Below are 71,465 nucleotides of genomic sequence, written 5' to 3'. Positions count from 1 at the left end.
CCATGTATGAACTCTGACACGTGTCAGCAAATTTTCATGAGTTTTTGAGCTTAAGTGCCCCAAAAGCCCCTGAAACCTTGAATAATAATAAAAATTATAATTCTTAGAACAACAATAGTGCCTCAGCACATTAGCTTGGGACTAATTGCATCTGATTCCACATCCAGTGAATGCTGAATTTGAAATGCTTCCATCAGGAAGGCGGTACAGGGCTCCAAAATGTTTTAAAAAGTTTTATAAGAATTATTTTGTACCTATGGCCATTAGACTGCTCAGTGGAGGAGTGTAATGATTGTTTGTTCCATTTTTATTTGGTTATGCAATTGTGATCATTTGAATGAGATTTTATGCATTTAGATTTATTACTTTTAATTTGGTCTTGTGTGTGATTATTGTGTGTTTTTGTATTGTGGTGAGAAGCCAAAGGAAAATGTCCACGTCAGTGGACAATAAAGTATTAACAATATTTATCATCAAAATTACAAAGAAAAACTAAGTTCAGATGTTTTCCTTAAATTCACTGCCAAGTCTCTCAATACAACATAAGGGTAAAAATGCAAGATTCTACAGATTCATGAACTGAATTATCTAATTAAGCAGTCAAGTCAGTTTTATTTTTCACCTTACATACTTGTTTCAAAGCAGATTTACAGAAAATAGTGTCTTAATACCCATAGTGAGGCAAGCCAGAGATGAATGTGGCAAGAAAAAAACTCCCTGAGATGTTTAAATATGATGAGGAAGAAACGTTGGGAGCACCCAAGACTGAGCAGAAGGTTTGATCTTGGAGCAGTAAAGTCAGTAGACACTGTAACAGACAGATCGGACCTGTGTCCGAGAGCTGAGACTTACCCAGGATGTGCTTGCAGACAGCAAAGGGGGATTTTGACTTCCTGAAGGAGAGGAATATGTGCTCTGCATGCTGTCTCTGTTCTGTGCTGACCATGGATGGCGGAGCCTGAAAACACAAGCATAAGAGAGGTTAAACGTTTGTGTGCTTGAATGCGTTATTTTGGTCAATATCAAATGCCATATGTACACAAAGACAAAATAAACAAACCAAACAGAGAAACATTATACCATGCAGGCCAGGCAACAAGCCCTCAACAAAACAACACATTTTTAACATATCCCTGCTAAAACGGAACAATAGCTTCCAGCTAGGCTTGTCGCGAATATTAAATAAACCTTTCATCACGGTTATTTAATCATTAAATTCATGATTAAACAAACATCTAATTTTACTGTCCAAATAAGGGAATTTTAAGCAAATGTCACGAATGGCGCACTGTGTCTTATTTAATTGAACTACGACAGTCTCGCACCACAGACCGCACTCAGTGCAGCTTTTGAACATTAAACTCTTACCAGCAATGTCTTAAAATTTGTTTGTTGAGGAAAATAAATAAAAGAATGTCACATCCAACTGCAAACCAGACCCATGATTAGTTATTACCAATCATCAATGCTCTTTGCCAAGGTCAAGAATTATCCATGCTCTTTGACTAGGTCAAGAATTTCAAGGATGTGCTCAAACAGGAGAAATATCACTAGGGCTGCCTCCAACTAAAGATTTTCCTAGTCGACTAGTAGGAGTTAATTTAAAACATTAGTCATCTTGTCGCATCAGAAAATGGTTTGAGTTCCAGGGCTGTAAAAGAATGTTATAAGTAACATTGCTAACACTGTTCTACATTACAGAGAAATACTAAACCATAATAATGAGCCTTTAAAATATATATTTTACAAGCGCACACATGAAGCGAGCCACAGCGACAAAGCGGTAATGATTCAGAATGCGTCAGAAAAACCAGAAAGGAGACTGTCTGAACATTTTGTTAATTTATAGAGAGAAATGCACATTAGGGTTGTGCCAACAGAGGATGATCTCGGGGATCGACGATGGTCAGAGTGATCACCAATAGCTGATGCCTTTGACCATGTCAAGACGATATTTGGCTCGTTTTCATATGTATTAAATTATTATTATTAGGCTATTATCAAATTAATATTACAAATAATTTGCCCGTTGACACACAGACACACGCTTGAAGAAACACTTTATTATATTATTAAGAACAGATGACCGAAAAGCCGTCTATGCGCATATATATTTGTACGGAGGCGTGCAGTCTCGTGGAACATGTGCATCTAAAAGGTTCACACTCTTTCTTTGTTTCAGTCTTCTGAATTTTTTTATGCAAGAACAGTATCGTCTATGAGTGCTGCAAATGACCTCAGACATCTCAGCTCAGGAGGTGCTTTGAGTTCAGTTCACTTTATTTCCACAGAGCAGTTCATTGTGACCATCTCTGCAGCCTATAGACTACATCTGTGATTAAAACATAAAATAATACAAAAACATGCTCACCTTGAACTATGATTTATATTTCAGTGATTATTATCATCATTATAATTATTATTTGTACATTTATAATTGTTTTTATATCTTCATTTGTGCAAGTAATTTTCCACCATGATGTTAAGATGGATTCTTGCCTGACAGTAAAAGGAAAGGTTGTTACTTGTATATATATATTATTGTTTTGATCATTATTTTAATTACTTTACAATTTGAATTTAGAAAATGTATTTGATTTAAGTTTTTCGTTTTTTAAATAAATAAATTTAATTTTCAATGCAAAATCACAAACGCAAGAATATTCAACGATCCCTCAGCTCAGGGGTTGCCAATGTAATTGGATATTGCAATATATATATATATATATATATATATATATATATATATATATATATATATATATATATATTTGATGTACCTTACTCTGCAATTCATTCACCCACCGCTTATGTACAGTTGTGCTCCCTAGCAGAAATTGTGAAATTTTGGCATTGATTTTGAAAATATGACTGATCATGCAAAAAAACTGTTTTAAGGATAGTGATCATATCAAGCCATTTATTATCACATAGTTGTTTGGCTCCTTTTTAAATCAAAATGATAACAGAAATCACCCAAATGGCCCTGATCAAAAGTTTACAAACCCTTAAATGTTTGGCCTTGTTACAGACACACAAGGTGACACACACAGGTTTAAATGGCAATTAAAGGTTAATTTCCCACACCTGAGGCTTTTTAAATTGCAATTAGTGTCTGTGTATAAATCGTCAATGAGTTTGTTAGCTCTCACGTGGATGCACTGAGCAGGCTAGATACTGAGCCATGGGGAGCCGAAAAGAACTGTCAAAAGACCTGCGTAACAAGGTAATGGAACTTTATAAAGATGGAAAAGGATACAAAAAGATATCCAAAGCCTTTAAAATGCCAGTCAGTACTGTTCAATCGCTTAAGAAGTGGAAAATTCGGGGATCTCTTGATACCAAGCCAAGGTCAGGTAGACCAAGAAAGATTTCAGCCACAACTGCCAGAAGAACTGTTTGGGATACAAAGAAAAACCCACAGGTATCCTCAGGAGAAATACAGGCTGCTCTGGAAAAAGACAGTGTGGTTGTTTCAAGGAGCACAATACGACGATACTTGAACAAAAATGAGCTGCATTGACGAGTTGCCAGAAAAAAGACTTTACTGTGCCAATGCCACAAATGACAACACCATGACACGCCTCACAGCTTCTGGCACACTCTAATTTGGAGTGATAAGACCAAAATAGAGCTTTATGGTCACAACCATAAGCGCCATGTTTGGAGAGGGGTCAACAAGGCCTATAGTGAAAAGAATACCATCCCCACTGTGAAGCATGGTGGTGGCTCACTGATGTTTTGGGGGTGTGTGAGCTCTAAAGGCACGGGGAATCTTGTGAAAATTGATGGCAAGATGAATGCAGCATGTTATCAGAAAATACTGACAGACAATTTGCATTCTTCTGCACGAAAGCTGCACATGGGACGCTCTTGGACTTTCCAGCACGACAATGACCCTAAGCACAAGGCCAAGCTGACCCTCCAGTGGTTACAGCAGAAAAAGGTGAAGGTTCTGGAGTGGCCATCACAGTCTCCTGACATTTATATCATCGAGCCACTCTGGGGAGATCTCAAATGTGCGGTTCATGCAAGACGACCAAAGACTTTGCATGACCTAGAGGCATTTTGCCAAGACGAATGGGCAGCTATACCACCTGCAAGAATTTGGGGCCTCATAGACAACTATTACAAAAGACTGCACACTGTCATTGATGCTAAAGGGGGCAATACACAGTATTAAGAACTAAGGGTATGAAAACTTTTGAACAGGGGTCATTTCATTTTTTTCTTTGTTGCCATGTTTTAAGATTGTGCCATGCTGTTATAACCTACAGCTGAATATGAATCCCATAAGAAATAAAAGAAATGTGTTTTCTTCAAAAATGGTGCATATATTACCAATTCTCCAAGGGTATGCAAAATTTTGAGCACAACTGTATCTAGCCTATAGACAGAGATGTGATGCCATGTACAGTATTCAATGATATGCTTAGAATATGAAAACATGAGGCAGTGAAAATGCATGTTAGATCCAGTGTACACAAGACGTCTCTCTCCGTCAGAAGATATCCAAATATCAGAGTTCTGTCTGATATCCAAAACCAGTCAAAATCAACAGCTTATTATGATAACTTACTCTCCTACCAGCCCAAGAGTCAGCAGGGGGAATACAGAAGAAGGCAGGAGACGAAGTGATGGTAAAAATGAGCAGAGTTTATTGAATAATCTTGAGAGTTCAGTCTATAGGCATACGTGCGAGTACTTCAAAACAACGCGCGAGACATTCAAAACTACAATGGCGGACTACAGGACTGTGTTTGTGCTGCTCAAGATTTTGAGTTTGACACTTCTCCAGCTAAGTAATTGTAGTAATAAAGCAACCTCATTGTCCGTCCAGACAAAATTGCTCAAAACTTTCACCATCTTCTTTGTTTGTATTCACCGCTATGTGAAAGAATGCTCATGTGCGCAGGCGCGTAGTGTTTCTTTACAAAGTGATATCGCAATTACTGTCCTTGCATGCATAATACAGCGTTTTTAGTCCTTTTTGCGGATCCATGTGGACGGGGATCGTTTTGACAACGTTGTCGTCTTTATGCGAAACTTTTCAAAAACGCAAAGGAAAAACGTTTCCGTTTTTAGCACATCGTTGTCGTGTAAACATACCCTGAGTATCTGGACAAACTGACAACTAGAATGCCAAGGATCTGCAAAGCTGTCATTGCTGCATGTGGAGGATTTTTTTTTAATGAGAACTCTTTGTAGTAGTTTAAGACGTTTTGAACATTTTTTTCAAATTTTAATAGTAATTTTTCACGTTATTAATGTCCTGACTATACAATGTGATCAGCTGAATGCCACTTTGGTGAATAAAAGTACCAATTTCTTTCCATAAGAGCAAAATCTGTACATTATTCCAAACTTTTGGCCACCAGTGTGTGTATGAGTGTATGTATGTATGTATATATATATATATATATATATATATATATATATATATATATATATATATATAGCTGTTTTTTAATTTAGTCTTAGTCCTGTGTCAAATGTCCTTTTTAGTTTTTATCATATTTAGTCAACCTTATCCTATTTATTTTTCTTTTGACAAAGTCTGGGCATTTTAATGTAGTTTTAGTCAATGAAAACTGTTGACATTTTAGACAAATATTAGAAACATTTAGTCATATTGACATTTTAGTCACCTAACACTGTAAGCATTTGTCAATTTAGTCTATCCAAAACCAATATATATATATATATATATATATATATATATATATATATATATATATATATATATATATATCACACACACACACAGGTGCATCTCAATAAATTAGAATATCGTGGAAAAGTTCATTTATTTCAGTAATTCAACTCAAATTGTGAAACTTGTGTATTAAATAAATTCAATGCACACAGACTGAAGTAGTTTAAGTCTTTGGTTCTTTTAATTGTGATGATTTTGGCTCACATTTAACAAAAACCCACCAATTCACTATCTCAAAAAATTAGAATATGGTGACATGCCAATCAGCTAATCAACTCAAAACACCTGCAAAGATTTCCTGAGCCTTCAAAATGGTCTCTCAGTTTGGTTCACTAGGCTACACAATCATGGGGAAGACTGCTGATCTGACAGTTGTCCAGAAGACAATCATTGACACCCTTCACAAGGAGGGTAAGCCACAAACATTCATTGCCAAAGAAGCTGGCTGTTCACAGAGTGCTGTATCCAGATAATAATTATAATTTTTAAAAATCCCAGATAATAATTTTCTTTATTTATCACACATTATACATTTGCACATATACAGTGAAATTCTTCTTTTTCACATATCCCAGCTAGGCTGGGGTCAGAGTGCAGGGTCAGCCATGATACAGCGCCCCTGGAGCAGATAGGGTCAAGGGCCTTGCTCAAGGGCCCAACAGTGGCATCTTGGCAGTGCTGGGGCTTGAACCCCTGACCTTCTGATCAGTAACCCAGAGCCTTAACCGCTGAGCTACCACTGCCCCAAGCATGTTAACAGAAAGTTGAGTGGAAGGAAAAAGTGTGGAAGAAAAAGATGCACAACCAACCGAGAGAACCACAGCCTTATGATTGTCAAGCAAAATCGATTCAAGAATTTGGGTGAACTTCACAAGGAATGGACTGAGGCTGGGGTCAAGGCATCAAGAGTCACCACACACAGACGTGTCAAGGAATTTGGCTACAGTTGTCGTATTCCTCTTGTTAAGCCACTCCTGAACCACAGACAACGTCAGAGGCGTCTTACCTGGGCTAAGGAGAAGAAGAACTGGACTGTTGCCCAGTGGTCCAAAGTCCTCTTTTCAGATGAGAGCAAGTTTTGTATTTCATTTGGAAACCAAGGTCCTAGAGTCTGGAGGAAGGGTGGAGAAGCTCATAGCCCAAGCTGCTTGAAGTCCAGTGTTAAGTTTCCACAGTCTGTGATGATTTGGGGTGCAATGTCATCTGCTGGTGTTGGTCCATTGTGTTTTTTGAAAACCAAAGTCACTGCACCCGTTTACCAAGAAATTTTGGAGCACTTCATGCTTCCTTCTGCTGACCAGCTTTTTAAAGATGCTGATTTCATTTTCCAGCAGGATTTGTCACCTGCCCACACTGCCAAAAGCACCAAAAGTTGGTTAAATGACCATGGTGTTGGTGTGCTTGACTGGCCAGCAAACTCACCAGACCTGAACCCCATAGAGAATCTATGGGGTATTGTCAAGAGGAAAATGAGAAACAAGAGACCAAAAAATGCAGATGAGCTGAAGGCCACTGTCAAAGAAACCTGGGCTTCCATACCACCTCAGCAGTGCCACAAACTGATCACCTCCATGCCACGCCGAATTGAGGCAGTAATTAAAGCAAAAGGAGCCCCTACCAAGTATTGAGTACATATACAGTAAATGAACATACTTTCCAGAAGGCCAACAATTCACTAAAAATGTTTTTTTTATTGGTCTTATGATGTATTCTAATTTTTTGAGATAGTGAATTGGTGGGTTTTTGTTAAATGTGAGTCAAAATCATCACAATTAAAAGAACCAAAGACTTAAACTACTTCAGTCTGTGTGCATTGAATTTATTTAATACACGAGTTTCACAATTTGAGTTGAATTACTGGAATAAATGAACTTTTCCACGACATTCTAATTTATTGAGATGCACCTGTATAATATATATATATATATATATATATATATATATATATATATATATATATATATGTGTGTGTGTGTGTGTGTGTGTGTGTGTGTGTGTGTGTGTGTGTGTGTGTGTATATATATATATATATATATATATATATATATATATATATATATATATATTACACACACACACACACACATTTTATTGTTGTTGTCATTTGTGTTATTTTTCACGTAAGATTGATCTTATCATGATGATCTCATCAATGATGCAACATGCGAGCTGCAGACAGCGGGGGTGAGAGACGAGCGTCTCCATGTTAGAGTGCGCATCAGCCAGCGGAACTTTAAATCTCTCCCGGTCTCGACTCCCGCTCAGATTGGGTCACTTCCGCGACTGGTTGAGGGGCTCTGACCGCACAGAGAATGACAGTTTTGGAGTTTGTGCTTATTTACATGTCACGCTCCTGTATTATATGAACTTCCATTAAGGATGAAATAAAGATATCGCCAAGCTGTGATCTGTGTTTCTATCAGACACTCGAGCTGCAGCGCTCCTCTCGTCTCACGTGTCATCGTTATAGTTTTATATGTTATCTCATGACTATTCGACAACAAATTTTTTTTTTTATTACTGCCGAGATTTGCAGTTACAAATAACAATCCACCGAGTGCAACGCTTGTTAGTGTTTTCCATGAAGACACCCGCCAGAGTTTTGTAGACTGCCGGAGGTGGCACAAAATTTGACGGAGGCAGCCGCCTAGTAATTCTCTATGGAGGAAAAACCCTGGATTTGTTCCCCCATCCCTTCTACACTAACTAGCAACCTTTTTGGATTAGTCTGCATAAGTATGACTGCAGTGGCATTAGAGAGTGTGACTGATGAACAAAGCTCCACAACAACAAAAAAATATCTGATCTCCACTGTAACAGTCTGACCTTTCAGCTAGCTGGAAAAAACACATGACAAAACCAACAGCCTTCTGACTTCATAAGAAATCATCTACTCAGTCCAGCTGTGAACTTGTCACGCTTCAGACTAGCTGAATGTAGGGCTGCTTGATTATGGCAAAAATTATACCAATTCCAGTCATTGCATTTATAAAATATAATATTTAAAAGTCTGGTTTTCCACCGTTGAAAGTGTCCCCTGAACTTGAATAGCAGAATACGGTGTAACACCGCTGCCGCTGTTTATCTCTTGACTCAGCAGGTGTAAATGCTTCTTGTTTTACAACCTGCCTCTAATTTACTGGCAGTATTAAAATAGTCAGCATTTGACTGATACTAAACAGTACTGATGTTTATTTGGCTATTTATTTTATTTTTATTGATTCTTTATTTAAATGGTCAGCATTTAACTGACACTAAACAGTACTGAAGTTTTTTTTAGATATTTATTGTATTTTTTATTTATTCTTTATTTTAATGGTCAGCATTTGACTGATACTAAACAGTACTGATGTTTATTTAGCTATTTATTTTATTTTTATTTATTCTTTATTTTCTCAGCATTCATTTCTAGAATTTGTTGACAATGTATAATAATAATGTCAAATGTTCTTTGATAAAACTATTTAAGAAAGCAGCCTTCTGAGTACCTTTGCACAGTCATATCAGTGCAAAATCAGTGAAAAATCCACATAGAAAAGGTCTGTTTTCATTCCAGCTAAAAAATTAACTATATCGACCACCATATCGGTAATCAGTGAATTTTCCCCCTCTAAAATTGGTAGCGGTCTAAAAAAATCCCATATCGGTCAGGCTCTAGTACTAAAGTTACCCAATCAAGAGCAGTGTGTTTTCTCATTTTCTTGTTATGGTTGTTTGATTATTATAATACACACTAGACAACAGCAGGTCTATTAGCTTACATTTATACTGACAAGCCCGACATTTTAATACAAATCTGCTTTTTTCTCTGCTGTTTATGTTCACTTTAGACATCAATCTCTGTTTACATGAATACCTCACCAAGACAGGAATTTTGAAATGTATCGGACCGTTCAGGCGTGCATTAGCGTGAGCATTTTCGGAACATGTGCATGTTCAGCACACACACATACGCCGCCTGTCAATCAAACAGGGCGCAGCTGTTACTAGATCACTAGCGAATTATAAATTTACATGCTCTGGATTATTTTCAACACCAGAGTAAGAATATGAACTTTCTAATAAGTGACACAGACCTAGGCTATCACAAATATAGATTTAATCAGTCTGCTTGTCCAGTCAGGCAAGTAAAATTATCTTTCACTTGCCCCTTCAAAAATCCACTTGTCCCGGACAAGAGTTAACGTTGAACTCTGATTAAACATTGTATTCAACATTCTGATTAAAAAAAATGTCTTCTGCAGTATAGCTCCTAAAGTAAATGTATGTTGTTTTAAAGGAGTTTTAGATATTATTTTGGAAAACAAGCAAATCAAAAATGTATTTTGTTCCAGTGTATTATGGGCTAAGAATAAATTCTCTCACATTTATGTTCACTTCAATCCATCTTTAACTCACAAAAAACAAACTTTCTCTTTTTACGAGAGCTGCGCATCGCCGAATTTCTTAAAAATAAGATACATACAGTGAACGTGACACATAAATTATGATTCACTATGTCACGAGCCATCACGTTATAATCTAGCTGCAGCAAACGTGTGCAAGTGACGAGCATCCCCGCACCAGAGTGTGCATCAGCCGAAAGAAGATTAAATCTCTTCCCTGGTCACTTCACGCAACTCACAGACGCTAAACGTACAGAGAAATGCCAGATTCTGAGTTTATTTTCATAACCCGCTTCCTTATTATTTGAACTTTAATAAAGGATGCTTTAAAGATATAATGCGAGTGTTTCATTGCGAAATGAAATGCAGCACAATAATCATTTTATCTCGATTATCTTGTTTTCATAATCGTTGGAAGCAAAAATCGTAACTGAAAATAAAATTCAATAAATCACCCAGCCCTAGCTGAATGTAGAGAAAAAAAATAATAATAAAATAAATAAATAAATAAATAAATAATAATAATAATTTGCTTTTAGAAGATTTAAACTATAAATAATTACTTTATATTGGGCTACTGATAGGTCTGCAACTACATGTACTGACATATGTAATATAATACCTAAGGCCTATATGGCAATGGCACTTTTTAAGATGGAATCCAATGGTAGAAAAAAAAAGCGTTTTTAGCAGACCTATGTTGATTGATGTTAGGAAACAAATAAGATATCATAAAAAACTCTACAACACAATAGGTTGAGTTAGAAACAGACCCTGCAGGCTAAAAGACTACAGTAACTGCGTTTACATGGACACTTTTTTTATTTATTTTTTTATCGGTATTAAATCTATCCGATCAATGATTCCGAATGTACTGTTTACATGAACGCTAAATAAAGTGATCGGGTTGATGTGCACCTTTATGTCAAAAGCATCAAATCTGAATTGATCTTGTGACATGCTTACACTGCACGATTATACAGCATTTCCTCGCCGTTTGAAGGGGCGCCATTTAACAATGCGTGAATGAATCCGTAATGACCATGGACATTCGCCATTACATAGCCGTTAAATCAAGGTGAAACTGGAGCGCTTTGAGTCTACTATTAAAGTTTGTTTGATAAGTTTATACCTCAATTATATTTTCACGGGAGTTTGGAGTGAGCCTCTGTAAACGGCGAGCACATCAGAGCGCTTGAGACGCGGTTCATCTTCACACGTTCTCAAGAAAGCTGAAGGGGCGGTCACGCTAGACTTTGTGCATGTGAGATTATTTCGGACAACAAAACGAATGCGGATACAATGTCACACGAAGTCTTCTGGTTTTGATAAACAATACTTCACAAATAAATGTAAAAAAAAATTTTTTAAAAACGTTCAAATATACAGTCTACTTACTATCCAGCAACAATAAAAAACATCTAGCTTTAAAATATAATAGGTCAGTAGTGTGTGACTTTTCAACCTTGTATTGGTCACATGTCTTCAGCATTCCCTCATCATCATGACACCATTACTGCGTCAGTTATGTACATGCGTACAAAGTCCCAGTTTCAGAAAGCAATCTGATCAAGCGTTTACATGAAAAATATTTTCTTCTCGAAGGGATTATAAAAGATTTACACCACCCCTTACAATACGAATAAAGTTTATATCAGATTTGGCCAATTAATTCCAACTGACGTGGTTACATAAGACTTCTTTATTCAGACTGTTCTACCAGTCTGATCACAAACCGATTACTAGGGTCCATGTAAATGCAGCTCTAGTGTTTCAAAACTGCCAACAACCTATAGCAAGTCGGCCTGTAAAAATCATGGAATACAGAGGGAATTTATTCTTACCAGTAGACACTGATCCAAACAAAATGCCTTAACATTAGAGCACTCAATTATTTTTCTTTGAATGAAGAGGTAACTAACAAACTGAATAAAGCATTACAGTTGTGCTCAAAAGTTTGCATACCCTTGGAGAATTGGTAATATATGTACCATTTTTAAAGAAAACATGAGTGAGCAGGCAAAACACATTTCTTTTATTTCTTATGGGATTCATATTCAACTGCAGGTTATAACAGAATGGCACAATCATAAAACAAAACATGGCAACAAAGAAAACAATTAAATGACCCCTGTTCAAAAGTCTGCATACCCTTAGTTCTTAATACCGTGTATTGCCCCCTTTAGCATCAATGACAGTGTGCAGTCTTTTGTAATAGTTGTCTATGAGGCCCCAAATTCTTGCAGGTGGTACAGCTGCCCATTCGTCTTGGCAAAATGCCTCCAGGTCATGCAAAGTCTTTGGTTGTCTTGCATGAACCGCACGTTTGAGATCTCCCCAGAGTGGCTCGATGATATTAAGGTCAGGAGACTGTGATGGCCACTCCAGAACCTTCACCTTTTTCTGCTGTAACCACTGGAGGGTCAACTTGGCCTTGTGCTTAGGGTCATTGTCGTGCTGGAAAGTCCAAGAGCATCCCATGTGCAGCTTTCGTGCAGAAGAATGCAAATTGTCTGTCAGTATTTTCTGATAACATGCTGCATTCATCTTGCCATCAATTTTCACAAGATTCCCCGTGCCTTTAGAGCTCACACACCCCCAAAACATCAGTGAGCCACCACCATGCTTCACAGTGGGGATGGTATTCTTTTCACTATAGGCCTTGTTGACACCTCTCCAAACATGGCGCTTATGGTTGTGACCATAAAGCTCTATTTTGGTCTCGTCACTCCAAATTACTGTGTGCCAGAAGCTGTGAAGCATGTCAAGGTGTTGTCTGGCATATTGTAACCAGACTTTTTTGTGGCATTGGGGCAGTAAAGGCTTCTTTCTGGCAACTCCACCATGCAGCTCATTTTTGTTCAAGTATCGTCGTATTGTGCTCCTTGAAACAACCACACCGTCTTTTTCCAGAGCAGCCTGTATTTCTCCTGAGGTTACCTGTGGGTTTTTCTTTGTATCCCGAACAATTCTTCTGGCAGTTGTGGCTGAAATCTTTCTTGGTCTACCTGACCTTGGCTTGGTATCAAGAGATCCCCGAATTTTCCACTTCTTAAGTGATTGAACAGCACTGACTGGCATTTTCAAGGCTTTGGATATCTTTTTATATCCTTTTCCATCTTTATGAAGTTCCATTACCTTGTTACGCAGGTCTTTTGACAGTTCTTTTCTGCTCCCCATGGCTCAGTATGTAGCCTGCTCAGTGCATCCACGTGAGAGCTAACAAACACATTGACTATTTATACACAGACACTAATTGCAATTTAAAAAGCCACAGGTGTGGGAAATTAACCTTTAATTGCCATTTAAACCTGTGTGCGTCATCTTGTGTGTCTGTAACAAGGCCAAACATTCAAGGGTATGTAAACTTTTGATCAGGGCCTTTTGGGTGATTTCTGTTATAAGTATGATTTAAAAAGGAGCCAAACAACTATGTGATGATAAATGGCTTCATGTGATCACTATCCTTAAATAAAATAAAAAAACGTTTTTTTGCATGATCAGTCATATTTTCAAAATCAATACCAAAATTTCACAATTTCTGCCAGGGTATGCAAACTTTTGAGCACAACTGAACATTAATTTCAGAGAACTCTTTTACTTCAGTGGTAACACTTTACAATAAGGTTCCATTTGTTAACAACATTAGTTAACATTAACTAACAATGAACAATACTTTTTCAGCATTTATTAATCAGGGTTTATGTTAAATTCAACAATTTTTTTTAATCATAAGTTGCATTTGTTAACATTAGTTAATGCACCATGAACTAACATGAACTAACAAGGAACAAATGTATTTGTATTAACTAACATTAAAGCTGGACTGTGGAAGATTTTTTGGTTTAAAAAAAAAAAAAATGGCATTATTGATTGAGTACATAAAAAAAAAAAAACAATGTCCTTACCTTACCTGATTTCACTACGGTAAGCCTACAAAAATTATTTATATTTTGAGCTGTCGAGTTGGATTTGGCATGAAATTGCATGCTTATTTCATTCATCCTTACATCATGTCCATAAAAACAGAAAAGTACCACCGACTGTCACATGTTCCGGCTGGAGAGACTACGCTATTCAGGACAGCATTGCTGCAGTCTGGATGGATGTTTATTTGTTAACTGTTTGGCAAGTTCTTTACTTGCTATAATGCTTGTATATTTTGTCTGGTAGGGTTGTTGAAGCTGTAGGGCTTTACTGGTTGTTTAGATCAGTGTTACTATCAGAAATAATTGGTAATTATTTCTGTAGTTATTAATCAATATTTAAATTAATTAATTGGATCTAACTCATTAAAACCTCATATGGGACTCCAGTAAATGTAGTGTGCTACGTTTAGGAGCAAGTTTGGTTATTAGCAATAATTAATAATTATCAAAGATAATTATTAATTACAAAAATCAATAGAACATTGATGAGAATCAATGTTAGCTTTTTTAATCCTTTAAAATCAACACTTATCAAAGATAATCGTTAATTGTTAACATCGATGAAACATTAATTACAATTAACACTAGCTTATTGATCATTCAAATTCAATCAAAGATAATTATCAATTATCAAAAATCAATAGAATATTAATAAGGATTAACATTGACGGGGCACCACCCTGAAATCAGGGACTAATAACCGAATATTAAAACAGTCTCAATATTAGATTGTTTTCTTAGGAAAATCGACATCCGACGAATATCGATTTTCGAATAAAAAACAATGAATGAAGGTTTGAATCCGAGCACTGACATCCCGTCAGCACGACACAGGCGTATGCAAAACAAACCAAAACACTTCTCTTTGTAATATAAACAAAGTTTATTTATGCAGTAATATCAATTAATAATTAATACAATGCAGTCAATAAACTTCCGACTTACAACTACAAACTAAACAGTGATATGATTAGATATGGAAATAAAAATAATCCTATAACACATAAGGTGTGTGTGTGTGTGTCAGTGTGGTTAGTGAGGGAGAGAGAGAGAGAGAGAGAGAGATGATTAAGTGACAGCCCGAAAGCTGATTTCGCGATAGCTGGAGAGAAAACAGCTGTGTTCATCACTCAGAGACGCGGTTTTACGAGCGGGGCTCGTAAAAGTCCCTTGTTATTTGACTCTTTAATGGATGAACTCAGTTGCTGTCTCACCTGCGATGGCGAAAATGCACAACAGTCCAATTTGGTTGGACCACAATACAGCAAAACAAATTAGTGATAATTAATACCCTGAGTATTAATAATGAGCGGACATGGCGGTCCGTAAACTGTACAAGCAAAAAACCTTGAAACACAAGAATAACACACTATAATATTCTATCTCTGCCCAGACGTAACCTCTTACTTGAATCGCATGAGGACACAGGTAGAATGTGTTTTCCTCCGTCCTTCAACTTTGACCCGGTTCCTTGAGGCTCGTGTGATGACGGGAGGCCGTTTCCTCGCGCTGTCGGCGGGCGGTACGGCTGTTGATTGTCGGCAGGCTGGCGGAGAACTCAAAAATATCAACTTGATTGAAGATGGAAGAGAAATCTTTAATCTCTTCACTTCTGTAGGCCAACGGATGAAGATGCGAATTGCTCGGCGGTCTCCTTCGGATCCGTTAGAGTGTTCGGTTGAACACAGAGTAATCTCAACTCGTCCAGCGAGATGGAGATTGTATGGCTACAGTTTCAAGTCGGACATTACTTCCTTATGCCACGAGGCTGCACCGGAGAGCAGCAAAAAGCTACGTCCGTATTCGGTGAACGAAGTCGCCGGAAGCAACTTTGGAAGCATTTCAGAATTATTTCAACTCCTGATGATGTCATGTTTGAGGGACGTTCTGTTGTGTGCCTCATCCAATAGGAGTTGAGTGCTCGATCCTTTAGTGGGCAAGGCTTCATGGATTTGTAGTCTGTTTTGGACTCCCTTTGTTTGATTTTGGCGCGATTTTTATCAGTACAACATCTGACTTAGAAGGAGGGGGCTTGAGGAATGTTTTTTATGACTGTTAGGCCTGCCTTTGTCTTCTATCTGAATACATGAGGCCCAACAAAGCTTATATTGCTTGTCATGCTTGTACGATTCAGACAATACTTGTGTGTTAACCGATCGCGATGTGTCACGTTGTCCTGTGAAGAAGTTACTGTAACATGTTTACTAATATTCATGACTTCTGAGAATTTTATAACAATGCTGTAGTTTCCAGATTCTCTAAGAGTGTGTGCCACTGTTTTCTCATTTCTTTGCCCCAGTCGCAGAAATGCACAAGCTATCACTTGTCTTTTTTTTTTTAGATAGTTTGTCTGTTTACAATGTACAATCATCTCAAGTTGTTTAAAATGTACTGATAGCACATACACATTCATTTGTTTAGTGTAACCATCTATCTATTATAACTTTACTGCTAAAGAAATGATTAAACATAGTCATTTTTATATTGCATATTTCTGCATATTATTTTCCTGTTTAATAAAGTAGTCTATATTTCATTCCCATCATCGACTCCTCGTTTTATGTTTTTAGTTTACAATGTTATTGTGTGAAAATAGAGCACAAAGTTCCATAGTGCAGCTTTAACAAAGATTAATAAATGCTTTAAAAAAATATTGTTCATTGCTTGTTTATGATACCTACTGCATGAACTAATATTAAAGCTACACTATGTAACTTTTGGTCCTCTAGCAGTTAAAAAAATAAAACTGCATGTGTCATGCGGAAGAACATTGTTTTGGTTGTGCTTCGGCTCTGCTCCTCTGCACAGATAAATGTGGCTCGAGGCACCGGTGTACACATGGATACAGGACATCTTATCAGAGCAAATGGACAAATAAATAACGAAAGAAAGGAAAAGACGGATATCCGAAAACATGTCATCTGAGCAGGTAAGTGCCATATCTTATGCTGTTGTTTTGACTTATTGGAAACATTGATGTTTTGAAATAAATGACTTTACAAAAGTTAGGCAACGTTCGTTAACATTAGACATAATGATTAATAGTCTGATAAGGTCAAACGTTGTAAAGATTTTATAACTGCAGGATATTCTGGCCAAATAGACCACGGTAGTAACTAATTTATAGATTGTCATTGTTAAACAACCTGTGGTCAACATCATTTCAAGACTCACATGTCCTTGGCATCCTAGGACAAAAGGATTTATTTATATAAATTATTGCCGTTATAAAGAAAAATACACGTGTGCAAGCAAGTGAAAAGTTCTGCACCGATTACAGTATAATTATTACACTTTCAGACGTGTGTGTGTGTGATTACACAACTATACATAAACCATATCAATAAAATATCTTACCTGTTGAGTAAGAAAAAAGTCACTTTTAAATCCTTTCAGTTGTCGCCACCTCTGAAAAACCATGCCGATGTTGATTTGAGTTTTATTACGGACTCTGTCGCTTTCCCTTTTTGCTTGTAGACTCTGCTCTGTTCGGGGTTTCTTAGTTTTTTACAAAGTGATTCCCTGGAGGTTTTCTGTTTTGAATGATCCATGGTCAATTTTTCTCGTTCGTTGTGTCAACAAACTTTCAGCTTCAGCTACTCCTACACATGCGCTACAGTAGCCGGATCTTATTTTCTCTGTGTATGGATATGACGTAAACACACAAGGGCGACTGATGTATGTATGCAATTTCCCGCTAAATCTGTCCCAACAGCTCTAAAATATAAATCATTATTATAGGTTTATCAAAGTGTATTTGGGTAAAGACATGGTTTGTAAGATTTTTGTTGCACTCTCTCGTTAATAATATTTTGTTATTTTTTAACACACAAAAAAAGTGACAGTGTAGCTTTAACAAATGGAAACTTACTGTAAAGTGTTACCATGTTAGAAAGTAAACAGTGTTAAACTATTTTTCATAAGTGATCAACACAAGAAATAAATGGCAAAGTCAGACTTCATATTTGTAATAAAACAATAACAGCCAGGATTTTACCTCAGCAGTTGTGTACATCTAATTTGCTCAAATTAAACTGTACTATGTAGGCTATATAACAGTATAGGCAACAGCATAATGTTGTATATCAGTATTTTATCGGGCATCAGCCATTCTACTCTTCAAATATCAGTACTGGCTATTGTAAAACTTATATTGGTAGACCAATAGTCTTCAATACCACTAAATGTTTTCATACGAGAAATTAAGATCATAACACTGGAGATGGACTAAAAGATTCACAGACTACCACAGCTAATCTGATTCAAAATCTGGGTTAAAGATCAAGAAGCAAATAATAACAAGGCCAATAACTCATAGTTTTTTTAGTCTTAAAGCCTCGTATTAAGCACTTCTGAAAAGTGACTTGACGTGCCCATGTAACAACTTTACAAGCACACAAAGTGGCTCAATTCAGCACCAAGTTCATGTTATTCTGTCTTCGAGCACTTAAAATGTTGTCTAGGCAAGTAACCAGGTTGAGACAGAGCCAATATGTTTATAACATCAGTGAATATCACAAGCCATCATCATCATCGTCATGATCACACTACTGCTCTCAACTTTCAGCTAGCTCGCCATTCAACTCTTATAATGTAACAACTTAAGTATCAGGTCTAAGATGTAAACCAAACTAAAAGTTTCTCGCCTGTTTTTGGTTCCCTGAAATCTTTCAAAAACATGTGCTTGAGCAAAACACCCGCGAACACGGTTGACTCAACAGTGTTACTACACCAGCTGATGGGAGAAATTTCAGCTCATCCGGTGTGCTTTCACGAGGCTGTATGCTCAAACTAGGCCTCTGAGAAACATAACCTAAGCTACCAGTGATCATTATAACCACAGACACTGTCACGCGTGTAGTGATTTAAGGGAAGGTGATGAAGGTGATGGTGGCTGTTCGGGATGGAGAGAGGCGAGCACTGCGCCACGCACCGCTCTGCGCTTATCGACACTTTCCACGTTAACAGATGAAGAGCTAGACACCCTCAGAACGAATCCCCACAACTGACTGAATAGCAGACAATCAGGCACGTGAAAACAGCGGCGAATTGCTCACCATTAAAACTTTGGCAGCGCTTTCCAGCTGTGAAATCACTTCTGGTGCACCGACCGCCGCCATCATGGTCGTTCTTCAGTGACGCGCGAGGCACTGCATTCTGGGATTAAGCAGCACTTCAGGCCAATGAGTTCATGGGCACTTTTGGCTCTGATGCCCCCTTATAAATTATGTAATTCACTATATGGTATTGAATATTGAATCTTTTTTGCCCCATTTTTTCCTTAACATTTTCATAAATTCACATGTGATTGTTTATTATATAATTTGGTTAAGCCTTTCATTTAAAGGTGCACTCAATATTTTTTTCTCATTAAAAAAGTTTTACTCCTAAATAAATGAATAGTAATTCTAAAACATATGTATAAAATCATAACCAATCACATGAGATGAAGTCATACCATAACCATATAAAAGCTGTTTTCTTCTACATTGGAGAGGGTTCCCTCATGGGGGCTGCCATTTTAGTATCACATGACCAGCCGAATACTCCTGGCATATGTGCAGAGCCGTTTCCGACTATTTTGGCACCCTAGGCGAGAACGCTATCACCCACCCGTCTGGTGGAGCGACCTCATCATCATTGAGTGTCTCTGTGGGGGTCCTTCCTCACTGACGAAAAGTCAAAGTATCTAGCCAGAAACATACTTGAATGAAAGTTAAAAAGTACCACATTAAATTGTACTTAAGTATTAAAAAAGTAAAAGTAACATAGCAAGAATGAAAACAGCTTTGATGGTGAATTTTTGAATATTTCCTAGGTGAGTGGGAGACAAGGGAGACATTTCATCTTGTATGAATCCTTAATAACTCCACTAAAGGAAAATAATTCACTAAAGTAGGGCCGAGGGCTGGGATTTCCCAATTCGATTCCAATTCACAAGCTCTTGATATCGATGCATATGGGTATATTTCAGTTACAATGTCCCTTTTGCTTATAAATGAAATAAATTCCCTCTCAGCTAATGCTGTGAATTATACAGGAGACCTTCTAACTAGGTACATTACGAAAATATATATTTTTTTCTAATTATATTTTATTCGTTTTTCACCATTTGTCACATGCTTTTGCTTTTTAAACATGCTTTTGCTTTTGCTTTTTAAAACTGAACAAATCAATGTATTTAATAAACAAATATGATACTATATTGCGTATATTATATTTTGTTACATGTTTATTGTTTAATTGCATAATTTGTACTATTCACAGGTATTAACATCGAGTTGTTGAACACGTGCTAAAAACCGGTATTGTCTCTTTAAGGAAACCCAGCATTTCTGTTAAGAGCGACTGTAAATGAGCAAAAGTTAATAAGAGACACAAACGGCTTTATCTCATCTGTGCTATGAGTGATTAGAATGAAATATTTATTTATTTTTTGTTTTTGATCAACAAATGACTGCAAAGAACAGAAAGTATATTAAAAGAGACATTATTTATTGACAAATCAGTTGCAAGGATCTCGTCTTTGGACACACATTACATGGAACAACTTTTAATCTCAACACACAGTGAAAGGATCTCGCTGCTAAAGTGTGTGGTGGTGGCATAGTGGGCTAAAGCACATAAGCCATCACCATTGTGTCCTTGAGCAAGGCACTTAACTCCAGGTTGCTCCAGGGGGATTGTCCCTGTAATAAGTGCACTGTAAGTTGTTTTGGATAAAAGCGTCTGCCAAATGCATAAATGTAATTTCTGAATAATCACTGGTGAGTGAAATCTAAACATTTACCAGCCAGTTACCAAATAGATAAATTTTTAGTCATATAGCGCAAAATTTGGTTGCAAATGCGAGTGATTTCCACTCGTTGTTGTGGAGGGTTGCACGATCCATGGCTTTTAAGAATCGATTGAGTAGTGATTTCCAGTTCGTGATCAAATCGTTCTTTTGAACCGGTTCTTTTTAGTGAACGAGTTGAACCAGTTCACCAAATCAGACTGAATCATTTGAAACAGTTCACGTCTCGAGTCAACACTGATCCACAAGTTACTCTCTCTTAACCTGTCTCTCAGATGTGCCTGACACTCCAAATCAAAATGAGCTGATAACCGGGAGTAATATGTTCCTAGAACTGGTGATATCTGCTTTTGCCAACTCTTCTTTGCAATGAACCACTCCAGCTAGTTCACAAATCTGATTGAACGCTCAGGTCGCAACAGTTCTCGAGTCAACAGTACACTGAACCGAGAATTGCCTCTTTGGGATGCTGAGCATGCATGTGATTAAGGGGTGAATTGTCTGTTTCTGAATTTTGCTGAACAGCAGAAAGTATAACAAATAAAACATACTGGAAATATGTTTATGACTTGATTGTATTACCGTTTTATAAACATATTAAGATGATCCAGTCTACAGCTCTCGAGTCAACAGTACACTGATCCGAGGACAGCAGCTCTCGAGTCAAAATAGTACACTGAGTCACTCAAAGCAGTTTGCGAGTCAACAGTACACTGATCCGAGGACAGCAGCTCTCATGTCAACAGTACATTGAGTCGATCACAGCAGTTCGCGAGTCAACAGTACACTGATCCGAGAACAGCAGCTCTCGAGTCAAAATAGTACACTGAGTCACTCACAGCAGTTCGTGAGTCAACAGTACACTGATCCGAGGACAGCAGCTCTCATGTCAACAGTACATTGAGTCGATCACAGCAGTTCTCGAGTCAACAGTACACTGAGTCACTCAAAGCAGTTCGGGAGTCAACAGTACACTGATCCGAGAACAGCAGCTCTCGAGTCAAAATAGTACACTGAGTCACTCAAAGCAGTTCGCGAGTCAACAGTACACTGATCCGAGAACAGCAGCTCTCGAGTCAAAATAGTATATTGAGTCACTCAAAGCAGTTCGTGAGTCAACAGTACACTGATCCGAGGACAGCAGCTCTCGAGTCAAAATTGTACATTGTGTCCATCACAGCAGTTCGCAAGTCAACAGTACACTGATCCGAAGACAGCAGCTCTCGAGTCAACAGTACATTGAGTCGATCACAGCAGTTTGCGAGTCACCAGTACACTGAACTGAGAATCGCCTCTTTCGAACATAATACTGAGAACTGCTGATCAGTGAGCAGCTGATGGGCATGCGTGAAAGGACTTAAATGAGGAGGCGAAACATTTCAGTCGAGAGATGTAAACAAATTTTACTACTGAATATTGTGCATGCAGATTATATTTGAAGTTGTGATGAGCTGGATCATGGTTTCTGTAAAAAAAGGTGAGCTGATTAAGACTAGTTTAATCACTATATACGCTTTAGACATGTGTAAAACATCCACGTTTGTATATCAGTGTCAGTATTGGGTGCTTTAGATGCAAAACTTTAATGTAGGATGTGTTGTAAGATCACTGAATGAAACACTGATGACAATAAACACCCTTATTATTATAACTTAATTAAATAAAATGTAATAATCAGCAATATGCGTTTACATATGGCTGTATTGAATGTGTTTGAGCATGTATTCTATGACGCCAGCATATTAGCTTTATGTACAGTGAGGTCATTAGGCGATGACGTAAATGAACTGATGAATCGTTTTTTTTTAACCGGTTCATTGAAACGAACTGTCCGAAAGAACCAGTATAATAAGCATAATAAATGTTCAACATGTTCAATGTTCAAATAAATGTTTGCTCAGCCCTAGTAGGGTCACGTGTGCTCTTGCTCTGGTGAATGAGCTTGGACTGTGCCCGCAGCTGAGTCATGTTCATCCATCTTCTTCTGCCAGTGATTGTTGTAATTTCTCAGGCACAGGTCAAGGTGCTGTGCGCTGTAGTGAGACGTGATGTCGCTTCTCAATGACCACTGACCATGTTGTGGCCAATTACATTTTATGTTAAAAAGGATCTAATTGGCAGACTAAATAACATTTAACTTAAACTGGGCAGCAGTGCAGATCGATTGGTTTGTCTGTATTAAAGAGGCCCTATTATGTTTTTTGGGATTTTACCTTTCCTTTAGTGTGTAACATAGCTCTTTGTGCATGTAAAAGGTCTGCAAAGTTACAAAGCACAAAGTCCACGCAAAAAGGAGTAATTCTCTCCCACAGACAACACTGCTCAAGAACTACAAGAAATGGGCTATTTGTAGTCCAGCCATTTCTTCCGTAAAGTATCTACATCACTATGTAATACATTTGCATAATGCCCTTCTAAGGGCTAATTTTGGCCCACCCTCAAACAAACATAGTTATAGCCGAGGCCAGGATGAGTTAGGTTAGTGTTGTCTCCATGTCGAGAATAAACTGTTTTCTTCACTGTGAAAGCAAAACCTCTTTGTTTGGACTTCCAAAGTCAGACGAATTGAAGTATCAGTGGTTAAAATTGATTTTTACCACTATTCCTCAGCAGTACAACCACAAACAATGCCGGATTTTCAAGTCGGTTACCCCTGAAAGGTGCAATTCCCACTTTGTTGGGACAATCTGGCAATTCAGGATCACAACCTGTAAGTATGTTTGATTATTTGTGGATTTATCTGCTACCAAGAGTTCAAAGGTGGAGTTTTGTGTTGTAGCTATGGTGTACAGCTGTACACCCAGTGCACAGCTGTAGGCCTCTGCTAACCTGCTAGCTAATGTTATTGTGTTGAAATAGTTTTGTTAATCAGCTGCGGGCTCACTTTTAAATATAATTGTGTAGAATTATGCAGATTGTTTGTCGTTCTTACTATCATGAATAGTGATCAAATGTGGAGATGGATTTATTATAACGGTCTTTTTACGTCTGCAATCCACGGTAGTGCTCGGCTAACTTGCTATGTAATGTTATTGTTTTGGTAAGGGTTTTCTATTCAGCTGTGGGCCGGCTTTTACCTAAAACTGTGTAACAAAATGGTTGATCTCAAGAGTCTTATATAATTATATAATTACAAGCTGTAATGTTACGGCTGCTATCGGTAGTCCACAGCTAACTTGCTCAATAAAGAGGAGTAAGCCTCTGTTCTCCGTTCATAGCTCTGGCGACAAAAGTTCGGCTACACCCATTCCAGCAAAAGATGACTAATTTAGATGCTCTACGTGTCTTTTATTTGAAGCTTTGTTAGGTTCACAATAATCAACAGTGTACTTGTAAGAATGCTACTAATTTAAAACCATGGCCGTAACCACCTATGAGGTCACGGAGGTCCAGACCTAGGTACATTTTTCCTATTCAAAAATAAATTTTGATACTATGTACAACTGAACAAAAAAAAAAATAATCGGTTGAAAACTCTTTTGAGTGTCTGCATGCATGTATAATTTAGTTTAGACAGTTGGCTGGATTCTTTAGTGTCCGCAAATACTACAAGAGTGTGACGAAATGGCACTACCTGAAGCTGCGCAGCGCATTTGCTGGGCAGAGCAGAGTAAAAACGGGACTGCTTGCGGCATGCTGTCCCGAGGTTAACACAGTGCGAGTTGCGTGTGACCCATATGAATCTGACAAAGAATTCTTTGTTATAAACCCATCTGATATGAGACACTTAAAGGGTCTGCGCTGAAGCTAGCTGAAACAAGATTAAACAGCCTGTTACATTAAACTACAGTGACAAGGTAAACAGGAAAACATTGTTCCATTCACAATGGTAAGTACAGACTTTTCATTCCACAAATCAGGACCCTTATAGAAATATACCTGACAGTTACCGTAGTAACATTAACTGTAGTAGTAACTATGGTATTTTGCCAGAAATAGTGTATTTATAATAAATGTTAATATTATTAGCCTACAAAAATTTTAAATATTGTATATTAGGGTAATAAAAGTCACTTTTATGGAGGTTGTTTTTATTATTTCTACATGTGTTTAGGATATTGTTTTTCATTACAAATTCCATAGATTTTTTAAATTTTGTTACATTTTTTACAAATCATAATTACATCTAACCATGGTGATTTTTTTTTTTTTTTACCTGTGATTATCATGATCTTACTAATACCATAGTTAAAATCTGGATGCAATGCACGGACAATGGTAAATTGTCAAAGGCAACTACAAAGCAGAATTTAACTAAAAAGCTTTAAAGCCTGGACACTCATTAATTAAGGATGAAGTTATGACTTTTTCTCCTTTGTAAATATGTTCAGTTCTAATGAACTTTAATTGAAAAAGGTAACATTTTGCTCATGTCATCTTGGACTTACAGTGACACCTTGTGGTGTGGATGCTGCATCATTCAAAATCAATAGTTATCAGTTACAGATGCCATTATAGAAATTCATTGTTCACATTCAACCATGATTAATTTAATCCAAGAGTGAAAGTGTCCAATAACAAGATGGTTACTGAGTTTAAACGAGTAGTATTCAGGTGGTCATGTGATTCTAAAATGGCAGCCCCCATGTAGAATAAAACAGCTTTTATAATGTCACTGATATGACTAGAGTCCTCATCTGATGTGAGTGGTCTAAAAGGGGAAAATTACTGAGTGCACCTTTAAATAATTAAGAGTCTGGCAAAAGGAAAACAACTGATTGTTTTGGATAATATTAATATGTAAAGGAGTTAACATACACTACCGGTCAAAAGTTTTGAAACATTTTAGAATAATAGTAAAGTCATCAAAACTATGGAATAACATAAATGGAACTATGGGAATTATGTTGTGACTAAACAAAATCCAAAATAAATCAAAACTGTGTTATATTTTAGCATCTTCAAGGTAGTCACCCTTTGCATAGAATTTGCAGAAATGTACTCTTGACATTTTCTCAACCAACTTCTGGAGGTATCACCCTGGGATGCTTTTTAAACAGTACTGAAGGAGTTCTCATCTATGTTGGGCACTTATTGGCTGCTTTTCTTTATTATTTGGTCCAAGTCATCAATTTCTAAAAAATATTTTTAAAATTAAATTTTAGTTTTATAATGAAATAAATTAATATGGTGGCACAACTATATTTTTATCTACAAAACTAATTTCAAACATTTAAGCATACACTTTAAGATCATGAGAAACATTTCAGTCAAGTGTTTCAAAACTTTTGACCGGTAGTGTAGCCCTAGATAAATTAGTTGTTAATTAACTTTTGCTGATTTTTCTGTAGTTAATATGAGTAAATTTTGCTGCCCAACTCAAAATCAATGCTTTATTGTCAAATGTGCATTTCTATGTGACAAAAATTCTGTATTAATATTGTTAACTGCAATTGAGATTAAAAAATAATTTCAGTATTATTATTGGTTTCTGTCCTTTAATTTTTATATTTAATTTTTCTGTACAGAATATGTTGCGTTTGTAGGTGTAATTTTGGTAAAAGCCTTGACACCTCACTTTGGACCTCCCTAATTTTCAAACCCTGGTTACGGCTCTGATATAAACTTACCACTGTGAAACGTTCTGCTCAAGTCGTGCTTGCGAAGGTGGTTCAGGACAATCAGCTTGTTCTTCCAAACTTACATTATGGGACGCGGACTCAAACTGGTATGGCATAAATTGATGCCACTGTTACCATAGATACAATAGTGTTTACAGCTGCTCAGGAAGACTCTGGAGCTGAAACTCGCTATGCGGTTGAACTATCACAACAGACTAGGCCAGCTGACCAATCAGAGCAGACTGGGCTTTTCAGTGCTTTAAAGGGACAGAAGGTAAATCAGAGCGTTTCGGCCAGAGTATGAAGAGCAGGGAAAAGAAATGTACAGTATGAGAAAAATAATGTGTTTTTTGAACATTAAAGCATGTAAACCTATTCTAGTAGACCCCCAAAATAAAATTATGAACCTGTAAATTAGCATAATATGGGCTCTGTAAGGTAAGATGGAAGAAAATGATCTGCAAAAATGTAACAAGTAATTTTCAAGTGTAAATAAAATTGTAAGGAGTAAAAATGACTTTTTTCTTTGAAAATGCAATTAAGTAAAAGTACAAGTATTCAGTTTAAATTGCATTCGAGTAAAGTTAAAATCCCCAAAAATAATACATAAGTATAGTAATGAAGTATAACTACTCAAGTACTTTACACCCCTGGATCTAGGAGCTTTATACAGCTTTAAACTGTTTGTGCCATTGAAGAGACTGTAAGTCTATCCCTCACAGCCTCGTTTCCATTCCCATTAAAAATCATAGATGGCACTAGCGTGAATAATGCTGCCTTCATGTGCTATTGGAATTATCATAAATACGAGTTTCCCACTCAGAAGTTGCACATGAATGACCATTCAAGTCGTAATTATGACTGGAAAACTCTGAGATAATTTTGATACCTGAGTTTCTGAGATGGGAGGAGTCCTACACTTTTATCATGGCAGAGGAGAGCTGGGGCCTGGGTGGCTCAGTGAGTATTGACGCTGACTACCACACTTGGAGTCGTGAGTTCGAATCCAGGGTGTTCTGAGTGACTCCAGCCAGGTCTCCTAAGCAACCAAATTGGCCCGGTTGCTAGGGAGGGTAGAGTCACATGGGGTAACCTCCTCGTGGTTGCGATTAGGGTTCTCGCTCTCAGTGGGGCGCGTGGTAAGTTGTGTGTGGATCGCAGGGAGAGCAGCATGAGCCTGCACATGCTATGAGTCTCCGTGGTGTCATGCACAGCAAGCCACGTGATAAGATGCGTGGACTGACTGTCTCGGAAGCGGAGGCAACTGAGACTTGTCCTCCGCCATCTGGATTGAGGTGAGTTACTGTGCCACCATGAGGACCTACTAAGTAGTGGGAATTGGGCATTCCAAATTGGGAGAAAAGGGGATTAAAAAATGTATAAATAAATAAATTAAAAAAACATGGCAGAGGAGAGTATGGTTTCTGTAGTGAATGACAGGTTTTATTCATTTTTCTATATACAGCTAATTGTTAGCTCTTACCGTTTAAGTCATATTCATTTATGTATATCAGCAACTATTTGATGCACGTTGGACATTTTTACAACATAAAAATAGCTTGTATTTGACCAAAATTCCATTATCGTCAGCAAGCCGAGTAATATTTTTTATGGTGTCAAAATAAAAGTTTCTCATGAAATCTATATGAATGAACGTTTTTTTCAGACAACAAAGAACTTGAACGCGAGGTACTCGTAATTATCACTTCAGAAGTGGGAAGTAGGATAATTCCGATAGCACATGAAGGCAACATAAGGTCTATAGGAGAAGGGTATAGCTGCAGGCATAGCTCCAAAAAGGGGCGTTCGCTCCAAATTGCCATTGAAGATATAGGGAGCCCCTTACCTAACCTAACCTTTTCCCTAACCTTAACTGTGAGTAGAAGTGACGCCCTTTTGGAGTTACCATGCCCTTTTGGAGATTCTGCCCCCATTTGGAGGTCTCCGGCCTGCAGCTATACCTACGGGTGCTTCTCAAACGGAAGGCTGCAGCCTAGTAAGGCTGTGTCCTTCCTAGGCCAGTCCTTCGGAGGCTGCAGGCTAGACTCCTCCTCAGCATTCACCGCTAGAATGAGATGGTCTAGTAAGTGTGCATGGCGAACCATATGCTTAGAACCATATGATATTTTACTTTGTTTAGAAATTCCATATACTTTAGAAAACGAGAAATATGTCCTTAATCTCTTCATATAATACATTTTGCAACACTGATCTTAGAATTTATATTTAAACCCTTTCAAATATAAAAGAAACAGAACCATATACTTGTAAAAACTATAAAACATTTACTGCTCTTCAATTTCATGTAATTGCCCTTTTATTAATTTTAATTTTAATGAATTAATTTTTTATTTTGTGCTTTGTATCTTCTAATTTCTTGCATTGTCTAAACTTTTTCTACATATTGTCATTGCTGCAAATGCGAATAATGCAATAAAGGTTTCTGCCTCCGCAGTCACGCGACTCGTTTTCCACCCTTTTTTTTTAATAATTTGGGATATGTGCAAAGGATTGTGGGTAATTGAAGGCCATGAAGGATACACCCGATGCATCCTCCAAAATATGGCAAACGAAGGCTGCGAAACGAGGCTGCCTTCCAAGTGTCCTCACAATTGAGACAGACTTCGACGATGCTTGATGACGTGGCAGCCGGGACATCCAGCCTAACGAGGCTGCAGTCTTCCATTTGAGAAGCACCCTACTTGAAGTAGTAGTATCTCAATCTGTGGGTGTTTCCAAATCGGAATGGCCATTTTTCAACTATCCGATGAAAGTAGGGAGTCTCAATATAATAATCAGTGGGCGTTTTCAAACCAGGGTGGGCATTTCTTTCTTTCTTTTTTTTCCTCCCCAATTTAGAATGCTCAATTCCCAATGCACTTTAAGTCCTCGTGGTGGCATAGTGACTCGTCTCAATCTGGGTGGAGGAGGACGAATCTCAGTTGCCTCTGCGTCCGAGACAGTCAATCCGCTCATCTTATCACGTGGCTTGTTGAGCACGTTACCGCGGAGACAGAGCGTGTGTGGAGGCTTCACGCTATTCTCCGTGGCATCCACACACAACTCAACACCCGCCCCACCAAGAGCGAGAACCACATTATAACGACCACGAGGAGGTTACCCCATGTGACTCTACCCTCCCTAGCACCCGGGCCAATTTGGTTGCTTAGGAGACCTGGCCACTCAGCACAACCTGGATTCGTACTCGCAACTCCAGGGGTGGTAGTCAGCATCTTTACTCTCTGAGCTACCCAGGCCCCCCCAGGATGGGCATTTCTGAACTATCCAATGAAAGTAGGAATCACAATGTAGTAGGCAAATCGTGTAAAGCAGTTGAAAAATGCCCACTGATTGGAAAACTCCTATTTTGGTTAATATAGGTAATTGAACACTATTGTATTTGAATGATGTTGCATCCACACTCATAGGTGTCAGTGTAAGTCCAAGACAACACAAACAAAATTTCTGCATGCACCTTTATTCAAGGATTGCATTTGGACACACTAAAACTTTTAGTGCGCAATGTCATATTCTACTAGTCCTATTGTGCCTTTTGAAAGAGAGTGCCATGCGGGTGTGAAATTGCTTTAATAAAATAATTTCATACTCTCATGTGTTACATCACATATTTCCCCATTCCATAGAGTATTTCCCCATTCCTTTGCTTTGTGCATTAATTTTAGTTTATATCATTATTTCTTTATTCTCTTTATTATTAAATGTCATTTGTATAAGGCGTTTATTTTCTTATGTATATTTTATAAAGCTGACTCAGAGAGATACACATAAGAATTCCAATGTACCTGTACAAATGGCAAAATAAATCTAAATCACCTAAAAATATAGGGCGTTGCAGTTCCTCTCACACTATATGACACTTACTGAAAGACCAGCATAGCACCTTGGTACAACCACACACCACCTCATTCAATAATACTCCAAAAAAGTGGATGATTTGTTTCATTTAATTTAGACATATACATTTACACGTGAAGACAGTGAAAGCATTTCTTAAACATTCTTAATTCATTCATGTAAAAATGAGATAAATCCAAATGCATACTGTCTGTAATACTGTAGACATGTAGGGGTTCAAAAGTTAGCTTAGAAAAGAGAAAAAAATAAGAATTAAGGATACAAAAAATATGTAGATCTGTATAAATATACGTTCACTAGTAACAATATTGTATAATACATTTAGAAGATTACAAACGTCAAAAAGTCCCAACCCATTTTTCCGTTAAAATATAAAAACATACATTAAAGAAAAGTCCCATCATCACACACTTCTAAAGATTGTCAGTCAACACTTTCAAAAGTAAAACACAAGAGAATCCATCCTAAGCACAGCACACACATTACATTCAAACCTTATACCTGACTCTGAGAGATTCATAAAAAAACTAATGTTTTTTTCACTGAGTGGTCCATACTGATGAATATAGGTTTGCAAAACATTGGCCACACATGCTGTCACACTCCATTAAGCTCAATGAACTTTGGACCAAAGGGATGAGTTTAGGTTTTTATATACAAATGGCACACCATCATAAGTTTTCTCCTTAGTGTACTTTTTAAAATGTCATTTACCTTTAAGGAGGGTCATACTGAGACATGTACACTATATTGCCAAAAGTATTCGCTCACCCATCCAAATAATTGAATTCAGGTGTTCCAATCACTTCCGTGGCCACAGGTGTATAAAATGAAGCACCTAGGCATGCAGACTGCTTCTACAAACATTTGTGAAAGAATGGGCCGCTCTCAGGAGCTCAGTGAATTCCAGCGTGGTACTGTGATAGGATGCCACCTGTGCAACAAGTCCAGTCGTGAAATTTCCTCGCTACATAAATATTCCACAGTCAACTGTCAGTGGTATTATAACAAAGTGGAAGCGATTGGGAATGACAGCAACTCAGCCACGAAGTGGTAGGCCACGTAAAATGACAGAGCGGGGTCAGCGGATGCTGAGGGGCATAGTGCGCAGAGGTCGCCAACTTTCTGCAGAGTCAATCGCTACAGACCTCCAAAGTTCATGTGGCCTTCAGATTAGCTCAAGAACAGTGCGTAGAGAGCTTCATGGAATGGGTTTCCATGGCCGAGCAGCTGCATCCAAGCCATACATCACCAAGTGCAATGCAAAGCGTCGGATGTAGTGGTGTAAAGCACGCCGCCACTGGACTCTAGAGCAGTGGAGACGCGTTCTCTGGAGTGACGAATCACGCTTCTCCATCTGGCAATCTGATGGACGAGTCTGGGTTTGGCGGTTGCCAGAAGAACGGTACTTGTCTGACTGCATTGTGCCAACTGTGAAGTTTGGTGGAGAGGGGATTATGGTGTGGGGTTGTTTTTCAGGAGCTGGGCTTGGCCGCTTAGTTCCAGTGAAAGGAACTCTGAATGCTTCAGCATACCAAGAGATTTTGGACAATTCCATGCTCCCAACTTTGTGGGAACAGTTTGGGGATGGCCCCTTCCTGTTCCAACATGACTGCACACCAGTGCACAAAGCAAGGTCCATAAAGACATGGATGAGCGAGTTTGATGTGGAAGAACTTGACTGGCCTGCACAGAGTCCTGGCCTCAACCCGATAGAGCACCTCTGGGATGAATTTGAGCGAAGACTGTGAGCCAGGCCTTCTCGTCCAACATCAGTGTCTGACCTCACAAATGCGCTTCTGGAAGAATGGTCAAAAATTCCCATAAACACACTCCTAAACCTTGTGGAAAGCCTTCCTAGAATAGTTGAAGCTGTTATAGCTGCAAAGGGTGGGTCAACGTCATATTAAACCCTATGGATTAAGAATGGGATGTCACTTAAGTTCATATGCGTCTAAAGGCAGGTGAGCGAATACTTTTGGCAATATAGTGTGTGTATATATATATATATATATATATATATAAAAATCATATGTTGTTTTAAAGTGGTCGTAAGGGATAATTTAACAATACTGACTTGACATCTCAGTTTGGTCTAATGCAGGCACATAACGACATGATTGTCAGTAAGCTTGAGATAATTAATACAGAGAACATATTGTGCAGTGACCCATAATCATAACAAATGATTAGATCACATAAAAACAATATTAAATGGACTTCAAAACAACTGTCAGTCTTATCATTGAGCAAACCATGCATACATATGTATTTCAATATCCATCCTGCCCTGGCATTCACATACATCTCCTTCAGAATCTTAGTGACAAGCATTCATTCTTGCTTCTTTTTTTTCTCTTTCTCAAACTAGCCCTCTCTTACAGTCAGGACCAGCCTGAGAGCAAGAAGAGGTATTCCACATCTTGAAATACTAATCAGCACATGGTGGACACACCCACAGATTCATTAGAAGGCACACAAGTCATCATCTTACACCAGACCATTCATACTGACAATCAATTCCACACTTTATACACAGAGAATAAAAGTATTATGATAATGTACTTTATATTGTAATAATAATAATAATAATAATAACAACAACAACAACAAGCAGCATTGGGTCATAAAACTAAAATGAATGTATAATTCAATATAATATATACTTTTACATAGCATAATTCAGTTTAAAGTTATAAAGGCTATTTGTTGTATTTAGAAAACTATATAATGCATTTTCTGTATTGCACATATTCATACCAGACACATTTGCCTTTTCTTTCGCCACATTTTTCACTGTTTTCTAAAGATTATCTACAACTGCCTCAAAAGAATTCTTTACATTTCAGCCATAGACTTGTTATAATACTGTGCTGTGTGTGATCATCCATTGAGATGGTGCTGCAGCCTTGATGTCAACACATTTTGCACAAGCGTTCAGCAAAATTTGTTGAAAAAGTTCACTGATGGTGACAGACAATATTACTTCCAGTGGATCTGGATGAGGATGAACACACAAACAACAAAAACAAGTCACCCTGACTTTTAAGACCTTCTATGAAACTGAATGCAATTAAGATGTTTTGAGCAACAGGTTAAGAATAAAGCCAGAGACAGAGTTAAACAATGTGAAGCATTTAAAGTGTTAAGCTCTTGTATTGTTTCTCAGATTTGTTAAAAAGTTAAAAAAGAAAAAGTGTAAAGTTGCGGCATTGCTCCGGATAGCCAGCTGCATGGCCACTGTGTCTGTGGCAGTCTGAGAAAGCACAACTCTAAAAACAACACATGATTTGTGATCTGTATATAATATAACTAGCTATAACTGGTAACAGGTTTTGTAATGCAAGCTTTTAAACAAGTTAAATAAAGCCAGGCAAGAGAAGTGTCAAATTAAAATCTTCGTAGAACAAAGCAATACAACTAAACTAACACACCTGGTGGGATTTTAGTAAACTGCATCATGGCATGATTATTTTCACAAATGTGACTGTAGATTGCTGGCAAGTGAGCAGAAAGCAAGAATTAGTTCACTTTTCCACTTAAATTTTTCCAGATTGCAAAATCTATATTATAATCCAATTTTTGTGGCATCAACAAACTTCATGTTTCAACATGCAATTATTCAGCTCTAAATTAATAGTAGCTGAAATATTTTACAGATGTTACTTTCAAACCTTTAATAATGATGGGCGTTTTTAAGAACCCATGTTCACAAAGTGCTGGCTGTACGTATAGAATATTTTGTCTCAATACTTATCACTTCTTAGAACACCATGTAACCTGATAAGGCATGAAACATAAAATGAAGTATATCTGTAATATTTACAAAATACTGTGATTAGTGTATTTAACTGCCAAATATAGTGTGATCTTTCTGACTGACTTAGCACGATACATATATAAAGAAGTGACTTCATTTCAGTCCATAATGTGGGACCTTCAAAAAGCATGATTCTCTACAGTGTCACTTTGAGCCACTTGGTGGCGCCACAAAATGATCTCAAACATTTAAATCTTTTTTTAGACAAATTAGCCAAGATCCCATATTTGAAAATCTGGCTAATGATTTTATGAGTGATTAAAAATAAAACACTCAATGAACCTCCACAGCTTTGACTGACAATGTTTTTGCATGTTGCATTTATATTTTTTTGTGGGATTGCGTTGTGGTGGAGGATAACACTATGCATCAGTCTGCTCTCTGACTTAATTTCCTAATTACTAGGCCACTACCCCAAGCCAAAATTTCTTCTGATCCCTCACCATGGCCTCTCTGGTATTCGGAATGGCTGTGTTAGCATCACCTGGCTGAGAGAGGTGAAGGACATTTTTTTTTTTTAATTATCACTGGGGTATTTTTACCCAGTGGAATAAAGGAATGGGAAACCATTGACACAGACCACACTAAACACAAGAGTAGATTGGTTTGACTGACAAACCACAGAGCAGCAGCAACACGTCTCTGTTTTTTTGTGCTCTCATAAGAAAGCAGCCAAATTTATCAATCACACTATCATCCCCTGGAATATATCTTGCTTTATATCTTGTGCATTTCCTTGGTCGCAAGGTCAGTGCTTCTCTCAGGCAAAAGGATACTGCATAATGATTTTGGAGGAATAAAAAAATTTCACATGGAACATTGCACGCACTGTTTCTGTTGTTCTCCGTGTTCTTCCATTTCTTTAACGTACAAAAGTACACCCTGAAGAGAAAGTACGGCTTAAAAGAAGGGTAGGAGATGCAGCCTATTAACTGGTAAAGCCCTGTATGGGTAAAGGCAGAGCAACATGAACACCCATTCTAACAGTCTCACACATAAACCGGCTCACACCCTTCCCCTTGTTCTTCCTCTTCACGAACCTCTTCCTCCTCCAACTCAGACTTCAAGCTACTGCCCTCACCACTAGAGGGCAGGTCTTGCTTCGCTTCTGGGGGCTTGGGATAACGGAATGGACAACCATTATCATCAAAAAACCTGCGGAAGGTGAACTCGTAGAAGGCGTGCTCGGGGTGTTTGCCATGAGCAGAACAGAGGGTGTCCCAAGTGCGGGTGCTGTCCCCACTATCGCTCCAGGCCCCTGGACCGCCCTCCTCCTCCACGGGATCAAAGTTGGATGTATCCATAGGGTGGGCAATCTTGGGTCGGTAGGGGGCAGGCTGTGTGCGAAGATTACTGGAGAAATCCATCTCAGAAAAGAATGGGTGAGCTTTTATCTCTCCAGCCCCGTTGCCCCCTAAACGCACTTCCGCTGAGCAGCAGAGCTGACCAATGATGTCAACCGCCTCAGGGCTCAGCTTCACTTGTGGTGGCACCTGCAGGGTGTTCTCCCAGTTTATCACCTGTGGAGTAGACATCATCATTGACAATGGACCCAGAACACAGTTCCATTACCATCCCCTTTACATTTAGTGATAACACAACACCAAAGAAAACCTTGTTGCATTAATCAAAACTGTTTAAGCAAAGAAACCAAAGAAGATGCATGTATTTTCTTACCTTAAGCTGTGTCTCTGTTGGGGTTGGAGCAAGGAAGGGTGGCTGGCCAACCAGCATCTCAAACAAGATTACTCCCACACTCCACCAGTCACACAGCTGTGTGTAGCCTGCATATTAAAACATCACAATTAACAGGTGGAGAGATCTATAGATACTATATTAATAAACAGGTCTCTTGAAGACAAGGTCTTACCTTTGCGCAGAAGCACCTCAGGGGCAATATAGTTAGGAGTGCCCACCAGAGAGTGTGCCAGGCAACGCTGGTGTTGTCGAGTCGCCCGCTGTTCTAAAGTCATCAGGCGGTCACCACAACGGCAGTTAGACACATCATCCCAAAAGTCACTTGGTTCCATACTATCCTGCCGGATATGGTTCCCTATTCATGCAATGTAGAAGAGAAACACAGCCAATTAATTAATTTGAAGTCTTCAAGGGGCTAAAGAGAAGAATCATATAGAAACAAGCAATAAAATCTTTAGTCTTTGAAAGAAAAAAAAAAAAAAAGAGAACCAGTTTAGGAAATCGGCCTGGATGTGTATAAATGTATATACATCAGCAAACAATGCAGATATCAAATAAGTGCTTCTTGCCAATGGTTTGGCAATCATTGCAGCAGTATTTAATGTACTATTACTAAAAATTCCACTTTACAAAAGCGATGAGCTTCACATTGTCTTCATTATCTTTACCTTTTTGGTAATACTTTGAGTTATGAGTCCAACGGAACCCAGTACACAGACCAAAGTCAGTCAGTTTGATGTGTCCATCCAGGTCAATGAGAATGTTGTCTGGTTTGATATCTCTGTGAATGAAGCCCATTTTGTGTACACTCTCAATGGCTAGCGTCAGTTCTGCCACATAGAACCTGGCTAAGGGCTCTGGGAACACCCCCATCCGGATCAGTAGGCTCATCATATCTCCTCCAGGAATGTAATCCATGACAAAGTACAGGCTGTCTCTGTCTTGGAATGAGTAGTACAACCTGACTACCCACTCATTGTCAGCTTCTGCCAAGATGTCCCGTTCTGCTTTCACATGGGCTACTTGGTTCCGGTTCAGAACATCTTTCTTTCGTAGAGTCTTCATGGCATAGAGAGCCCCTGTGTCCAATTTGCGTGTAAGGCACACCTCACCAAACGCCCCAATGCCTAGCGTCTTGATTTTGACAAACATAGATTTGTCCATCTTGGCGCGTCGCAGTCGATTGTAGTTGGATTCCTTCTGGTACAGCATCTTCCTCATCTGTTCCTGCTCTGCTTCTGACAGGCCAGCCTGGTGGAGACAAAGAGATAGAGGAGGGTGGGTTTATTTGATAACAGTAACAATAACACTCATACACACCTCAGAAATTATACTTGGATTAAAATATTATTGCATAAATCAAAACTAAACAATGACTACATTTCATATCTTTAAAATTGCCTGAAATTAAACTCGAGCAGTGGTAAAAGGAATAGTCCAGCCAAGAATGAAAATTCTGTCATCAATCATTTACTCAGAAACTTCTTCACAATGGTTTGCCCTTATAACTCCCAAAAGCAAAAAAGCAAGTTCTTTCATGAACAAGTAAACATGTACTCACCAACATGCAAAAAAGAGCAATGGCAAAAGTCAAAATTTTCACAGTAAAATAAGTAAAAATTTCGGGTTTTTTCTCACCAAACCCGATGACAGAAATTTCATTTTGGGTGAACTACTCCTTTAAAGTCCAGTGTTGCTCACCTTGGACATCTCTTGCTCCAGCTGCATCCTGCGGTTGAGTTTTTGCTGGTAGGTCTTCATCACATTCTCCACGTGCTGCTCCATGTAGAACTTGAAGGCGAATGGAGAGTAACTCTTGATGCGTGACTCCCTCTTCTCTTCATCTCGGGCATTCTTTCGCACAGGAACCGGTGATGTCTGGATCTGCTTCTTATCTTTCACAGCCTTCTCTCCTTTGCCTGCCTTCGCTTTGTCTTTGGAAACAGGTTCCTCCTGCTTTCCTGCTGAGGCACTCTGGACAGTTCTACTTGTTGCACTGACATCTGGAAGTCCACCCATGGCTCCAGACTCAAGGGATGCAGGTTCAGCTCCAGGTACAGAACCAGGCAGGAGCAGTGTTTTGGGGTAAGGTGGAGGAGGACAGCGGTGTTCTTGGTTAGGCTCCAGGGTAAAAGTCTCATCTGGCATATAACCATGAGACTCAGCTGCTTCTTGGGCTTGTGCACTCAGCCAGCCTGGGTGGCATGGTCCCACTGCTGTCTTTGGCTCAGGCCTCATGACCCGTATACTCTTAACAGGTGGCTGGATTGGTGGAGATGTTACTGCTGTGATTGTGTTAGGTGGACCCAAAGGTGCCTCCTGCTTGCCAGCAACACTTGCTGTAGGAGGCAATGCCTGCCTCACAGTCACCTTTTGATGGTTGTTGAAAGAATTGGTTCTACTAGGGACACGTACCTCGCCTCTAAACGGCCCCTGTGGCTGCCTAGCTGGAGAAGTCCCCTCAGGAACTTGGGCTCCTGGCCAATGATGCTCATACAGGTCAAGGTTCAGACTGGCCCTGGAAGGAGTAAGAAGGCCTTGAGGAACATCTGAGAATTCCCCACCCATTGCTCCAGTGGCTACACCAGGGGGACGTGGCATCATGTGAACCTGGTGTGTGGTAGGGCTGGCTTGGCGTGGGTGCGAATGTGGTGCCAGATATAAGTTGGGAGGGTAGCCACCACCATTTTGGCCCATTGTTCCTTTGCTTGGCATAGTAACATAGTTGTCTGGTGCGAGCGGAGGCATCTTGTTCTGGAAGGAAGCACTCCGTTTGACTCCATAGCTGGAAGGCTCCATCATATGAGGCCTATAGTCATAATGAGGGCCAGGGCCTCCTGGAGGCTGAGCCTGGATTTGCATGGGTGGTCCAGGCACACTGTAGCCCATCACAGCCTGGTCCATCCCACCAGGGTAGCCTTTTTGCTGGGCTGGACCAGAGGTGTACATAGGGTTCCCAGGGTTATTTTGGGGAGCCATGCCTGTGGAGTAGGCACCCATACTGGCAGGACGACCCATTGGGTTTCCCATGGCAGGACACTGTGCAGAGTTGGCAGGTGGTGTCATGTAGTTCATGACAGGTGGTCCACCCATGTATGCTCGAGCCATCTCACCCTCAGCCGCATAACTAGCTCCTTCATATAGTGGTGTCCCCATTTGGTGATAAGGGGTCATGGCACCTTCCCCAGTGCCCTCCATTGCTGATCTGTGGTCCATCAAATTTGACATGCCACCTTTCCCTATAGGGTTAGGGAAATGTAATCTCAAATTAATAATTCATCATAAATTACATGCATATCTGTATATCCATCTTTATATGTATAGTTGTGTGTTTCAGGGAGTAAGTGTGTACATACCTGGGGATGTCTGTTTGATGACACGTACAATCTGTTCATTGTGTGGGTCCAGGTAACCCATTTTACTTATGTACTCCAATGCTGCCTCGATGTTACGGCTCCCAGTCTGTTTTAGGGCACGCACTGCCATTTCCTGTTTTAGAAATTAAAAGTGAAAACTCAAAATAAAGGCATCATTTACAGTTAAAAAAATAAAAATAATTATTCATTTTTTTGTCATTTTGTTCCAATGCAACATTCGAGCACTCATTTAAATAGACAATCAAGAGTCCAAGGCTTCCTTTATGTAAAAGGCCATGTTCTAGACTAGTTTAGTTACTGAAGTTCTTGAGACAAAAAAAGCTTCCTTCCAGACTCTTTGTAAGCATGTTGAATTTGTTGTGATCATACCATATCGTTTTGGCCTCTGTAAACCTCTTCAATTATTTACATAAACTTTTGTGTGTAAAAATGCACACATGGACATGTACGTAAATATAAACCAAACATGCACACATACTGTACACACAGCAGATAAAGGTTAAGACTACATTCCCTGCAGCTGCTTCCTCTACAAGTTATGAACAAGCTCTTTCCTTTGCCAGTCCCCCAGTATATGACAAGGGCAAAACACACTATGAATCTGGCACTCTTGATCAATCATAACAATATTATTGGATTGAAACAACTGCCAAGACCTATGGATTTGAAAGTAATACTCCACAACATAACACATTATTTTTGCCTATTTGTTTAGAGGCAGAACATTTTTTAAAGAACTAGTATAGTTATAAACCTAAGTGGATCTTCAGTGATTACCCACCACACAACAACTCCATTCAAGACACGTACAGTCTTCTCTGAGAAGAGACCCACACCTCTATGTGGAAATCCCCTTGAATGGCATATGCTCTCATTCAGAAGACATTCTGCCTAAACCAGATTCTACACCACAGCAAGCTGTGTCTCACACCGCCTCCAGTGGCCACCGTGATCCTGCACCAAGCATGCCATGGAAAAAAAGGGAGGGAAAAGTGCCCCATTCAGCACATAACTGGGCTGTTTGTCCTCTCTGAATTCAAAAGGACAGCATATCTAGGCAAATAATATAAAATAACTGTAACAAAGCTTCAGCAATAAAGACAAGGAAACTTTCACCATTTCATAAAGTTGGTTCGATGGCATTGACGGAGCAAATGTTGAAAAACTGAATGAGCCTAAGCACAGCATCAGTGGGCACACACAGCACGCAGTGCAGTGCATCCACACACATTCTACACATTCCCTTATAGCTAGATAGTGTGCATCCATGTGTACAGCCATCAGTTTGTCCCAAGTCTTTAAAACGATGATTATTACTTATGATGTGCAAAACTACATTTTAAAAATCGACTAGTTGGTGGAGGGCCTGAACAACTAGTTGACTAATCAGGCTTAATGAATCCTGGGGCATTTCACACTGGCAGTTTAATCAGAAGAGTCCAGGGTAGTGGACTGTGGTACCGAACCAGAGACTTAACAACCAATGTGTTTTTGTGTGTCTGCACTGTTTTTCAATTGTTGTCCTTTGTAAACATGCTGGATGGACGTCTTTGACCGTTGCCCAGTGTCTCGTGCATGCGTCACAAAAATCTGACATCCTGAAGAAGGCTGCAAAGAGAACTTCATGCAACTGTGTGGTAGGGACATGGTCAAGCGCCAGTTTGTGAATGGAGAGCGAGTTCGGGATATGAGAGCGGTAAGGATTTACACCTGGAGTGACAGCTGTTTTCTATTGCAGTGAGAGGTGGAGAGGGATAAGAGCGAGACCGCCAGAGAGGGGGAGATAAAGCATGCGGCTGTTTATGTTGTTGTGTGTTTTGTGTACTTGTGATAGACACTGAAAAGTGTATTCTATAAAAAAAAAAAAAAAAGGTCTCACATTGTTTAACCGGCTCCCGCTTCCTCAATGCTTTAAGTGACCTAGATCTTGCCACAGTGGTGCCGAAACCCGGGAGTTTTTGGAGGAAGGAAACATTGTCATGGAGTCCTCACCGCTGGCCGACGTCATCAAGACCCTCGCCAGCATCCACCAGGCTCAACATCAGGCCCTGCTTGAGCTACGCATGGAACAGGAGCAGTGGTTCCGGGCGCTGGTCCAGGCTCAAGCAGAGGACCAGCAGGTGTTTCGGAGCTTAGTACCCACAGGAGGGGTCTTCCACAGTGACCCCAGCCGCGACTACGGCCACTCCACAAGCCACGCTCGCTAAGATGGGGCGGCAAGATGACCCTGAGGCCTACATAGAGCTGTTTGAGCGAATGGCCGAGGCGTGGAAGTGGCCGAACACCCAGTGGGTGGTCCACCTTCTGCCGCAGCTGACTGGGGAAGCCCAACAATTTCCGGTCGACAACCTTCTGGTGTATGAGGATTTGAAGAGAGCCATCTTGCTGCGGGTCGGCCACAGCCCGGAGCAGCATCACCAGCGCTTCCTCTCACTGATGCTTGGTGAGCACGGCTGCCCGTTCGCCTTCTCCCAACAGCTCCGTGACGCCTGCTGGAGATGGTTTCTGGATTGACAATGCGACGTTGAGGCCGTAATCGATTGTGGTACTGGAACAATTACCCGGTTACCAAAGGGAACGGAGGAATGGGTCCAGTGCCACCACCCAGCGTCGCTCGAGGAGGCAGTCCATCTGGCAGAGGACCATATGACGGGGTCATATGACTTCTCTCTCTCTCTTTCTCTCTCTCCCTTCTCCCCTCCTTCCTTCCCCTCCCTCCCATCCTGTTCCTATTCCACGGAAACGGGGAGTCCCCCCCTCCCAAACCAGCTCCCCGGGCTCAGGGATTGGTCAACCCGCCGGTTCCCCTGTCTCTCTCCGCTCTTTACCCCAGGTTGAGGAACTCGCCACCACGGGTGCGGGCGTAAAGTCTGGGCCTGTCTGTTGGAGCTGCGGGGAACCTGGGGATTTCCACGACCGATGCCCAGTGATGGAGGTGGGGGCATTGATGATCCCCGACACACCGCAGGCCACCCCTGATTGAACTGGAGCGTACCGGATACCTATGAGTATTAAGGGGGTACAGTCCAAGCCTTGGTGGATTCGGGTTGTAACCAAACCTCCATCCACCAATGCTTGGTTCAAGACTAGGCTTTAGGTACAAGCCATCGGATGAAGGTGAGGTGTGTGCACAGGGATATTCATGATTACCCGTTAGTGACGGTCACTATTAAATTTTGGGTCAAAAGCATAGTGTCGAGGCTGCAGTTAGTCCCCGCCTCTCCCATCCCCTAATTTTGGGTATGAATTGGCCGGCATTTGCTACTTTATTGAGGGGCATTTGTGTGGATAGGTCCTGTAACAGTGTCTCAGTGTGTGGTTTGCGGTTCGCTGGCTGGGGAGGTGGTGCCGGGGCTGTTTACGTCATCTCTGTGTCAGGATGACGCAAGGGAGGGGGAAGTCTCGGCTTCCCTAGCCCTTAGAGGATTCCCTGCAAGGGATTTCCCTCTGGAGCAGATGCGAGACGAGACCCTTAGGCACGCCTTTGACCAAGTGAAAGTGACTGAAGTGATTGCACTCTCATACCCGTATTTTTTGATTATCAAGGATCGGTTGCATTGAGTGACGCAGGACACTCAGACAAAGGAGGATACAACCCAACTGTTAGTACCGAAGAGTTGTTGGGAAATGCTATTCCAGATGGCTCATTATAATCTGATGGTGGATCACTTAGGGCAATAAAAAAAAAAAAACACTGAACCGTCTTATGATCCGTTTCTATTGGCCACGCATTCACGGGGATGTTCGCAGGTGGTGCATGTAATGCGCATTATCATGAGGGAGCCACCTCGTCATGATGGAGCAGCTGAATGACCTCTCCCTGCTTTGGGGACAGTTTTATTTGAAAGACTGGAGCAAGTATCTTATTTTATTAAATGCATCCACCAGACACTACAGAATAAGTGTAATATCTGATATAATCTGGGCTGAAATGGCTGTGATGCCTACACACCGCTAGTTTCCGCATACCTGGGAGCGCCTGCTCTCAGAACTATTCTGCCGGATTGTGAGGACCCACTTTATTTACCAGCTGTGGGTTAAACACTTCCGAATGACAAGCGCTACGTTCAAAGAATTGTGTGCCAATGTCGGACCATTCGGTGGGCTAGTTACATCAAGCTATCGCAAACCCATAACACATGCACGAATGGTCAAAACACGCCATCGTTTTGTACATAAATCGTTTCATCGCCTTAATGTGCATTTTAACTAATGCACTAACTCTAGAAATTCACCTCCTCCTAGCACATTAAATTTTAAGCAAATTTAGGAAGTTTATTCACATATCAAGCATTTCCATTCAGGATTTTTTTATGCGCAATTTCAAAATGCGCATAAAAATAGTTCGATGGAAACCCAACTACTATCTAACTAGACTCGCCTAGACTTGTGGCAAAAGACGCTCATAAAACAGAGACATGCAACTGAATGCATATAGCTGTAGCTGTGGTGTATTAAAGAGGATGATGTTAAGACACAAATTCTCTCAGGGTGATTTATCCTGCAAACTGTCTAACAGCTAAAGCACAGCATTATGTCAGCATGCCAGTTAAAGCACTGCCACTTAAAAAAATAAAAAAATCCTAAAAAAATAAAGAAATATTCTAAATCTAGTCCACCACAGTAATTGACTATTCTGATTAGCTGACTCTTGACTCATCGCTAATTATTACAAGCAATTACTGTACATACACATATTCAGGCCAGGCACTACAGTCTGTCCTGACTCCTGTACAAAGCACAGTAGAGAAGCACACAGGAAATACTCCAAACACACGCTGTACGATCATTGCTCTCAGAAATGCTGGGTCTGTCTGTTGCATTCCATCACTGTCTGCTCCAAGGGTGTGTGCCTTCTCGTCCCCCTTAGTGATTTAAAGGCGCCACTCTCACTTTCTTTCTCTCTCTCTCTCTCACACACACACACACACACACACCAAAACAACATGGACTTCAGTCTGGTTTAGAGAAGGGCTGGGTCTGGTTTGGCCCTGGGTAAGAGTTTCAGCCCTGACCTCCCCTGTCATGGCGACAGATGTTCAGGACATTCCACAAACCAGGAAGCAAGAATTCTAGCTATGTGGAAATCTATGCTTCGATCTCCCTTTAAATGTTCTCTGTTCCAATCTGTCTTTAACATTCAAACTGGTTGTTCCCAAAATATCCTGTTTGTATTTACACCCTTTTCATGATGGCCATCGCCATAAGCCTCAATGCTACACTAGACATTTAAATCGCTGACTGTGGTGACGGTTAGTATCCAGGCAAAGACACAAATATTTCTTTATCTTTTTTCAAACTCTGAATGAAAAAGTAAACAATAACTTACTGACTGAAGTGACAACTACTGTATATTCAGCCACTGTTCAAAAAGCCATTTTTATGAGCTTCCACTTTTGACCCAAATTCGAAAACACATTCCACCATCGTAAATGGAAATGAAAGCCATATGGAGACTGAGATATAGGAGCATTTGGACAGCATCATCAGCGGATGTACGTGGAGAAGCAGAACATCATACAGACTATAAAAAATAACTTCCCCTCAGTAGTGCTTTCTATGAACTAGACACAATATCTCCATTCATGAAGATAAAAGTATCTAAAAATGCACAGATATGCCTGATTGCATGAATGCTGACCACTAAAAAATAAACTAGATAACTCCAAACTAGATCTGAGAACCATCGACTCGGGTGAACTTGGTCAACATTAAATCAAAACTGACCCCATTTACTTTCTTAATGCACATTCCTGATCTTCTTGTGCCCTATTCATTAGTGCATGTTATTTTAAATAAACATTTTGTCTTAATTATTTTTATTAATGTCCTAACTTGATCAGCCTCTGAAATTACACTTACATTCTCATTCTCACACTCAAGTACACTGATCAGCCACAACATTAAAACCACCTGAATAATATTGGGTAGATCCCCCTTGTGCCGCCAAAACAGTGCCAACCCGCATTTCAGAATAGCATTCTGAGATACTATTCTTCTCACCATAATTGTACAGAGTGGTTATCTGAGTTACTGTAGACTTTGTCAGTTCGAACCATCTGGCCATTCTCTGTTCACCTCTCTCATCAACAAGGCATTTCCATCCGCAGAACTGCCCCTCACTGTATATTTTTCGTTTTTGGCACCTAAATTCTAGAGACTGTTGTGCATGAAAATCCCAGGAGATCAGCAGTTATTGAAATACTCAAACCAGCCCATCTGGCTCCAACAATCATGCCACAGTCCAAATCACTGAGATCAAATTTTTTTCCCCATTCTGATGATTAATGTGACCATTAACTGAAGCTCCTGACCCATATCTGTATGATTTTATGCACTGCACTGCTGCCACACGATTGGCTGATTAGATAATCACATGGATGATTGTTGATGCCAGACGGGCTGGTTTGAGTATCTCTGTAACTGCTGATCTCCTGGGATTTTCACACACAACAGTCTCTAGAATTTACTTAGAATGGTGCCAAAAACAAAAAATATCCAGTGAGAGGCAGTTCTGCGGATGGAAATGCCTTGTAGCTCTGTACAATTGTGGTGAGAAGAATAAAATCTCAGAATGCTATTCTGAGATGCGGGTTGGCACTATTTTGGTGGCACGAGGGGGACCTACAAAATATTAGGCAGGTGGTTTTAATGTTGTTGCTGATCGGTGTATATCATGCTAACTTTTTACAATCCAATTAATTCCCAAAGGACAAATCAAGCTCAGACCTTCATTTCTTCTCACTCAATATCCAGTTTTACTTGAAAATATGTTTTTATGCTTGTAAAATGGGTAAAATGTGAATTGTGTTGCATATGTTGTGTGAAATGGTACATTACACAGCACAGACCAGTTAATATTTGAGACACTGAACATATGGACCTTTTTCAAAGACTGGGATGTGTTTTAGTCATTTTTAGCAGCGTAAACATAGCAAATGTTTTTAGAATTTCATTTTTTTATTACTTGGTGTAAATTTCTAACATATTACCCTGCATTAATTACAAAAACAAGTTACTACAGCTGCGATGGGGTTTCTAATACAGTTGCTGAGGGAGTGACTGTCAGAAGAGAGAAAGCTGCAGAATTTACTGTCATAATCAATCTCTATATTTCTTTTCCTCTTTTGGAAAGTCGTAGAAATGTAACAGCAGTCAGTGGATTTATTCTTTAGCTGTTGGAGCAAACGGGAAAGCAAAAATAATATTTGGTGTGGTCTCCCATTCTGCTATTGAAGTTTACCCTGCAATAGTTTACTTCCACATTCCAAAACCGGAAATGTGAAGCGGGTCAATTGGGCTTTAAACACGTGCAGAACCAACTTCTGCATAAATTGTACATAAAATCATTCTTACAAAGACTGCCACATTAAATTCAATGAGACAATTTACATAAAAATGGATTCATGAATGACAAGAGAAATTTGTTCAGCTTGTGTTGAACATGAATACGGCCCATTGGATGCATTGTGAGAGAAGACTTATATCAATATTTACACTTCACACATACAGTATCATAACATATATTTCATAATGTGTATATTCAAAGTACACAAACATCACATACATGAAACATTTCCTCCTTCAAAAGGTGGTTATGTAACTGCCGGCCGCATTGCTGTGTAATTTGTGAGGCGAAAACCAACGATAACGATCAACCTAAAGCAGCCTTGGGAAGGGACAGAGGCAGCCATTTAATTTCCTGGAATGTACGGAGGGGTCAGAGGAGCACAGGCCCCAGTCAGGGACCAACAGAGAACTTAAAATACCATATCACACAACAGGGCTGAGTCATTCACAATAATAGCTATCACTATTTAAAAAAATAAAATTAAAAAAACATGCAGAAATGTATGCCCTGCTCTTATGGGAGGTGGAGGTGTATGTGGTGCATGACTATTTAAGTGCGACAGGAACAAGACTCATTTAAAATACCAAAGGATTTTTGGCCATGCTAAAGTTGAACACTGGGAGAGACTAGGTCAGACAGACTGAGCCACAAAACACAAATGTAATGTTTTTGTAACAATTAAATAAAAACATTCAACCACCAGTATGAAGACAAGTGAAGAGAAAAACATAGGAAGGAATGGAAAAAGGGACCCAGTCAGAGTGTCTGTGCTCTCCCAGCCTACATCTGTCATTCATGCTGGGGAAAGTGTACCTCCCATCTTGAACTGAACTGATCACTTCCTATATGTGCTAATGCAGTACAGCTGTCCTATCAATGCAGGACAAAGACAATCCACCAAATGAAAGGACCCCCCAAATATGATGATCCCTTTGTGACAGACACTATTTTTCAAATATAAAGATACTGTATATAAGTCCATGTATGCATAGCCATTTATAGTGTGCATTTCCATATTTGCAGATTACTATATTTGCAGATTTGGTTGTTATTTCTTACTGTTAAAAACTAGGGCTGTTATTAAAATAAAAGAATCATTCACTTTTTTTCAATTGTGTAAAATAGTTTATTTATATATATATATATATATATATATATATATATATATATATATATATATATATATATATATATATACACATACACACACACACACACACACACACACAACCGGTCAAATGTTTTGAAACACTCATTCTTTACTATACTTTTTTTTTTTTTAACATAAATGGAACTATGGGAATTATGTTGTGACTAAACAAAATCCAAAATAAATCAAAACTGTGTTATATTTTAGCATCTTCAAAGTAGTCACCCTTTGCCTAGAATTTGCAGAAATGTACTCTTGACATTTTCTCAACCAACTTCTGGAGGTATCACCCTGGGATGTTTTTAAACAGTATTGAAGGAGTTCTCATCTATGTTGGGCACTTATTGGCTGATTTTCTTTATTAATTGGTCCAATTCATCAATTTCAAAAAGTTTTTTTTTATTTTTTTTATTACATTTTAGTTTTATAATTAAATAAATTAATATGTTGGCACAATTATATTTTTGTCTACAAAACAAATTTCAAACATTTAAGCATACACCTTCGGATCAAAAGATTTGATTTGAAAGATCATGAGAAACATTTCAGTCAAGTGTTTCAAAACTTTTGGCCGGTAGTGTGTATATATATATATATATATATATATATATATATATATATATATATATATAAAAAATCTAACATCACGGGTGATCCAAGTTTAAGTCCCAGCCTTAAGGGCCTTTCCCTATCCTTTTCCCCTCCCCAGTCATTTCCCGTCTCCCTATCTACTTACCTATTTAATAAAGGCAAAAAAAGAAAAAAAAATATTTATATATAATATTTAGATTTTTTAATATTTACAGCACCTTTTTGCCTTCACTAATTAATATTTAATGGTCCTGCGGTTTAACAAATTAATTTTAAATGTACAAATATTCCATAGTCACAATTAATATGAGGTCATAATAATTTTATAATTATTATTATTATTTTTTTTTATTCATTTGAATCCCCATTTCTCCCAATTTTGAATGCCCAATTCCCACTACTTAGTAGGTCCTCGTGGTGGCGCGATTACTCACCTCAATCCGGGTGGCGGAGGACAAGTCTCAGTTGCCTCCGCTTCTCAGACCGTCAATCCGTGCATCTTATGACGTGGCTCACTGTGCATGACTCCGCAGAGACTCACAGCACGTGGAGGCTCATGCTACTCTCCGTGATCCAGGCACAACTTACCACACGCCCCATTGAGAGCGAGAACCACTAATTGTGACCACAAGGAGGTTACCCCATGTGATTCTACCATCTCTAGCAACCGGGCCAATTTGGTTGCTTAGGAGACCTGGCTGGAGTCACTCAGCACACCCTGAATTCGAACTCACGACTCCAGGGGTGGTAGTCAGCGTCAATACTCACTGAGCTACCCAGGCCCCTACAATAATTATTTTTTTTAAATTTGCAAAATGCTGTTTAAAATAATTTTAGATGGAGTATACAGTACTATGTATGTCATATTGCAGGACTCCAAGGACATGTCATATTTAAGAATTAAATGTCAACGACTCATATACTGATTTTTCATAAACATTTGTTTATAAAACCTTCTATAGACAATATTTTGATCAAGATCCTTGTCTAAATCAGCCCTGCATCAGGACCAAAAGCACTAGCCTTTCTAAGATAAAACTGCATCAAGAATGCATCCAGACAACTTGATCCAAATCAAGCCTGACTCCATACTACACTTCATCTGATAGCATGTTTCTGCTTCCAGAGGCCTAAGTCTCTATTTATGTCATAAAAGCAGCTAGGCTCCCTTCAGCTAGGCCTCGTAATTCCACTGGGCCGTGGTGGATTTCTCGGTGGTGTTGTGCATGGGCTTGAGCACAACATTCCTTACATGCTGAATACAATCACAGGGCTGCTCTCAGAGCTGTATCAGAACATTAGTAGCAAAGCTCCAACACAGTCATTAGCGATATGACAAGGGGTCTGTATTAGAAGGTCTGAAACGATGCACACTAAATACATTCAATCTCAAAAAACAGATACAATGTTGGCAAGATTCTTGGTCAGATCAGAATCAAATGATTAAACAGGCTAATTTCAAATGACACTGATATTACAGAAAAAAAGTTTGAGAAGACAGAATTGAACTGCTCAAACGTGTATAAATGTTTTTGCTTTTGGGGGGTTAAGAGTGAGGAAGGGCTGACTTGGCGTCCACCACTTCCTTTGGGGTGGAGGCGTTTCACAGTGCTCTTCAAGAAAAAACGAAACTATGAAAATAAATTGTGAAATATGACTGCCATTTTACCATTACACTCAATATTATGTAATGATTTTAGACTTGGCAAAGACTGGATCAACTGCGCTGCATATCTACTGTACAATGTTCAAAGCCAATTTTGCTAAGCCTCCACAAGGTTCATTGTACTATTGCTCAAGCTTGGAGGAATTTAGGAATCCCTCTAAATATATGCGAAAACTGATATAGTGATTTATGCTTATTAAACGCAAGTGTTTATTTTTCCATTAAATAAAAATAAATTATATATATATATATATAACAATCCTTGGACAACATCAATACTCCATTTCATTACATTTACCAAGTAAAACACAAGAATTTGGTGACTGGAGATCCAATAAACAAACACACACACACATAGCCAACACAAACATTCTTTATCAATCTACCTCTTACCTGATCACAACCAGCATTGACAAGCTCCTGCAGCATCTGTCTGTTTACTTCACCAGGGTGCACCGAGCTGGATCCTGGACCTGACTCATTGGCAAAGGGCATCAGAGACTTGCGAATCTCACGTAGGGCATTTTGGTAGTTGTTGAACTTCTGGGGTGGCCGGAGCTGCTGTTGCCTACCAGCTTGGTCTTTGCCCTTAGAATCACCCCCTCTGCCCCCCTCCCCTCGGGCATTGCCTCCATGAAGCGCCTGGCTCACCAGCTTTGCTGGTTGTTTCAGTCCCTCCTTGATCTCCTGCAGACGTTGGCGTGTGTTGCCCACGTATGGGGCAGCAGGGAAGGTCTTGGGCCTCATGGGTGAACTGGCCTGGCTGTCACGTACTCCAAAGCCAAGTACTCTCACACAAACACTTCACAAAGACAGAAAGAAACCTTCAATTAATCACTCAAACTTCAATAAATGTTGGGGGGGGGGGGTGATACTTGAAACTATACAATTTTACCTCACAATACTGTCTGATGTCAAGAACTGATATTTTAGTTACATTTTGGAACACTGTTTCAGAACAAGTGTGTGTGCGAAACATAATATGGCACTAGATTCTCCATACAGCTATTTTTCTGATACAGCTATCAGGGTTTTTGTACAGTATAACAATCAACACGCTGGAATCAAAGTACACTATTCCCTCACATAATGTTTTTTTACTTACACTTACGGGCCTATGTTCTACGAGGAAGTAAAGAAGTTCAACACTTGTTGCACAAAGCACCGAAGTCCAATGAAGATGAATGAGAATCAAGAGTAAACATTTGCAATATATCACAGTTTTGAATTTCAAACATAATTATCAATTGTATATCTTATTGGAAGGTCCCTGCTGATTCCCACCCCACACGGTTGAAAAATAAGATTCAAAATCAACTTACACAAAACACACACAGCTGCAGTTCTGAGTTGTTTGACCTAAACAGATAACAGCCTGCAGTGGGAAAGATGCAAGGAAAGATCAGAAATCCTGCTGTTGCTCGTCTTTATTGCTGCTGCCTCTTTGGCTCTGGCTCTTGCTGGATGCTGGCCCACTCACATCCCAGTACCCCTTTCAAGGCTCACACTCCCCCTCCTCCCAAGACATGTGAGGGGTTACGTCTGCATGCTTGTTCCATCCCAGTCTTGTATGCATCTTTTCTTGAGGAGACAGGGCAAGACAGAGTTAGACAAAGTAGTCAGGGTGTGTGTGGTTCAGGCACATCTAAGGTCCTGCATCACTCACTACACTGTGTCTGAGTTCAATCAGACATTAATGCCTCTTTCATTGATTTGTTTCTAAGCACTAACAGATCAGCTTCATATTATGGTGATGTTACTCTTTCAAGGCAGTCAGAGGAAGAGCATGTTACTTTTATGTACCAACTCAAATGGAGAGCAGGCTAATAGTAATAATCCAAGTAATAAGGCAGACCCTCCATAAATAAAATCAAACTATTAACACAAGCTATGCATCACATACATAACACGTCTTCTTAAAGTGATTTATAGGGAAATAAAAGAAATTTGGGGAAAAAATTAGCTTTGAGGTCATATATATATGTTATGCTTGTGTACGATTGAAAGTTGACAAAATGTACTTTTATCACACTGAATAAAAGTGGTGACCTGCCATTGTTGCCAAAAGGAGCTATTTCTACCTGATCTAACCCTTAAAATTAGTTTTGTAGGTGTAACCCAGTGTAATCAGGTTGATTCATTGGTCAAATAATATTTGTAACATTAATAAAACAAGTTAATCTCAATGTTACCAAATGAAGCACAGTTTTAGGCTAACTTTAAAATAAAAAATTCCAGGTAATCTGACCAAATATATTGATGACTCATCTTGCACTCACAGGAATATCCTACATTTTGTCTAATGAAATGCTCTCTAGAATGAGAATGTCCCCTCTCCTTAATACCACCTGCCTCCAAGAAGCAAGTCTTCATTTTTATTTTATTAAACCACCAGAATTCAACATGATTTAAAGAACTCTCAGCACTAACAGGTTTTTGAATAAACATATTTTTGGGATGCTGGTGCTTAAATGCTATGCCAAGACTAGAGGAGATGTAGTCTTATTTTTAATCCATTCTGATTTCCATGCCTTCCATTCCAAGCCTTGCATCACAAGGACAACATCTAAACACAAATCCAAAAACACAAACAACACATAAATATTTCACAGATCATCCATGTGAAAGCAAATATTTATATTTATTACACAAGCCAATGAAGCCATTAATAATGCTACATCTATAGTAGTATTCACACAGCTCAGTGAGGTGACAAGGTATAAATACTAACTAAATCTGACCATAAACACTGCTGCAAAATATTATGGATCCAGCATAAACATTCACACACAGCTGGCATCAACACTGATTTGTTTTCTAGCTGTGTTCCTCTATAGTGGTAAATGCATCAAATAAATTATATTAAAATAAACAAAACATTGTATGCATGTGTTCTTCATTTTGAGGCTCTAAATTGTGTGATATCAACCTTTAGCTATCAATAACACCATGGGCACAAGATGGCACATAAAAAGGACATAAGAGATATCCAATAATAAATGCATCCAGTACAGGGTGCAGTGATTGAGAGCCAAAATTGTAATAATAAAATTAAACCACCACTTAGACTTTAGCTATTTATTTTAACAATAATCATAATAGGATTGAATGTGCTTCAGAATGTTTGTATAATTCTAGTGGCAACCCCAGATATCAGAGGACCTGTGCTTTGACCAGTCAAGGCTCTCCAAGTCCAATGAATACAATCACATATAAAACATATTTGTTCAAATAATCCATTTCATTATATTATCCACAAGCAACAATATCTTGACAATATAACATCAAAGCAGACAAAATGTGAATAAGAATGTTTTTAACATAACGTACATCTTACAAAAATTTTTTTTAAAAATGAACAATTTAGTGGGTGGAGTGAATTACACAGTATCAAAACAATCAGTGTGTAATGCAATAGGCCTGTAGTAAAGGACATTCTTGTCGTGTAATAATAAACATCCGATTTTGTCTAAACTTTTGACTGCGCGTGATGCATAAACAAAAACCCACGAAAGAGTAGCGATAGTTTGTTACTAGCGAGTACAAATTAAGCAACTTCTGTTTTATCAAGCGAAATGTATTGCGATAGCTTAAACGTTTCTGTGTTCTTCTTAGTCAACGTTTTGTTATTTGAGAAGGTGAGTTAGGGTAAACACTTTAATTCTACCATTTTTGTTTCATTCCTCGACTGTAAAAACAGGATACAGTCGCATTTGATGGACATTTTTTAGGTATATTACCTGGCATGTAAAACAGTGACCATTAGTTTCCAAGTGTTTTCATAGATACAAACTAACTTTGAGACGGAATAAAGTTGCTGGGCCTTTCCAGTTAGAGCCTAGAAATGTTAGCTCTTTGAGCGTCTGGAGCGAGAGGAACGCAGATCCGCTGGAGCAACTCCGCATTCCAATGCAGGGAGAATGTGCTGCTGTTCACTCCTCTGTCACTTTAATGAGGAATACAGCTCCATTCCTACACTTACAAACAATATGCTACCGCAAATCGAATACATCAACGAATATATACGTTTCATGCCCAGAGTGTTGAAAATTAATACAGTTTTGAGCCACTCACCATGTGATTTAAGTGGTACCTTAGTCCAAGGAACTGGTTTAGACTTGAGTAAAGTTGTAAACTATGTATCTGATGTTTTGTTGCCCAGGGATTGCCTTTCGATGTCCTCTCATGAAAAGCACACAGTGAAAATAATGGGATTGTCCTCCATTTTCTCGCCACTCATGGCAGAATTAGAATGCAGTACAAAGTTGGACACTTACTGCATCGTTAACATTCCAGAGGAGTCACGTGAGGCACCCATGCACGTCAGCACTGCACATACCCTGGGCGGGGCTTCCGACATTTACAACGCTGAGATTATTCTGATCTGATGCACAGAAACAGATCAAATCAATGTAATGGCGTATTAGCGGACCTATGCAATAGACTTGTGTTGTTTGCTTAGACATTCAATCTGATAATAGGAACCTTACCCCCTAATAATGCTTATCATTGTGTATTATGTTTTAAACCTTAATAAACTTGTGTTTAATTGAGATTCTCCACTGGGCATTGTTGTTTGATCAGGTTTTGGTATTTTGTCTTTCAATCAGTCATGTAAGTCTCAAGTCCCAAAGGAAACCACATCAATATAACATAATTAAACCAGGCAGACCTTTTATGAGACAAAACATTCTGCTTAAGATATCTGACATGTTCTGGTGAATGACAATGACTCATAAACAGTTTATGCAAAATTAAAATGTACTGTGTCTGACTCAAGTTAATGAAATTCTAATGAATGAAGAGTAACAAAAGTCCAAATTCATCCAAATAACAAGTACTCAACAGTTTATGGACAGACATATTCATACATGTTATACAACAGGATGGTAGCCTACATTATATTCCAGTCATGTTGGTGAAATCTGCACACAGGACACATGAGTAAAGCAGCTTGATAACAAAAATCAAGTAAAAAAAAACTAAACAAAATAAGCATAATCACTTTCACAAACCACATATAGATAAACAGAACACACAAACAAAGTTAAGTGATAGCTGGGGAAACAGTACTGACACATTATGTCAGGCAAAATTTCAGTTTCTAACAAAATTCCATCAAATTAAATAGAGTAATCTTTAACTAATTGAAATTAATGAGTTTTAATCATTTATTTTTGTTGAAGATAACTCAATTTGATGGAATACTGTTAAAAAATTGAAATGCGCAAATCTTAAAAAAAATAGGCTAAAATATTTGAGTACATATATCATGCTAAATGATAATGTGTTGATTTAAAACAACATCAATCACATAGGAATGCAAATAACTAATTTGTAATGTTGTGGTACTAACATCCAATAACAATACATGGTAGAGTGGTACAATGTAAGGCCATCAAGGCACTAAAGGACTGTTGATTTAATGCAAAAATATCTATACAGCAAAAAAAAAAAAAAAAAAATATTGTATAGGCATTACACAGGTGAAGGCACTGAAACCTAAAGGCAGCTAATATATGACTATTCTAGCAGAGATGTCTCGTTCAGTGACTAGAATATTTTAAATTCTCAGCATACAGCCTCTGCTCTCCTAAAAATACCAGATTAAATTTAAGCTATGGATGGAATGATTTATCAAATTAGAGGATCTACAAAGTCAGCCTAGAGACTAGATAATAAGGAAGTTCCTTATAAAAAATGAGACAAAGAGAGAAACAGTAGACAGTCCATTGAATTGAGCCCGATGAATATGTTTAGTGTAAACTGGTCCTTAGGTTGCATAAAATGTTCTTAGAAATGTTCAAATCCCCCTTTAACAACAGAGACAAACGAGGTAAAGTGTTCTGCTTACATTGGGAAAAATAAAGGTGCATTTAGCCAATATACAGGTCAAGATCACTTTTAAACAGCTGAGAAACTTGTATTTCATAGAGTGAGAGATCACTCCAGGGGAGCAGCAGAAATACACAGATTATTCAAGGCACAGGCAACCTGCACGATCTTATCGAAAGTGTTCACATTGGTAGTGCGATCTATGACTGTGAAGGGACTCTCCACCGGTCCGGTCAACATAGAGTATCTCCTCTTGACCATTTCTATTACCCGTCCAACATGCCGGTGAACATCCGCCTTATCTGAAAATGTGCTGAAAAGTAAGGAATCTTCTCCATCCTGACCACTCTGGCTACTTTCAATGTAGTTTCTACTAGTGATTTTGAGTTCGGCTTTGCAAGCACCCACCAAGTCCCCAATGTCGAAGTCACACTCAGCCAGCACAACATCACCTGGAAGGAGCTTACAGAGGAGGCCACAACTCTCTACTAGATTCTTGTCACTGACATGACCCGGTGTTCCCCTTGAGACAAATGTGACCACACCTTGTGGAGCAACACCAATCACATACTTCAACTCATCTACCATGGCTGACTGGGTGGACTGAGTGGGCACAGTTGATGCTGTGGATGCAACCTGTTGATTTACATCTACACTGACAGCTTTTTCCAGAGACACCTTGAAGCAATCAATAATCACTGCACAGTCTGGGTATGTGGAGCGCAAAGATGCAGGAAGATTTTTCCTGAGCTCCACTCTAGAAGGCCAGAAAACAGTAGTGGGCACAAGGGTGACGAACATTATGTTAATAATCCGGTGGACAGTCCTGGTCACCGTGGCAACCTTCACCCCAAAACGATAGGCCAAATCTTGGTTTTTAAGATCAAGCCTTAGTCGCATAAGTGTCAATAGTAGTTGCTGGAACTTTGAAAGTTTCGCATTTTTGTCCCCTTTAATGTGGGGCACAAGAAGCAACATCACCGTCTCGAATACAAAATAGTTCGGCAATCCTGTATAGAATCTGACCTTTTCTGGATCATTTCTGAATGATGCCTCAGTGAGAGATATCTTTTCTAATGATTCCCTCAGTTCCATATTCTCTTTCTTAAGGGCCTCAAGACTGGTCCCATAGTCGGGGGACTTGGTGGAGATGTTTTTGACTGGCTTTCCTCCTCCTGGGCTTATACTTGTCAGTGAGTTTTCTTCCTCTTTGTCATCATCTTCATCATTATCATCCTCCTCTTCATCACAACTGCTTAGTGAAGAGAAAACACTCTCTGGCTCTTCTTGACTTTGGATCTGGCCATGGTCCTCCAAGAAACGTCCTTGTCCTTGTAAGAAGAGCAAAGCATTGGCTGCCTCCACTTGTGCCTCTTGTTTATCATAAAGTTCACAGACACTTGCTTCCTTCATATTTGGGGACATTGGCGCTGAAGTGAAAACTGAAGGTACATAGTCTGGAGATCTAGGATTCTTCACTTGTTTTCCTGTAAATTGTACAGGAACAAATTGTTGTAAAGTCGCTTTGGGTAAAAGTGTATGATAAATGAATAAATGTAAATGTGTTCATAATATGAAGAGATTATACATTTAACTTAACTGCCATAGCTTCGCTCCAGGAATACATATGTATACAACAAAAATATGTTTAACCTATAACTAGTGGGCGACCGATATGGGTTTTTCAATGGCCAATGCATTATCTGAAGAGCAGGTTGGCCGATATAAATGCAGATAAACAAAACACAATTTACCAAAAGCAAATGAGATGAGATTTATTTTGTGGAATATTTACTCATTTGCATAAACTTGAAAAGAAAAACCTTGGAAAAGAAAGTCTTGACTCTCCATTGACTCTCATAATCGCCCAAGTGAACACAGTCAACATTAATGTTAACTTAACCATAATGCTGAACTTTAGGTTATAGGTAGTGATAGACCGATATAATGGCCAGGCCAATTAGTCAGCTGTTATTTGCCCATTTTGCAATTATCGGCATCTTCCGATATATTGGTCTATCACTATCTATAACCCAAAGTTTATCACAATAGTTAACATTGTTCTGCATTACGTGCATCAGATGGGGTACACTGTGAGCAATAAAATGCCCCAGACTACTAGAAATTTGTACATTCGTCTGAAAGATTATTATTAGACCAACTTTACAAAGATTAATGCCTAAATATGCACCCCACACACTTTTCAAGTTGTTCTTACGCCCATGATCTTTCATAACCACCTTTATTTCTCTTATAGTACTGGGAAAGTATAAAAGTTAATGCACAGCCTAGCCATCACATTTGACAGTGTGCTTTTTTTTATTTTTTTATAACCATACCTGAAATGAAGTGAGTGCTGCAGAGTCTACTTCCCTCGTTTGGCACCCATCCCTCTCGATTCACAGCAGCAATCCACCGCTTTTTCCGCGCAGGGTCCCGTGGAAATCTGTAGAAGGATAATGTGGTCCCAGGAGTCCTCCTATTTCTACAACCAGCCACTACACACGTGTGAACCATGTTAAGGCCACTAAATATGTGGACCTATGCGCTTTTCTTCACTTGTAATATTTACAATCTGACTCCCAAAATGGCGTTGGGCGGCTCGAGTTTATGACGTCACTTGAAGTGCCGTCAACGGTGGGCTGTGATCAGTCTCTAGTGATTTCATCACAGTGCGCCAAGATCACACATTTGCTGGCGGTGTGAGCGTCGATTCAACGTTTACTTTCCAACAAAATTGGATTGAAATGGCTGTGGAATCCAGGGTGACACAAGAGGAAATCAAAAAAGAGCCAGAAAAGCCAGTAGACAGAGAAAAGGTTTGTTTTTATTTACTGGTTTATGCACGAACGACGCAAGTTAAATAGCGTCACGCATGCTAAGCTAATTTGCTATATTAAGAGCTAAAGAATAAAACGTATGAACGCATTTCACTTCACTGGGTGTAGATGCATAAATAAAATGCTGCCATTATAATCAATGCAGCTGTCGATACTACAAACGCGATTCGTTTATATATAAGGGGGCGCAAAGCGCTGTAGTTTGTGGCAACGATGTATTTTGCGTGTAGCGCCAACTGGAACTGTAATGGCCTTTTATAAAACGTTTAAGTAAAAACTGTCTCTTATTTTATTTTTTATTTCAGCTGCATTTAAGATTATGTTTCGAACTAGGATGCAAATTACTCTCCTTTCAATTTGTCACCTTTTGTGAAGTTAATTTGCCTACATTTTTTGGTGAAATTTTCATTTTGCTTATTAAAATCACTTAAAAGGGTTACTTTAAGCTTAAACACGCACACACACACACACACACACACACACACACACACACACACACACACAAAAGCTTTAAATACAGCAAACAAATCAACTGAAAATATACATCTGAAACACCTATTGTGGCTTTCTCACCTTTTTCATCTCTCATAAGTTTGCGTCCCTGAACGAAGCAACAATAATTTCTCCGTGTGTGTGTTCCTCAGACATGCCCACTTCTCCTGAGGGTGTTTACCACCAACAACGGCAGGCATCATCGCATAGACGAGTTTGCCCGGGGAAATGTGCCATCTAGCGAGCTACAGATTTACACCTGGTGCGTAGCAATGTTAAATTTACAGTATATTGTAAATCGAAAGAACTGTATGATCATGAATAGTGTCTGCATTGCTTACAGGATGGATGCTACTTTGAAAGAATTGACAAGTCTAGTGAAAGAGGTCTATCCAGAAGCTCGAAAGAAAGGAACACATTTTGGATTTGCCATTGTTTACCCTGATCCTAAGCGACAAATGTACAGGTAATGTTAACAAAATTCATCTGTGGGTTGTTCTTTAGTCAGCTGTTGTGAGTCTGAATAAACCTGGCTGGTTTTGTTGTAGGGTTAAAGAGATCGGCAATACAGTTTCGGGACGCAAAGGTGCAGATGACTCTATGACACTTCAGTCTCAACGCTTTCAGATTGGAGATTACCTTGACATTGCCATCACACCGCCTAACCGTGCACCTCCTATTCAAGGACGCATGAGACCCTACTGACCCTCCTGAAATGGATTGGGACTTGGGACCCTGATTCTGAGGGGTTACATTCCTGTAGAGTTTGTTCTAGACCTGTTCTAACATACCTGCCTTTACTTTGCATGTGCATTGTAAGACCTTGATTAGCTGGTTCATTCAATTGTTTGTAATGTTAGAACTAAAGGTCTACCTCCAGAAGCAGAATTGAGCAAATATTTGAGTTTGGAGATTATGTAGAGATTCTTTTTCATTTATTTTACATTCGTCATGGGGATTTATACCAGATCTACCATTTAGTTTTAGTCCTGTGACCATGCCTTCCATAACAAATGTTGAATAAATACTGTTTTTTTTTTTTCTCCAGTATTTTGTCTCTTGTCTACATGTTTAAACGTGTTTTTGGGATCAATAAAGAAACCCAGTCTTTCAATGAACAACACTTCAGCAGAGTTCAGAGTCAAAACTTGGCAGAACAACAGTTCTTAAACCTGTAGTGATTGAAATTGTCATAGAAACAATTCATTTAAATTACTGAGGCAATACCATTTTTTTTTTACAAAGACACATTTGATTATCAAAACAAAAGTGGTTTTTAAAAGTTTCTGCTTTTGCTAAAGGGTCACTAAGCAGCCCTCATCCCTTTAAGGTTCAGGCTTTCTACACTGAAAAAAAAATTGTGTTGGCTTTACTTAAAATATATATGTAGTATTTTTGCATCATGCTTCTTGAGTCATTTCAACTTGTGGTCATTTTATGTCAGCACAACTAGAAAACCTTTGTTAGATATACACATGTATCAGTTCATTTAACTTTATTTACTTAAAGGTACCTCTAAAATTAATTAATTGCTATTTTCCAACACATTAGGACCCACATAATATATTTCCATTGTTTATGTTTTAAATATTGCTTTTATTTTGAATTGTGCAGCTTGTAGAAATCATGAAAATAATATTGAAAAGATACGAGCATTTACCTAGAGGTCAGCTGCCTTCTCAAAAAAAATGTTGCCATTTTACTTTTAAAGATTGTGAATTGATGCCAGACTTAAGAAACAAAGTGATGTCCTCAGAGTTTGTAGGGACCGCTTTTTCAATATTTTTCACAAAAAAATTGACAGACATTGCTCTCCCCAGCCTCTTAAATGTTTGTATCCCCCAGAATACAAAAGCCTTTAAGGGGTAAAAATACGTCACGTGAATAAGATTTCACTAATAGCATGTTGTTTTAAATGAACATTTATATCATTGTTTCTACTTATTTTAAATGGCTCAAAATAAAATAATGACTGAGGTCAGTCAATAGACTTGATTCCCCAGTGAAGAGCACATAATGCTACACTTCAACAATGCAGTCACATGTACATGGAAAAATTACACGGATAGAACAGGATCCAAGTTGACCACTAATGGAACACTAATCTATTTTATGGTGACTTTACACACAGTAAAACAACATCAATAATACTAAAAAGAGCTCTTTATGAATTCTTAATAACAAATTAAATGCCCCAATAAGTTCCTTTTGACCAAACAAACATGCTTAAATTATTCAAGCACAAGGACTTATGGGTATTCCTCACAATCTTAGTTCTGTACTCAATTAAGTTAGTAGAATTTAAAATCTTAATTTTAAGCCAAAGAAGTTCAAGGAACTCACAATTATTAGATTACTTTATGTATCACTCGAAGTTCAGCTTATAATTGATATTTTGTGTTGTACACATTAATGCAAATTAAGTAAAGCTAAAAATATATTTACGTTTCTTTAGCAATTTATTTTCATACATAAAATTATATATATAAATCCTTTTTCATATGATCAAAAACATCTGGAAAAGTTGTGGAATTTTATTGGCCAATCAGTGCAACAAGATAGAAGTATTTGTATTAAGTTCATTAATTGCTTAATATTTAATACAAAGCAGTCAGTTCCTCATGTTTAAGCAAGTCACTGCTATGAACTTTTTGTTTTGCATAGACTTATTATTTTTCAGAATGTTGCTTAAAAGTGTCTATCAAATAAACTGTCAGCTGAACACTGGGGTATGACTACTGTCATGAAGCAGCAGACTAATGTCTGCAGTTCTCTCTTTGGTGCCACTATTTGATAGCCAGTCTTCGAGCTCAGCAGCACAGATCCAGTAGTGGCCGCTCAAGACTTGCACTGAGCCACAAGCTAAAATGGAAAAGGAATTGCACACAATCATATATTTAACATGTTTTCATTCACATCAAAATTCCAATTTGCAGTATGGCCAATTCAGGATGATGAAATTGTGACTCACTTTTAAGATATCCTGTGTGACTGAACTTATATCAGGCATCTCTGGTGTGCATGGCTCCGTATGGAACGTCATTCTCATTTTTGGGGTAGAAAGGCACCAGTCCTGGTTGTGGCCATCTTCAGTCTCCAGCAAGGGAACAGTAGCCTGCTTCAGCTCTAACACATTACCTGCCCCCATCTTCTTCCCAGGGAGACTTTCACCAGATGCAGGTTTCTGTTAACAGTTAAAGGAAGAATCAATGAAATCAATCTATTTATAAGGTTTGTTATAGCATCTAAGGTTTAATACAGTCTCATGAGATCTTACAGAAGCAAGAGAACACCCAAAATGAGAGTGCAGAGTAGGCATCTCAGGCATGGCTTCCTCTTCATAAATTAAGATTTTTGGCATCTCTGGAGCATCAAACGAAGGCGCTCTGTCTGTGGTTGAGAGATCTGGTAAGCGAAAGCTGCCCTCCAGTAAACCCACAGACCTGACACTTTTTCCCTCTCTGGCCTCCTGTGATACAATAATTGCATAAGTTGAGTGGAACCATTAAACATTAAGAGGGATAGTTCACCCCAACATAAAGACTGTCATAGTTTACTCACTCTTATTTCTTTCTTTTGTGGAACACAAAAAGAGATATTAGGCCAAATGTTAGCCTCAGTCACCATTCACTATCATTGCATCTTAATACCATACAATGAAAATGAGAGGTGACAAAGGATAACATTCTGCTTAAAGGAATAATTCACCTAAAAATTAAAATTATCTTATCATTTATTCACCCTCATGCCATCCTTAATTTAATTTAATTATATTTATTTATCACACATTATACATTTGCACATATACAGTGAAATTCTTTTTTTCCACATATCCCAGCTAAGCTGGGGTCAGAGTGCAGGGTCAGCCATGATACGGATCCCAGATGTGTATGACTTACTTTCTTCAGCAGAACACAAACTAAGATTTTTAGAAGAATATCTCAGTTCTGTAGGCCCATACAATGCAAGTGAATGGTAATCAGATCTTTATAGCTCCAAAAATCACAGAAAGGAAACAAAAGTAATTCATATGACTCCAGTGTTTAAATCCATATCTGTGGGTGAGAAACAGATAAAAATGTAAGTCCTTTTTACTCTAAATATCCACTTTAATTTTCACTTTCAGATGTGAAAGTGAAACTAAACAGGCACCACATGTGACTTTCAGATGTAAAAGTGAAAGTGGAGATTTAGAGTAAAAAAGGACTTAAACTGTCATCTGTTTCTCACCTACACCCATCATCTCGCTTCTGAAGATATGGATTTAACCACTAGAGCTACAAAGTTCTGATCACCATTCACTTGCATTGTGTGGACCTACAGAGCTGAGATTTTCTTCTAAAAATCTTCATTTGTGTTCTGAAGAAGAAAGAAAGTCATACACATCTGGGATGACATGAGGGTGAGTAAATGAGAGAATTTTCATTTTTGGGTGAACTATTCCTTAAAGATCTCCTTTTGTTTTCTACAGAAGAATGTCCTATGGGTTTGGAGTGACATGATAAATGACAAATGGATTTTAAATTTTGTCATTCTCAAAAAAACCTGTGAGAATGTATGTAACAACAGTAAAGTCTCTTGTGACAGAGTTACACTTGAGGACACTTATGAGATTAAAATGAGGGGACACATTACGTTGAGAAACAAACACCTTTTTTAAGAGCTTGCTGACAAAAGGCGTTTCAAATGTGGGGAACTCTGGGGTAGGACAGTTATTAGGATGAGGGGTAGAATCAAGATTATTCTGTCTATCCAGTGGTGGAGAAGATGGGACCCTGTGTTTTTCAATCTTAAATCCTGGTGTGCAAAACACAGGAGGCTCTGGGGATTCCAAACTCTCTGAAAAATTCAAACAGAAATATGCAAGTTAAAAATAAAAATTTAGAAACATCTCTTTTGTTATCAGTTCAGTTGCATGTTCAGTAATCATGTTGCTGAATTAGACGGATCAAACATAAAAAGAAAATCAAAGAAGTCTACAGTGTTTTAACTAATTATTTACCATTGCATACACCATTGTTAGGAACAGAAGAGAGAGTGGAGAAGGCATGAGGGAGTTTCTGATCATTCTCCATTGTTTTGCTGTGAAAAGTCAAACACAAAAAAAACTTTAATGCATATAGCCCACTACTTACAATTAACAGCAGTCACAATAATATGCAGAGCTCTGTAATCTTACAACACTTGCCATCGCTTTAATAATATATTCACTTAAAATAGTATATTTTGCATCATTTTTTGACTTTCTGGAGGATTACAGTATATTAAAACATTTAGTTCGAAATTTTGCGAAAAATGGCAGTTGTAAAAATACAAATGTGTAAATACAACAATATGTTACTTCAAATCATAAAGCTAAATTATTTTGTGACTTCAAAAATATGAAGCATTTTCTCAAAGTGGTACATTTAGTCTTTTCAGAAGCAAAACAGTTACAAAATGATAACGACATTTCTGGATGTGAAATTCACAAACAGGCAAAGTGATTCAAGCATACCTGCTGGCCTTTGGTGGTTTCTTGCTGAACAGATCCAGGGTGAAATCATTGTTCCAGCACATAGTATACTCAGAGATGCCAAAGTCCTCTAGTCGTGGGGTCGGTGCATCCTCGTCCATCCGCAGGGAGCATTTTGGTGTCTTTGGCTGTGGCTGCATGTTCATGACAAACGGTGGTGGTGACAGAGCCACAGCTGGGACAGGAGCGGTACTCTGTAGTGGCTCTGCTTCCCCAACCACTCTTTGAAAATGGAGTGCGGAAAGGCCAAAATCTGAGAGCTTTGGAGTAAGCAGCTGGCTGACAGAAGGTGGCGGCATTTTCTCAGGTGTCTCTGATTCATGGCCCTCTTTATAAATCCCATGTCCCATCTCTTCATGTTCCTGTGCTGCATCAGTCTTATCCAGCTCTTCTCGCTCCCCTACCTCTTTTGTACCATTCGTCTCTAGAACAGTGAGAATTCTAATAAAGGAGAATTCAGCTTAAAGGAATAGTTCACCCAAAAATGAAAATTCTCTCATCATTTACTCATCCTCATGCCATCAAAGATGTGCATGACTTTCTTTCTTCTGCTGAACACAAATGAAGATTTTTAGAGAAATATCTCAGCTTTGTAGGTCCATACAATGGCCAGAGCTTTGAAGATCCAAAAAGCACATAAAGGCAGCATAAAGTAATCATAAGACTCCAGTAGTTTAATCAGTGTCTCCTGAAGCAATATGATTGGTGAAGGTTAGAAACAGATCAATATTTAATCATTTTTTATTATAAATCTCCACTGTCACATTCTTCTTCTTCTTCTTTTTTTTTTTTTTTGCAGACACACATTTTTCATGCATATCGCCACCTACTGGGCAGGGAGGAGAATTTATAGTAAAAAAGGACTTAAATATTTATCTGTTTCTCACCCACACCTATCATATCACTTCTGAAGACATGGATTAAAACACTGGAGTCATCTGGATTACTTTTATGCTGCCTTTATGTGTTTTTTGGACCTTCAAAGTTCTGGCCACCATTAACTTGCATTGTATGGATCTACAGAGCCGAAATATTCTTCTAAAAATCTTTGTTTGTGTTCTGAAGAAGAAAGAAAGTCATACACATTTGGGATGGCATGAGGGTGAGTAAATGATGAGAGAATTTTCATTTTTGGGTGAACTATTCCTTTAACACAGTACATACCACACCACAGAACACGATAGATGGCAACAAGCAGCCTGTACAAAATGAAATTTAGTTAGACCTACACTTGCACAAATCAGAAAAAAATTGTTTTCATTGACTAGGGTTCAGAAAATGGTGCACAAGCAAAAGAGAGGCAGCACTGAAAAGTCATCCTGAACATTCTTGAAGACTATAATAAAAATGTACCTGAATTTCCCAGTGTTGCTTTTCGAGGTCTGTAGCCATATTTCTCATAATGTTTCTGTAGTCTGTCAATGTCTTCTGTGGTCCTCTGCTTCAACACCAAACATTTTTTGATGAAGGTCCTGAGCTCAGTACTCAATGCATCATGTGTGGCCACCTGATCCTGAACTTGCCGCTGCATATTTGCAAGTTTTATTTTGTGTTAAATGTAGCCCCTAAAAACATGTTAAAATTTAAATATTGAAAACATGCACCATAAATTAGCATACACATACCTTCAGTGCTCTGACTTCAGAGTGTAGCTGGTATAGTGCTTGAGCCCCATTCTCTTCTGCATAAGAACACAGAACACATAAACCAGTCAATGAATACATTATATTTTAAACATATGATGAGGCTACATAAAATACTGTGGTAGGCTATTACTATTGATACTGTGATGGTTATAGCATGGCATTTACACCATGGAACTGAAATTCAAGTACCATGGTATTTTACAAGGTACTTACATGAGCATCATGTTAGATCAGGCCCAATATATATATATATATATAATAATAATAATAATAATAAACGGTAGTTTCATGGTATAGCGTCCAAGAAAGCACAGGACTGTTTTTAGTAAGTGACATTTCCTGATGACTTACCGTCGTCGTCATCATCTTTGAGGTTTTGACTTGCATGCAGGAGACTGGTGCTTTCAGCCTCCAGATAAACAGTCAGTTTCCGGAGCTTTGCAAAGAAACGCTCTGAGGGATTCATGCTCTCAATACGTTATTGGCTAAAATGACAGCAGTAAGTTAATAAAAAAACAAACATTAGATGATATTAATAATATAATTGTACATGAGGATTATATAACATTGGAGGCGTGTATCATTGTCTGTAACTATAAAGAAACAATTTAACTGTGTGGACTGCGTCTGTCCAAATCAAATGATACGCAAAGTTTACAAAAACATATAATAATAACAACAAAACATAGCGAACACGTCTGCTATTATAAAGTTTCCGTTCAGAAACACACAGAATAACGAGAATAAATTCAATCTTACGCCAATAGATGTACTATGGATTTGAAAAGCAGATTACAACAACAACATAATATACGTCCGTTTTCCTATCTGTTTCAAATGTGGCGGTCCATCCGGGTTCCGTCTCGTCAGAATTTCGGGAGAACTGAACCATAGATATCTATCTGTAGATACCTCATTAGCAGCTGTATGGGCCGCGATACGTCGGCGCGTCCGCCATATTGGAACGGTCAAGCACCGTCCCTCAGCACATGAAAGTAAATCGATAAAAATGTTCCAAATAAAGTCCTCTTGAAATTAACATATCATGGCAAACATACTGAACATTAGCACATAGTCTGTCATTTTATTACATGATGAACTGTTTCCACACAAAAGCAATTTATGCAACGGTCTGAGTCATCTCCTTCATTCACTTGCATTCAAACAGCTCTACTTACTGACCGCTCCAAGATGGCCGAATGAGGCATCTACGAATATATATCTATGAACTTGACACCATGCGGCTCATTACTGCCACCTAGTGGATGTTTGCAGTTTTCATCGCAGAATACTGATATTTGTATTGGAGACAAAGTAGACCCAAATTGCCTACTGTTTTAGGGCCCCTCCACGAATCCATTCTGGTATTTAAGTATACAGGTTGAATGGCTTATGGCTCAGATCTGTCACCTTGAATAAAATGTGTGTGCCACCCAGTTCCACCACTGGAGTCATATGAATTAATTATATCCTGCCTTTATGTGCTTTTTGGAGCTTCTGAGTTCTGGTAACCATTCACTTGCATTGTATGGGCCTATAGTGCAGAGATATTCTTCTGAAAATCTTTGTTTGTGTTCTGCAGAATAAAGAAAATCAAACACATCAGGAATGGCATGAGGGTGAGTAAATGAAGAGATAATATTCATTGTTGGGTGAACTATCCCTTTAACAACAAAGATAACAGTGCAACAAATACTGTAAACCATAATGTCTGGTTTTGTGTTATATTTAGTATATTTACCTTTAATGCTGAGTAGTGGTGAGTAGATAACCCCTGCCTCACCTATACTGATTAATGATTATATGACAAATGACTCAGAAATGAGAGGTAATAGCCATTTTATGTATTATGAATGGCAAAGGTGTTTCCAGATAATCCAAATTGCCCTGGCTATGGACATGTTTAAAAGAAAAGATTGACATTTTGCCTTTTTATTGTGTGGCCAATGACATACCCACAAAATACTAGAAGCACAAACTTTAACCACATTCATCCTTTAACAGTAGCCCAGACATCTGAGTGCTATCTAACTATCCTTCTCTGCTACTTTTATAATATGTATAGTCAGCACTTTTAAACATAAGCCTAAACGCTGGGAAATTATTTCTGTGCAAAGGTTGTAAAATTTAAGTATGTATAAATGTGAAGAAATGCTTATGTGAACAGCAGTAGATAAAAAAAAGCAATATTAGTTTATTGCAGTCTCTTCGGAATTAAAAAAAATATAAACAAATAAAATTTTTAAAGACAGAAAACAAAAATGAAGAGGAACTATATACAGTTAATATGCATGTTGATTTATGTAGGTCTTATTAATATGGTTACATCTACTACCCTTGAAAAAGAAGACAAGTGCTTACATTACATTTTGTCTTAAGAGCAATGAAAATGTAGTCTGACCCTGACAAAAAGCATTCAGAACCAAAGATCAACAATAAAACAGAATGCAATGAAAAAGCTCCCTGTTAACTTAGGACTCATCTACCCCCCCCCCCCCCACACACACACACACTTTAAGATTTACTTAAAAAAAAAAAAAACATTTACTTTTCACAGAGACCTCTGTGATAGGCAAAGATCAGGCACTACTAATATAAACTTAGCTTAGATCCTAAAAAGATAAGAGCAAAACTATGACTGACAATAATGCAGGGCCTTCCTGATGCATCCTCCTGTGGAGACATGGGCAGTAGCAGCAGAGGCCAAGGAGAGAGGTGAGGACCTTCCAATGTGGTTACTTGCAACCAAGACACACCTTCCTCCTTGGAAAATACTTGCATCCACAGCTGATAGTAGAGTTGGATTAGACCTCCTGGTATCTATGTTGCTATAGACAATGATCCAAGGAAAGCCAGGCTCTTTCTGACCAATTGCAAGCCAAAGAAGTTGGAGGAGGGGCTTGGTGTGGGTGTCCTGCGTCACACTATGAATGTAGGTTAGCCTCTGGGTCTATATGTGTGTTTGGGAAAGTGATCTGATGAGATTTCTGGTATATTTTCACATGCATTTAACATTACACAACATGACATTATCAAGACTGTTATATAATATACCTTAAGTTACATTACCGCTTTCAAAAAATGTACAGCATTATTTTGTTAATAAGATGTTAAAAATCAGTTATCCAAATTTAAAGAACTTGACAGCATAGTTCTGTTCATGTTAAATATGCAGTATGCCAATTGTTAAATGTTTAAAAGTTAATTGTGTACTACAGATCCAAAACTGTGTCATTGATTACTTTGTCAACATAACAGAGTGTCTTTGTCCGATTGCGATATTTCCAGGTCCCTCCTGATGTCAGGGTAGTCCTCCAGAACACGACGAAAGCTGTCCACTGACAAGGAAAAAAGCTGACAGATAGTCAGAGCTTGTACTGTGGCCAAACGCCTTCCTCTTGTTAGGAGACAAGACTCTACAAGTGCGAAGGAATTACATGATTTAAAACAATTTGGTAAAATGTTGTTTTTGTACCTTTTGTATTGTAAAGCAGTTTTACAGTGCAATAGATAGTCAACAAAGTGTCATACTGGGGATGTTGCAGACGTGCACATGTTCAGATGTGTGATGCTTACTATGCTGTTGTTGATTTGCTTGTATTAACAGTAGTTTTAGTTCAATTGGCTTTAATCTCTTTATTCAACTATTAAAATCACATCTGCATTGTTTGCTTTATTTGAAGTGCAAAAAACTGCACATTTTGGAGTTTTCTTTCACAAAATGGAACAATCTATTAGATATTTCTCATCATTTCCCCCCTAGAAATGAATGGGTAGCTATGGTTTGTTAACTTCCCCTACAGTGGCCAAAGCCTTCTCGCGGACTGTGTCTATGTGCAAATGGAACCATCCAACATGCAGTATATAAAAAACTACACTATTGAGCTATACTAATACTGCTATTTTATGGCATAGTATTTCAAAATTTCAACTATGAGTATTCAAGACAATACAAAACAATGTTTGACAGAAAAAAATCTTGTAAACAGTGTAGACAATGCGTTAATAAAGTTAAGACTTATTTATCGAGTCAAACCTCCAAAGTAGTCTCCATCACACAGTTCCCTCTGGAAGAACTCATTCTCCACACGGACTTGCCCATGTTCAATTAAAAACATGCGGTCACCAGGACCATTGCGACAGATGATGATGTCACCCTCCTGGAAGACCTCATACTGCAGCTCCAGGAGAATGGCATTGATGAAATTTACGTCACGGTTTCGGAAGATGGGAACTTTTCTCACATGACCGGAGCACATGGTCATCAAAATTTCCTTATTTGAGCAATTATAAAGACACTGTTTCACTTCATATTATATAAGAAAAACACCAATAATTTCAGACTATCTTAACACATGAAGCTATCACAACAGTAAGCAGTACCTCTCTGAGAGATGAGGACACCCATTTTAGGACGTCCTTCTCATCATACCATTTTCCTGCATAACGAGCCTGAAAGTAGTCATTGATACGCATACGTAGGGCTTTGGGAAGCTTCATGAAAGTCATGTAATCTTCCAGATGATTCATCTATGTGAGAAAAAGAGGAAAAAAAGACAAAAATGCAAATGACACAACTAATAAACACCTAATAAGCTGTTTTTAGCTATTTTATTCTTTGCACCTTGCTCTTGTATGTTCTTGCTGTTGTGTCCACATCAGTCATCATAGCAGCGGTGTTTGCAACCATTACTGTGTACATTAGGGCTCCAGACACAATGCTAGTCATGACAATCCACAGCTCGACCTCATCTAAAGTTAAAAAACAACATCAGACATGAAACAAAGCATTGATTGTATGGTGTGATTGTTGTATGATAAACCTAATATACTGCTAAATTAGCTGATCAAAAGTATACTCCTTGCTTGTTGGTGTTTCAGAGGAACCATATGATATTGCAGTCATATGAGAGAGCGCCCGAAAGACTCCAAAAGAATACTTCTCTCCCACTGTGGCATTCTGAAAATGATGCAAAACAAAGGTCCGCCTTTAATTATAATATCTAATAATAATGAAAAATTATTATTTAGAATTATAAAAACTAATTACAGTCTATAATACTTATAAAATGTAAATTAGTGCAAACATATTTTTCTACACATTTCAACCACAGAGCAGCTCTAAAATAATTTTAAAATTGTAAAAGCACATACAAAAAAATTATATAGAATATTATTACATAAATATATGTACAGTGTGTAACGCATACCAGTAGATTCT

At 38.6% G+C, this 71,465-nt stretch overlaps 6 protein-coding genes across 17 annotated transcripts in view; 1 reads left to right on the top strand and 5 right to left on the bottom strand.

The window, feature by feature from the left end:
- The window catches only part of xpo4 (exportin 4), a 61,159-nt gene extending 41,982 nt beyond the window's left edge, over positions 1-19,177 (bottom strand). For 4 of the 6 annotated variants that reach the window (XM_051711210.1, XM_051711214.1, XM_051711212.1 and 1 more), the window contains exons 1-2: positions 19,088-19,177; positions 853-958 (exon numbers count right to left, since the gene is read on the bottom strand). In XM_051711210.1, the coding sequence (XP_051567170.1) occupies positions 853-958; positions 19,088-19,153 (172 nt within the window). In that variant the 5' untranslated portion in view covers positions 19,154-19,177. Of the gene's footprint in view, positions 1-852; positions 959-17,387; positions 17,744-19,087 lie in introns of those variants that run through there. The other 2 variants (XM_051711211.1, XM_051711213.1) reach the window with 2 other exon arrangements.
- An 11,157-nt stretch (positions 19,178-30,334) lies between these two features.
- lats2 (large tumor suppressor kinase 2) lies at positions 30,335-54,349 on the bottom strand. 4 transcript variants are annotated; one of them, XM_051711218.1, is made up of 10 exons: positions 53,991-54,349; positions 52,347-52,482; positions 51,239-51,497; positions 50,310-50,718; positions 39,138-39,270; positions 37,483-39,020; positions 36,450-37,032; positions 35,954-36,136; positions 35,761-35,867; positions 30,335-35,603 (listed from the first exon to the last, which is right to left on the bottom strand). In XM_051711218.1, the coding sequence occupies exons 4-10, from the start codon at positions 50,661-50,663 to the stop codon at positions 35,073-35,075; spliced, it is 3,429 nt and encodes a 1,142-aa protein (XP_051567178.1). In that variant the 5' UTR covers positions 50,664-50,718; positions 51,239-51,497; positions 52,347-52,482; positions 53,991-54,349; the 3' UTR covers positions 30,335-35,072. The 4 variants fall into 4 exon arrangements, with proteins under 4 accessions (XP_051567178.1, XP_051567176.1, XP_051567177.1 ...); XM_051711216.1 differs by lacking the exon at positions 52,347-52,482; XM_051711217.1 differs by lacking the exon at positions 52,347-52,482 and having other exon boundaries at positions 51,239-51,492.
- Positions 54,350-54,586: 237 nt separating this feature from the next.
- On the bottom strand, positions 54,587-58,336 carry LOC127448579 (uncharacterized). Its single transcript, XM_051711235.1, has 2 exons — positions 58,091-58,336; positions 54,587-57,238 (listed from the first exon to the last, which is right to left on the bottom strand). Exons 1-2 carry the CDS (start codon positions 58,266-58,268, stop codon positions 55,860-55,862), a joined length of 1,557 nt encoding a protein of 518 aa, XP_051567195.1. The 5' UTR covers positions 58,269-58,336; the 3' UTR covers positions 54,587-55,859.
- Positions 58,337-58,403: 67 nt separating this feature from the next.
- Positions 58,404-60,206, top strand: LOC127448589 (histone deacetylase complex subunit SAP18-like). Its single transcript, XM_051711246.1, has 4 exons — positions 58,404-58,570; positions 59,236-59,345; positions 59,427-59,549; positions 59,632-60,206. The coding sequence occupies exons 1-4, from the start codon at positions 58,499-58,501 to the stop codon at positions 59,786-59,788; spliced, it is 462 nt and encodes a 153-aa protein (XP_051567206.1). The 5' UTR covers positions 58,404-58,498; the 3' UTR covers positions 59,789-60,206.
- Positions 60,207-61,602: 1,396 nt separating this feature from the next.
- LOC127448580 (spindle and kinetochore-associated protein 3-like) lies at positions 61,603-67,456 on the bottom strand. Its single transcript, XM_051711236.1, has 10 exons — positions 67,004-67,456; positions 66,596-66,729; positions 66,224-66,279; positions 65,952-66,123; positions 64,581-65,022; positions 64,086-64,165; positions 63,735-63,922; positions 62,361-62,552; positions 62,055-62,267; positions 61,603-61,945 (listed from the first exon to the last, which is right to left on the bottom strand). The coding sequence occupies exons 2-10, from the start codon at positions 66,708-66,710 to the stop codon at positions 61,922-61,924; spliced, it is 1,482 nt and encodes a 493-aa protein (XP_051567196.1). The 5' UTR covers positions 66,711-66,729; positions 67,004-67,456; the 3' UTR covers positions 61,603-61,921.
- A 963-nt stretch (positions 67,457-68,419) lies between these two features.
- LOC127448578 (potassium/sodium hyperpolarization-activated cyclic nucleotide-gated channel 1-like) overlaps positions 68,420-71,465 on the bottom strand; it is a 21,125-nt gene continuing 18,079 nt past the window's right edge. For 3 of the 4 annotated variants that reach the window (XM_051711234.1, XM_051711230.1, XM_051711233.1), the window contains 6 exons: positions 71,455-71,465; positions 71,111-71,204; positions 70,869-70,996; positions 70,628-70,774; positions 70,281-70,518; positions 68,420-69,660 (listed from right to left, as the gene is read on the bottom strand). The exon at positions 71,455-71,465 is cut by the window's right edge and continues 151 nt beyond it. In XM_051711234.1, the coding sequence (XP_051567194.1) occupies positions 69,491-69,660; positions 70,281-70,518; positions 70,628-70,774; positions 70,869-70,996; positions 71,111-71,204; positions 71,455-71,465 (788 nt within the window). In that variant the 3' untranslated portion in view covers positions 68,420-69,490. The remainder of the gene's footprint in view (positions 69,661-70,280; positions 70,519-70,627; positions 70,775-70,868; positions 70,997-71,110; positions 71,205-71,454) is intronic. The other variant, XM_051711232.1, reaches the window with a different exon arrangement.

The sequence above is a fragment of the Myxocyprinus asiaticus genome, chromosome 11, assembly GCF_019703515.2.
Source record: "Myxocyprinus asiaticus isolate MX2 ecotype Aquarium Trade chromosome 11, UBuf_Myxa_2, whole genome shotgun sequence".
Lineage (NCBI taxonomy): Eukaryota > Metazoa > Chordata > Actinopteri > Cypriniformes > Catostomidae > Myxocyprinus > Myxocyprinus asiaticus.
This window is presented reverse-complemented; position numbering and strand designations above follow the sequence as displayed.

What these genes read in the sequence shown, in the direction of transcription:
- lats2 (XM_051711218.1), bottom strand. Translation starts at nt 50,663, where the DNA reads ATGAGGCCCAAGACCTTCCCTGCTGCCCCATACGTGGGCAACACACGC. An exon ending in TGAGGTGCTTCTGCGCAAAG is followed by an intron (nt 35,868 to 35,953) that starts GTAAGACCTTGT and finishes TTTAATATGCAG; the next exon opens with GCTACACACAGCTGTGTGAC. An exon ending in CAACAGAGACACAGCTTAAG is followed by an intron (nt 35,604 to 35,760) that starts GTAAGAAAATAC and finishes TCTACTCCACAG; the next exon opens with GTGATAAACTGGGAGAACAC.
- LOC127448579 (XM_051711235.1), bottom strand. Translation starts at nt 58,268, where the DNA reads ATGGTTCACACGTGTGTAGTGGCTGGTTGTAGAAATAGGAGGACTCCT. An exon ending in CAGCACTCACTTCATTTCAG is followed by an intron (nt 57,239 to 58,090) that starts GTATGGTTATAA and finishes TACAATTTACAG; the next exon opens with GAAAACAAGTGAAGAATCCT.
- LOC127448589 (XM_051711246.1), top strand. Translation starts at nt 58,499, where the DNA reads ATGGCTGTGGAATCCAGGGTGACACAAGAGGAAATCAAAAAAGAGCCA. An exon ending in AGCCAGTAGACAGAGAAAAG is followed by an intron (nt 58,571 to 59,235) that starts GTTTGTTTTTAT and finishes TGTGTTCCTCAG; the next exon opens with ACATGCCCACTTCTCCTGAG. An exon ending in GAGCTACAGATTTACACCTG is followed by an intron (nt 59,346 to 59,426) that starts GTGCGTAGCAAT and finishes CATTGCTTACAG; the next exon opens with GATGGATGCTACTTTGAAAG.
- LOC127448580 (XM_051711236.1), bottom strand. Translation starts at nt 66,710, where the DNA reads ATGAATCCCTCAGAGCGTTTCTTTGCAAAGCTCCGGAAACTGACTGTT. An exon ending in CAAAGATGATGACGACGACG is followed by an intron (nt 66,280 to 66,595) that starts GTAAGTCATCAG and finishes GTTCTTATGCAG; the next exon opens with AAGAGAATGGGGCTCAAGCA. An exon ending in TCACACAGGATATCTTAAAA is followed by an intron (nt 61,946 to 62,054) that starts GTGAGTCACAAT and finishes TTTCCATTTTAG; the next exon opens with CTTGTGGCTCAGTGCAAGTC.